The sequence below is a fragment of the Oreochromis niloticus genome, linkage group LG11 (assembly GCF_001858045.2).
Source record: "Oreochromis niloticus isolate F11D_XX linkage group LG11, O_niloticus_UMD_NMBU, whole genome shotgun sequence".
Lineage (NCBI taxonomy): Eukaryota > Metazoa > Chordata > Actinopteri > Cichliformes > Cichlidae > Oreochromis > Oreochromis niloticus.
The window spans coordinates 31,287,263-31,359,351 of record NC_031976.2 but is presented as its reverse complement, the minus strand read 5'-3'; the positions used below and the strand labels follow the sequence as shown (position 1 = coordinate 31,359,351).

Below are 72,089 nucleotides of genomic sequence, written 5' to 3'. Positions count from 1 at the left end.
GTGACATTTGTAAGCCCTTTAAGGCAGGAAAAGTACTTTCAGCTTCAGTGACAACCTCTTGAAGTCAGATCTGGTAACAAGAGCGACGCTGCTTAAACACTGAGACCCCCTCCAAAAAAGAGAGAGACAATGAACTGCATCAGTTACAAACATGCAAACTGTCTAAGCTATGCAATTGGCTTTTCTAAAGAATATTATTCTTTTCATTGTTGAGATTTAACCATTGAAAAGTCAATGAAATTCTGAACCTGAACGCCAAAGTGAAAAACCAAAGTTGCAGGTTTGCTTAAACAATACAATATCCTGTCTGACAGTAGAAAAAATTAGGATCTGGTGGACTCTGTGCTTCAGGGAATAAAACCTCGCTGCTCCCGTCCCTCATCACATCCTCTTGGATGACAGGAGCCATTACAAACCCGGAGAGGGCGACTCAGGGAAAGCAGCAGAGAGTGTGAGAAAGAGATTAAAGGGACACGAGAGTGAAGAAGACATGGAGAAGAGAAGAGGACAAGGAGGAACAGAAACTGACAGGAGGAGAAAGGAAAGAGGTGGTAAGGATTACAAAGTGATGAACTGATGACAGAGAACAAGGCAAAAGGCCTATGAAAAAAGAAGCTCAATGCTGGTTGTCCCCACACATGTATGATTGTGGTAAGAGACAAAACTGGCATCCTTTGTAACATGAATTTAGCATAAAATATTTTCTTGAAAGAGAGCCGACAACTGTCTTCAGACATTATCTTTACAAATCTGTGCCTTCTGACTTTTGCTCATGCTGTTAGCTTGTCTTCACAGCAGACAAAGGTAATCAATAACAACTCAGCAAACAGCCATAAAAAACTGCTGCAACTGATGCTGATAAACAGTCTCACGGGCTATTTGGAAGCAGACAGCTGTGTGTTCAGATGTGCATTTTTAGTGACTGATGGGATTGTTCTTTTTGCATTGTTATATAAATGATGCAGAAAAATGTATTTTCTAGAGGACTGTGAGACAGTTACAGACACTTTTTAAGTCTCTTATCTATGCAATATCATCTGAGTTTACAAACTTAGTCAAGAAGTCAGAGTCTAAAGAGTTAGTAAACTAGTTTGAGTGTATTTGTAAAAATACCAAACTGTTAATTTCTTGGAAAAAGCTGCACATCTGCTTTAAATAATGTACCGCTAAAGAATCAGAAACAAACCAGGCTGTTATCATTTAATTCTGCATGTGAAGAATTTTTTTCTAGTAGTTGTTTGTGGAAATTACAAACACTGTTTGTGGGACACTGTACTCAGTATTGAGCCCGAGCAGCTGTGTCCTTCAATAGGTGTAACTCAATTATTTGAACACCTAATACAATTTTTCTGCTCTTTCATTTGATTAGCAGGACTGAGCGTGTAATCTCTCTTCATCCCATGCAGCGGCCGATCATTCCCTTCTGTTTCTGTGTGTGTGGAATGTTCCTGAAGGGTCACAGTGCCATTGTGAAGGATAGAGCAGAGCTGCAGAAGCTGCTCTAATGTTTGCACAGATTCTTATCTTATGCATGTATCTGATTGCAGTGTGTGTCTGTGTGTGTGAGTGAGAGAGAGAGAGAAAGTGTGTTTAATTGATAGTGTTTGCACCTGTGGATGTGCTGCATCAGTGTTCACTAATCTCATCTTCCAGGGTCACAACCACTGCATGCATGACAGTTGAGCTATTTTTATCTACACGCACAGAAAAAATAAAACACAACATGTGCAGGATCTGAGCCCATCAATGGGCGGACAAACCTTCACGTGCATCACCTGCCTTTTTCTTCCCCTAATCACGGCTTATTGATCGCACATCTGGTGGATCAATATTTGTTGTCCGTGTCATTTTCCATTCTCTGTCAACATCTAAAGCCACTGGAGATGGTTCCACCAAGGACACATTCACCAGGAAAAGGATTATTTGTCCACACAGCAGGCGACATCGGGAGAGTAAATTTGCATTAGGATTCGTCCTCTTCCTCTGCCGCTCACACAATATGTCTGCCTTCAGGCTGACTTCTTAAAATCTGCAGCAACAGTAAAATGTGGTTATAAAAACATGAGCAATAATTTTATGATATTATTCAACAGTAATGTGGAGCTGTATTAAGATTCTGATGGCGGCGTGTGTGCTCTGTCACAGCTGAGGCCACAGTCTGCGACTCAAACAGCCATTTGGGAGGCAGACAGAGGAATAAAGTAAGAGACTTCATTTGGCAAAAGCAGCGAACACAGATGAACAGGGAGGAAAAAGTGTGAGTGAGGATTGTTGAAATACTGTCCTGGGGGAAAGTCATTTAAGTTTGTTCCCTGCCACAGTTTCATTCCAGTGTGGTTCTCCATGGGCATACAAGGGAAAATAATTAGTTCATAAACCTTTACATACTGCAGCTTTTTGGCTATAATTCAGAATTATTCATTTCCAATTACTGAATCAAAATGGTTGCATGGTGTGACTAAAGTACTAATTACTTATATAGTGTGAATGACACAGAGGCCTCCATTTGCAAGCATAAATTAAGTTTTATTCAGAAACACAGATCGTGAGTTGGTGTACTAAAACAGCATTCAGTCTTTTCAGCCTATTACATACTCATTTCGTAATTTAAAAGCCAAAATATTGACATCAGGGCTTAAAGTGGAATACTGAGTTGTCTATATCTATGTATTTTGGAGTGTTTAGAGTGTCTCGATTGAATTCAATTCTAGTATTTTTAGATAGCGCTAAACCACGACATTGCCTCAAGGTGCTTTATATTGTAAGGTAGTGACCAAAACAATACAGAGAAAACCCCAACAGTCAGATGATCCCCGAAGAGCAAGCACTTGGGGACAGTGGGAAGGAAAAACTCCCTTCTAACAGGAAGAAGCCCCTGGCAGAGCCAGGCTCAGGGAGGGGAAGTGTTTGGTAACTGTGAAATCAATCACATCAAGGCTTTGATATGTTCCATTGTGAAGAAACCAAGGGTGTCCTTTAATGAAAGCTCTTAGTGGGTTTTATAATTGCAAAAAAATAACAAAAAACCTTGAGGTAAGTTATAAAACAGTTTCAGATTACACTGATTGTAATTCCACAGATTTACCTCCTTTACAATTTACAGAGCACCAAACATATTTACCTGAACAGCCTTATATCTTCAGATTATGAAATTAGCTCTGTTTGTTTTTAGAGAAGTTTACTTGATGGATATATTCGTTGTCTAGCTTTTGTACTTTTAAAGTACTTTTGTGATTCAATATTTTTTAATTTATAACAGTCACAAAATCGATGCATTTGTCAGGAGTGATAAAAGCTGCCAGCTGTGCACTGGAAGAACCACCTGATGTCCTCAAACAGTAACCATGGCTTTTATTTTTCTCAAGTGCAGAAGGGAACAAGCATTTATATGAAGCAGAGGTACATCCATTTTTGATTTCCTGTGATTAATAAATATAACTGATCGTTTGTATTTTATTTTGATGTGCTCCTGTTACTGCAGTTACCGCGCTGTACTTAGTTGAACAGTTTACCTGCCCCTCTAGCATTTTAGTGGAATTTCAGGAGCGGGACCACGCCTTCAAACACACTCCTTCTGGTTGTCATCTATATAGGTTCCCCCCAGTTCTGCAAACTGTTCATTCTTGTTTATATGGCTTCTTTTATTGGAATTACTATCTTAAAACAAATTGCAAAACAGCACATAACAATAAATTAAAAACTGTAAATTAGACAAACTGTTTAATAATAATAATGGATTGCATTTATATAGCGCTTTTCTAGGCACCCAAAGCGCTTTACAATTCCACTATTAATTCACTCTCACATTCACACACTGGTGGAGGCAAGCTACAATTGTAGCCACAGCTGCCCTGGGGCAGACTGACAGAAGCGAGGCTGCCATATCGCGCCATTGGCCCCTCTGGCCATCACCAGCAGGCGGTAGGGTAAAGTGTCTTGCCCAAGGACACAACGACCAGGACAGAGTGAGCAGGGGGATCGAACCGGCTACCTTCCAGTTACAGATGAGCTTCCCAATCCCCTGCACCACGGTCGCCCTGTTTAACAGTAGTTAACTTGATATAATGTATAATGACTTTATCTGCCCTTGTTTTGTCCTTGGCTCGCATTCATTTGTACCAATCTATGGCTATTATGAGACCAGTCTGAAAACGAATAACAGTTTGTGTTTTAAGAAATACAAAAATCCGTAAATTCAAGATAATGGAAGTACAGCAAAGAAAATACCATTCCTGTTCCTATCGTCTGACTGAGTTGAAACCGTGTAGTTGAATTTAGAAAATGTTGCCTCCTTTAAGCTCTGGGAAATGGTTTGTCCCAAATTGCTCACCTATTATTTCTACAACCCAGCTCCGAGCAGTGCTGCATCTCAAACCTAGTGGTTACTTCTCACACACTTTAGACAGGAAACACTAAACCCCTGTAGCAGCAGAATGATACTGTTTTGGAATGTTTTTGTATTATCTGGGTCTTACTTGTGGTTCAAAGGGTTTTGCTTTCATTTTTTTTAATCTAATGAAAAGAATGATCCCACCCCCAAAATCATACTTTATTTTGCTGTCTCTACTATCAGTAATACTTGTGTTATGAAAGCTCAAACACTGGGTTATTAACCTGCCAAAAAACCCACTAAATATACAATAACCTTTTATTTTATAACTATTTGTTGTTTTATTTAAAGAAAAAACACAACCAATAACAACTAAAAAGTATGTCCACACTAATCTTCCTCCTGGGTAAGCCTTCATAAGAGTCATGACAACAACAACTAAATCCTTAATGATGAGTAATTGTATCAAAAACTCATATCAGTTACCTCCCAGATGAGTCAACAATGCAAATCTCCCAAATAACAAATGGCGACATGCCAGTAATTGTTAAGCTATTATAAGCGGATGGGCTAATTACTGTACATCTGCACTGAGCAGGGGAGGTTGCCATTATTGCAGCAGATTTCCCACTGCTGTCAGTCTAGCTAATGGGAACCTGCACTACAGGCTTCCAACTTTGGTGCTCATTTAATCTCCTAATTACGTGCTGGTTGACCTGCACTTGGAAAAGTATGCTAGGAAACGTAACTTTTTGTCTTTTTGTGTTGTTGTGCTCCTCAGTTTGATCCCTGTCATCAGGAAGTAGCTCACAAGAGTCACGCAGTGCAATAAGTGAGAAAGCCATCAGTAATCAGACAGCCTTCAGATGATATAAATTTTCATGGCAAACATTCAGCTAATGATTTTACTAGTTTATACAAAATAATTGAGCAGGCGGTATGGTCGCTCAACAACAGACACCCTGCCGTGCATCACATAACACTTCAGTTCCAAGTATGACATACAACACATGTTCACCATATTTGAAAAGAGCCATTTGGACAAGAAATAGATGTTTACAATTTTGTGTAGTTGTCCTTGCATTTTACTGCTGTTTTACTGGTCTTAATAGTAGTGTAGAGGTTTAATTAATCTTCAGATTCAGGGGTTTTGATCCCTATTACCACAGAGGTATAAACTCAAGCACCTAGCCATGCAATCAGCCTTTACAAACATTTGTGAAAGCATAGAGTGTTATAAAGAGCTCACTGAAAATAAGTATGTTCCTGTAATAGGATGCCACTGTTGCAACAAGTCAGTTTATAAAATGTTTTTCTAGATATTCCTCAATCATCTCTAAGTTCTATTATTGCAAAGTAGAAGTATTTAAGAACCACAGCAACTCAGCTATAAAGCAACAGGCATGTAAAGGTACAGAGAGGGGTCACTTTGGGACTGCTTAGCCACACGCTGCAGAAAAAAAAAATTCCACATCAATACAAAACCTGTTCACTGGGAGCTTCATGGCATGGGTTTCCAACTCTTAGCTGCTCCTGTAGGTGTAATGTGTAAGTGGCCCAGTAATTTTTTCCTATATAGTGAATAAACCAATATCATTTTGCCTGAGAGCGCCTTACAACATTTAAAGCATGGAACATCCTCTATACTTAAACCTCTACTGGAAATCTTCAGCAGGGAATACAACTTTGAAACAGCTACATTTAATTTGAGTTTTTATTCTTGGACGTGCTCTGATAGGTCTATTTAGACAGAAAAAAAGAAGCTTTCTAACATGTCTCTAGTATTGTCACAGGTATCGCTGGCTCTGCACAACACTGTTTTTCCTACTTTTTACCTGGAAGGACTCTGTTGGAGCGAGCAAGTTCTTCTTTAACACTAACTCCAACGTCCTCAATTCTAGGTACATTATCATATTACTTCTAAATCCTTTGTTAAGCCAAAATAAATAGATCTTAAGTAAATCATCTTTTTCTTATCATTTCTATGCTGATGACAGCGTATCAGTTGTATATGTCATTTAAGCCTCACCAAATGGACAGGCTGTCCACCCTAGTCCTTTGTTTATCACAGATCAGTAACTGGCTCTCCAACAGTTACCTTGTTTAGACCATAGCTCTTCCTGAAATACATTCAGGAATCAGTCAAGCTCTTGCTGGAATCTTGTTATCTGCTGTAAGCTTTATGCTTTATGCACATAAAAGGGTGGGGAGGTCCGAAAACAGACCCATACTGTCAAACTACTACATTACTGCAAATGGAAATGACAATCAACTTCTAACCAAATGGTCCTGAAACTTTGTAGCCAAATTAAGGGCTCTTGAGTGCTTCATAAGGTGTCATAACCTATGGTCTGTGTTTCATCAGGTTATTCCTTGATAATTGTTCTTAGTATGCTTAAGGCATTTTTGCATACAAAGAGATTCCTCTGTATTTGGAACCTCGAGTTGAAAACAGTTAATTTCTGAGCAGGAGAAAGCACCTTACATTACCACAGCCTTTTCTTTGCTGAGACCACACATTTATCAGTATGTTATATGCTGTAAAGCAGTGGCCAAAAGACAACAGGAATGCACAAAGAGAAGGTAAAAATAATAAGAAGAGAAAGGCTGCTCCTCCGTTAGATAACATATTTGTAACTAGAAGTTAAATAAATTCCAGTTTTCAGAAACAAGTAACAGTTAGTTAATGGATAGGTCACGCATTGCTCAAAGGAACATTAACAGATTAAATATTTTAAAACACATCTGTTAAACTATGTAATGCAACACAGACAAAGGAGCGCAAACATTTAAAGCCTTGCTGATTATTTTGTTTGTCACTGCAGCTCAAAGGGTTCAGGTCGTTGTAGATTTCTAACATGGTTCATCAAAGTGAAACCATCAGATAAGAAAGACTGAGATTACTGTGGGAGTAAAATGTCTTATCTTTATGCTCATAGCATGTTGGATGTGAAAATGATCCTGCAGCTAAGAGAGTAGTTACAGTCTATCACCTAAAATCACATTTTTAACAAACTAATTTCTTTTACCAGATAGGAATTATGTCTTTCTTCAAGGCATTCTAGACTTTTTCAGTAGTAAAAAAAAGTGACTATTATCTTTATTTAACCTCAACCGAGTGCTCTGATCATCTATGTATAATCATAAAAGAGCTTTGTCTGATCATTTTACTCTCACAATGAATATTCCAATTATACATTAATCAACGTGTGCTTATTATGCTGATTTGAAAAACAAATTATACTGTCCGTTGCATGTAACTGTATACAGTTGCAATTTCAGGAGAAGTGTTTGCAAAGCAAAATATGTAAATATCTAAGTATACCTGCTGCAGGGGCTCTGCATAAAATTAATGTCTGCTTGCTCCTTTTTGTATCATTAACTTTATGCATTTAGACTATTTCTGGCAGGCACCCATGAGTAATGCAAGCTTAAACATTTTTCAAAGTAACATGCCATACGAAATGCAATATTTATCCACCAAGATAGAAGATCTCTTCTTCCTTTTTTTCTGCTGCAAATTAATCTGGATTTCAACTCCAACAGGTACTAACAGAACCAAGACATCACGTAAAGACAAGGTAATGTATCGGCAATGGTTGAGAAACTTTTTAAAAATAATAACAACTTTCAACAATCCCAGGAAGAGAAGCTAGTACAAAATTAGAAAATATGATTTGCGAAGGCCTTATTTCATGATCACCATGTTGCCATCGGGTGTTTTGGTCCCACTGCTGCGTTGTTACTGTGCTCTTTACAGGATTAGTGAAAAATAAAGTTTAACCTTCAGCATGTAAACGTTGAAATGCAAATACTGCCCACTCACAGACTACCAAGGAAAAATCATGATCTAAAACTCTTCACAAGGTCAGGAACTGGTTTCTTATCATAGTCTGAGACTAATGGAGAACCTAATTTTGTAATGCAGTCATTTTAAATTTAATAATCAATGTTTCATTAACCTTTATTGTATTCAGCCTCATCCATGAAACCACAGAAGTCTCATACATTCCTCTTAACATTATTAGTAGCATGCAGGACTCCATAACTCTTTCTTACATGTCACTCCTCATCCATCCAAATCCTCTCAGCCAGAATAAAAAGGTATGTTTTTCTTGTCTTTTGTGTTTTTTGTTGGCTTATTAAGAATTATGCACTGCCAAGTTCAAAGTGATGATTGGCACCATGCCCGTGTTCTTACAGGAAAATGTACAGCAATTTAATTGATTTATTGCAAGAAGCTCTCAAAAAGAGGTGTGTATATGCTCCAAAAAGAGTTTCTTATGATGTTCATACTGCTTGGATTTCTCATTGTTCAAGTGTCCCACAAATGTCCAGACAAGAACGTGGGGACTTGTCCTTGGTCAGGATAGATTTCATTAACTACACATTTCAAACTTAAATTTAGGCGCAGTAGTTCCAGAACCAAAGCTTTCTATGATGTATTTCATGTATTGCAGTGTTTTTGAAAGTTTTAGCTCAGCCCAACCATTTGGCCTTTTTTGCCCTCGTGGGATTAGGTTTAGAGACCAGAATTCACCCTCTGAGACCTTTCGTCTCCTTTCCACTGGACGTTTGCTGATTGGAGTCTTGTGTTCTTGATTTAAAAAGTTTTGCTTCTGTGCTTTTTTTGTTATTTTTTTTCCTGGAAAAAAAATTAAATCAAATTCAAATCAAATCTATACTTTTGCTTGGCCTTATTGTGCTTTTGAGTCAAGGCTTTGGAAATAGGACAGCCCTTTTTTCTGAGAATAAAATTTGATTTCATACATTCTTTTACTTAATTTTGGTATTTAAATATTGATATTATCGTGTATTTGCCACTTTTTCAGGACTAGGTTGTGGAGGCAGCAGCTTAAGCAGAGAAGCTCAAACCTCTCTCTTCCCATCCACTTCTTCCACCTTATGGGAGATAGATGGGAAGAGCACTCAGGTGTTCCAAGGCCAGTATGTCCTGGGTCTACCCTCCTTCTCCATATAGAACGTGCCCAGAACACCTCAACAAGGCAGCACCCAGAAGGCATCCTAATCAGATGCCCAAACCCTCAGTTGACTCCTTTCAATGTCCAAGAGAAGCAGCTCTACTCTGAGCTCCTCTGAGTTCCACAAAATATCAGTGCAGCATCTGCATCACTGCAGATGTAGCACCAACCCATCTGTCAGTCCCTGAGCCTTTCCCCTCCATGGTGATCATCTCCTCCCTGAGCTAGAGTGGGCACTCCACCCTTTTTAGTTTTACCATGGCCTCAGATTTGGAGGTGCTGATTCTCATTCCTGCCGCTTCATAGTCAACTGTGAACCACTCTAGTGGGAGCCCGAGGCCACCACCTAATGATGCCAACAGAACCACATCATCTGCAAAAAACAGAAACAAGATCCTGAGGCAACCAAAGTGGAAACCTTCATATTTCCCATTCATCAATATGCTAGTTAGTCAACATAAATATTTCTTTGTCAGTACTTTTGAAAACTTCTGAATCCTCAAACTTTCTTAATATTTCTATTTGCATTGACTTTTTCCTGCTGCTGAACTGAGAGACCTTCAGAATGGCTGCCAGAGGGTGCATTGCATAACCACCCTCCCTCTGAAATACATCATATTATTTTCATACAATTCAAGCAAATGGATCATTCATTCCTCTAAATGTCATGAGTTATTATCATGTGAATATTCTTATTATGGAAAAGAGTTAAGAAGTTGGACAGAAAGTTACATAACACAAACGCATTATGGTGCACTTTTCGGAGAGACAACAGCACTGAAATCTATTGTTAAGTTTAGTGTGGATCCAAATGCAGAATAAAAATGCCAATAAAACAAATAGAGATTTATAGCTGGCAGTTAATGTTCAGGGAAAAAAGTGAACAAATTCAAAATGATACTGACTGCAAAAAACAACACAGCAAAACAGGAGGGAGATGTGACACAGAAGAACATAGTCAAGACAGTCGGAAAGACTTGAAGTACAGCCCAAAACAAGACACCAGAGAAAACTACTTCTCAAAATCAAACAGGAAACAAGTAAAATAGAAATGCAGAATACAGAATATTAACAGTTAACCAGATGTCAGACTGAGAAACACAGAAATTAGACAACAAAAACAAAAGGAAAAGACAAGAAAAGACTTAATCTACCATTAAAAAAAATCTAAATGTGAACCAAAATGCAAGATATCGATTCTGAATCTAGAATAATGGAATCACAGACTCAATAATAATATTACTGCAATCTGCTCAATTGAAAAAGAAATGAGAATAAATATATAAAGTTCAAGAAAAAAAACCTTTTGAATCTGAATTCAAATGTAAAATCAACAGTGAAAAAAACATATAACCGTGTCTACACAGTTTGTCTACACAGCTAAACAACAGCGTAGAAGGAGTAGAGCAGGGCAGTTCACAAGGTTCATTTGCACAATTAAACAACAGTTGAGAAACATTAGAACATAAAGTGACACCATGCTGTTGCTGACTTGTGGGACTGTGTGAGTCACTCGTTAAAAGTACAATGCACTGAGCCATAAACCCTCTTCTACTGTCAGGCAAATGTCCAGGCGTTCAGCTAAAGCTTTAATTTAAGTCTAATGTAGATTACAGCAATTTAATTGGTCTATCCAAGAAACTGTCGGATCTGCAATTTCCTGTGACCGTTTCATTATAAGAGGTGCCACTGTGACACATGTTGAACATCGTAACGTCACAAAAGAAAGGGCTAGGCTTTTTAAACATCCCCCGTTTAAGCTTCCTTTAAGTTACAACCAGCCTAGGAGGGATTATACGTTTCTGCAGCTTAGTGCAAAAAAGGATGCATGTCTATTCTTTTAGTAGGGCACATGGGCACTTTCGGTAGATAAAGTCACAGCAAAGTCTCAAAAGAGCTGACGCAGATGTGATTTGACGGACTGATCAGTGAGCCCTGCTCACGCTCCTTCAATCACTGTCTGACTCTTCAGCCTCATTGTGTACGCATCACTAAGCATGACCACACATCTGTATGCATGACCAAAGACACACATTTTTGTCTCCCTGCACTTGTGCTGAGTTTCCATGAATTTCCAAGCCCCTAAATCCTGAGACAAAAAATAAAGTCAGATATGGTACCACAACATGCCTGCCTCTTCTGGAAGAAGGATGCCCCTTGCGTCTCTGTAATCTTTCCCCAGTTAAAGGGAATAATTTCCTCATCTTAACTGAGGCAAGACAAGGAATGCATGTGCTACACATGGTGCAAAGCTAGTTTTGAGTCAGTCGGCAGTCTCTGATGGGCTGAACATTAAAACATTTGTTGGTTAATTCAGTGTATTGTATTTCTGTAACTTAAGGTTCATCTGTGTGTTATAAAAAAGCTAGCAAAGCTTAGAGGAGAAAGACTTTTTGCAGTGCTAAATGCTAATTAAGATAGTGAGCTAACCGCTAATATGCTAGTAAGTCAGCAACAAGCCAGGAGTAGTAGAAGTGCTGTCAGTGCCACATTTTATTTATTTTTAACTGTGCTGTTTATCCCATTTTGAAATGTGACATGTATAATTTAATTCAGAAAGGTTTGATAAAGGCGGCGAAAAGCTACTAGCTCTAGTAAGGCATATATATATTTCCTTTGGTAAAGCCCAAAAGAAAATAGAAGCTGTCTAAATATTTATATTTTACATGCTAACTTGCCTCCAGCACTAGAAACCCACTAGCTCTAGTTAACAGTTTTAAATAGGCCAAAACACAAACACTGATCCTGAATTGAATCTTTCACATGAACACGTTGGCAACAGGCAGGAAGGAGTTCAAGATCGCATTTAATCAATAATTTTTTATTTAGAATCAAACATACATTCACAAATGTAGGAAAACTGTGCATAAGCCACAATGGGGGTTTTAGAAATAATACAGAAAGAAGAAAAAGGAGCCATATGCTTTCTTTATCTATATGTCTGTTTGCATATGGCACGTCTGTGTGTGATTTTGTGCTTATATGACTGTGTTTGTGTTTGAATGAGTGTACGTGGCTCATCTGCTGCCTGTCTGTGATGCCAGTGACAGGGCCATAACCCTGAGCCCTAGACCACTACCAGCAGCTGAGACAGTGCCAGAGGGAGGGAGTCGCCAGCTGGAGGGAGAGGATGAGAGATATACCCTTCAAAGTTGGAGCAATGATACAGCCTCTCAACACACTTTGTCTTTGCACTTCTCATTATGTCTCAACTATCAGCAGTGCAGATGGGAGGATATGCAATAAGCATCACTCACTCCGAAAGCAAACCAGTGTGAATTTCAATGCTCCCTATCAGATGGTTGATCTCTTAGTGTTCTTTGAAAGTCTTCTGTAATCACATTTCATTGAGCTATGGAAATGTTGTTGTGAGGACGGTGTCTGAAAAGGCACACAGATCTTCCCCTGCTTCTGGCTTACTTTTATCACAAAGGTCCAGGTTGTGTTGGGCTATAGCAGTGGGACAAGTAAAGAAACAAGATGGAGGACCCCCTTTGTGCGAAAAGTTTTTCTTTGGGGACACAAGACTCCAAAGAAAAATTGATGTGTCACTGCTTGTAGAGTATATTTACAACTGTGACCAGGAATTATGGTGTTAAATGAACGAAAGCCAAAATAAAAAGCTTTGCAGATCCCCTCAGCACCTGCGCTACATTTACTTTACAAATAATATTTGTTCTCACAGGTGGTCAATAATGAAGAGAGTTAATTTGGGACTATAAGGAACATTATCGTGCAAAAACTGCTGATCAGAACTTTCTGTTGATAGCTGGCTAACTACAGTTTGTACTCACCAAAGAAAAGTGCTGAGCCCATGGAAATGAATGACATTGCTAAATATAAACTAAACTCCACAACTAAAAACCCTTGCATCAAGTGTTACTTTATTGTCATGGAGGAGAATGTGTGTCTGACTGACAACAGGAACTGCCTTTGATGTCAAGACGTCTTCTTGGGCTTCTTCAAGTCCTTGTGTTGGGTGTGGTGCTGCAAAGCACCCGCGTGTAGGGATGCAATTTTTCTGTTGAGGGATCACAAAGCCTCAATTGGCACTGACAGTGAAATCTGTAGGGGTATGATTGTGAGGAATGCACTGCCTCATCTGGACTCAACTGGGTTTCTATTATTGGACCTCAGTGCTGATTACAGTTTATTCATAACGGACATCATGTTCCAGCATGAGGTTATTTATTGGTGCAGTTTTTTGCCAGCACACATATGCAGTGACTGTATGTTTTGGCCCCTTGGGTGACGAGAGAGGCTGAACTGTCAGCTGATTATGACCAGATAGTAGAGAAGGACGGCTGGTGCACAAATCTGTACAGTGTGGCCCCAGTCCAAGAAATCTTAAATTCCAACCTTCAGCAGAACTTGCAGACGACAGTTCAAAGTAGCAACGGTGATGCCGAATCATAACGGGCCTTATTCTGCACCTCTTAGGATTTGCAAAACGATTAAAAACATTGCATAGCTGTGCAAAAATGTATGCAATGTATGCATTGTTATAACACCTTATGTTGCATCTCACACGCACAGTGCATATTACTTTATCCATATATACATATGGAGAGGCAGGGTTTATATGTCACATAACTTGAAAAATCAAAATCAAAACACCTCTGCCAAGAAAACAGATATATTTCCTTGCTCATTTCCTCAAGATACATATAAGGTTTTTGAATATCCCTCTATTATTAGCATAATGAAAAACACCTTTAGACTTCAATACAGTATACTTCTTTTACCCCCTGCAAGCCATTAGAAAGAAAACTGAAGTTACTTCTGCATTCACTTGACTTTTCAAACTCAAGGTGTACATTCATGTTTTTTAAATAATACACTCAAAGCTTTCTATAGTGTCCTAAGCTAGGAAATCTTCCAAAAACTAGCCACTTGTATTTTCAGCTGTCTCAGTTGGCCACATGACTCTTGCAACCCCTGCATGTTGAATGGGCCCACTGAGAACTGTATATCATAAATCATAAATGGTGAGAGATGTGTAGAAAGGTAAGTTTGTCTAATTTTATTTGACCAATTCTGCAAATCACTGAGCAGGAATTCTATCAGGCAATGTTGTAGCATTTTTGGATCATCTAGGGAGGAGGTTAAAGGTGGTCATGTCAAATATTGATTTGACAAAACCCATCATAACAGCACTTTTTCTTTTGTTGAACTTAAAGATTTGCAGGTTATATCTGCCAGTCAGAGCTAATACTGAAATCAGAAATGCATTCCTGACTCATGCAGTTTGTCGGGCTCTGAGGCAGAGTATGCATACTTAAAAAAAAGAAGTCTTTCCAAGTCTCGACTTAAAGGAAAAGACTTTGCAGAGAAAAGGTGGAAGATAAAACAGCCACAGAGACTGACAGTACATCTGTCCAGTTACAGCTGTTGACTCAGTCTCACAACACCAATCGATTAGCTGATGCAGGTACACAGTGCCGTACTTGCCAAAGGCTGGTGTACATTTTCTCTCTCTTCCCCCGAGTTGAATATATGCATTTTGGGAAGACAAGGGTTTCCTCTGTGTGTGAGGTGTGTGTAATGTATTAGATCAGACTGTGAGCTTCACTGCCTAAGTAACCGCTCTTCTGCACAGGCGAGAACGTTATAGAATGACATCGTACACTTTTCCTTGCATTCACTCTCCACTCGACTGTAAAAGGGTTTTAATGTCATTCCATTAAAGTGAACTAAAGCAACAGACTGTCACATAGACTTGCATTATCTGTATGATAATTTAAAACTGGTGGAGCAATGCAACATGTCAGCTTGAAATCATGGAGGCTTCTCTGGAATACAGAGAGAAGGATTAATTTCCAACAATGATTTGTTTTATTTATTTATTTTTTAAGCAAACCATTTCTTCCTTTCTATACTCCCTCCCAAGAGAGTCGGTAAAACGAAGTGATGGAAAAAAAAGTCTTCTGAAATCCTTCTCACTCATCAAGAAGTCTTATCAAAACCATGGAATGTGATTACGCCTGAGATAAGAAGATCTAAGTAATTATACACAAGGATATGCTGTCTCTTTTAGGCTGTTGACCAAATCCATTATGTATGACTTAGTGGTTGCTTAGGGAACATAATCCATGATTACTGCACACCTGGGAGGTGGTGTTTGATATATTTCTGTGGATTAAAAATGGAAAATCAAGGCGATATGTGATACACTTCTGAAGAGCATTTCTTGAGCTGACAGGCTGTTGTGAGAAGAGAATTAAAATGAGAAGAGACAGTCTGAAGGTTAGGACGCTCAGAGATTCTTTTATGCCTACTGAGAAGGTTTTAGTGGAGGAATAAAAGAAGCGGTGTCTTTGTCTAAAGGACATTCATTTTGTGGCCATCATTTCTGTCTTTACTCGTAGCATTTTATCACAAGACTGATTGCTGAGATCTGTTCAACAACAAGTCAAACAGGATGAGAAAGCTGAGCTGTCAGACAAACATCCAGAGGTAAACAAACAGCCACTTTATTGGTTGAACCACATATTTGGAGGGGAAATCAAAAGCAAACACACGCAAAGTGTCTATTATAAAATCTCAATTATACAGCAAAAAATAAAAAACACAAACTGTGAGCCACCATTGTTTTGAAACAACAGCCAAAATGAAATTGGACCAACCTGAATAATAAAAGCGAGCGAGAGAAAAAAATAATAACTGTTTTATAACTGTATTTATGTCCTTTATTCATAAAACTTTCTCTTTTACAATTTTCTTATTCACAAAAAACATGCAAATTAAATATGACTTAAGAAAATGATTAGAAATACACCGATCGACCAGCCAGGGACTGGAATAGGCATTTCCAGTATTGTCGACTTAGGTTTGGTAATCTCTGAGCTGATCCATTTCTGGCATGTGCAACACACACACTGCAGTACAGTGAAAAATAGTCACGCTCACACTTGCAGCCAAATGCTAACATGTTGTCAGCGTAAAGCTCATTACTGTGAGGGTAGACACAAAATTCACCAAACTAAACTGTGAGGGAACCCCCATGAAAACACTGGCAAAAGAATAAAGACACTTAAATGACCATTATCCAGCTGAACATGGCTCCTTTAAAGGAGCTAACAAAGGCAAAGTGGCTAAAGCTAAAGTTCACTGCTCCATGCCAGCCACAAGCAAAATGCCTTGGTACGGGCCTCGGTATGAGCAGAGGTTAAAAGTAGGAGGAAAGTTAAAGAGAAAAGCAGCTGCCTGTCTGCTTTTTTGTGGTAAGGTGCTGTATGTCAGGGAAAGGTGGGTGTACAAAAGCTCATCTTCAGTTAATTATTTGTACGTCTTCACAGAGATTTCTGAGAGTTGTTGTGTAAGTCAGAGAAGCTCCTGTAACTTCAGTTTAGGATAAACTATAAAGGCTAATCATTTCTTTTAATATGAAAATAATATTTTGCATTGAAGAAAATTAGATTGTTGCTTGTACATTACTGCCAGTTAGAGGAAAGAGAATTAGAATCAGCAGGTTATGCTTTGGAATTGGTCGAGAAACTTGCAATCCATTCATCTCTAATTATGTTGTGTTAGAAAAATGCAAAAGGGCGCACTTAGTCTCTCACAGTATGAGACATAAAAGTCTTATGAGACATACTGTACATATAAAAAGTACACAAGAGATTACTTTCGCATAGGGAATGGTGGGATATCCTCTGTTTACTTTAGTTCTGGACATTCTGACTATGTGTTTTCACTAATACTGGTTATACTGAACAAAACACTACCCACCACTCTCTTGGGGTAACTACAAACTGTACTCCTCCCAAAACTGCATGCCTCCCAGGGCTTTCTTTTCTGTTTGTATCCATACTGCTAGTCAGAATGCTAAATTGATGTATGGAGGGAACACAACTACAAATGCAAAAATTGGAGGATGCTTTGATCAGACATGTGTATGTTGTGTTTTGGGTTTTATAACAACAAAAGAGAATTTAGAAGCTTTACGGTCCTGGCTATAGAGTGTGACTGAAAGCATATGCTTTACACACACACACACACACACACACACACACACACACACACACACACACTTACACATGTGGTGTTCAGATCCAGTGGACCCATGGATTATAAAAGTCTGGAGGTGATATGTCCTTTCATTCTGTCCTTAACCTGTATAGCCTGTTGTCAGCTTGTGTGTGTTTGTGGGATGAGGTAGGGAATGGGTCTGTATTTGTATCTATATCTATGTGTGTGTGTGTGTGTGTGTGAGTGAGAGAGAGAGAGAGAAAGATGTGAGAAAGATGAGGGGGGAGAAATGGGGCTATATTTGTTTCTATGCCTGGTTCTGTGCCTCTGTGTGTATGTGTTTTGTCTGTTCCTGCGTTTCCTGTGCAAGGTTCCAACATTGTTACATTTTAAACACCTACACCTTTCTGCTCTCACATTCCCGCATGCTTTGCCCTCTGTTTTTCAGGACCTATTCTATATTTCCTCATGTTCTGTCCCAGCTGTAAATCGGGGGTGTGACACAACAAAGAAATATCTTTCATGTGTTGCTCATTGTTGATCAAGGTGGCAAAAAGATTCTTTACTCAGAGAAGCTCAGGGATTTTAGAAGAGAGGAAGATGAAGAAGACTTTTCAGAATATGGGGCTTTTATTGGACAGGACAAAGCAGACAGTAAGCTGGAGGGTGGGGAGAGAGTGAGAGGGAATGATACTCATAGGAAATGGCCTGGGGCACGTCCCTGCAGTGAGTACTCTAGCCTTCAGTACACGGGTCATCTGCTCCACCAGGTGAGTTATAGAACCACTGTCTAATCAGTCTGACATTCAGTTTGCAGACGACGTTGAGACTGACCATCAGTCAGCTCCAAAAGAAGCCCATCACCAGCCAGCATGAATGGCCTTCTTGCTAAAGGAATGAGGCACAGCAAATGTTTGTGGAGCAACCAGGGCCAACACAAATGGCAGTCTTGTGGAGGACATCAAATCTGATTTTGAACTTAGATGCCATCTAGAAGAGCTGTAATGTATGTCAAGCCAAGATGGACATGAAGAACTAGTATAGAGTCATCCAGTGAAAGCAGCACATATGCAACACAGACAGAAGAACTGTCACAAACAGTCTATTTATTTAGTGAAATGAATCTGGTCTGTTTCTACTTCATTAAAAAACACACAAAAAAACATTAATAGTGATGAGAGACCTTGCTTTATTTATATTTTCTCATGCTAAACATGTCTTTCGACTTATATCTTGGTTATGATGGACTTTTGTTTTTTATTACATTTTGTCAGAAACACGAATAGTAATTTTACTTATAAATGTGCTTTAAAGAGGTAAATTCCAAGTATTTACTCTATGTGTGTTCTCTGTTGCATGGCAATGATACAAAGTATATTTCTAGTATCTGTAAATAAATTGTTATAGGTGTTGAATAAGCAACGAGCCACCACCTTTAGACCGAGTTTTCCTGTGGACTGCATCTTCTACTGCTGTGTGTGCACCCACATTACTTGCATATCCTAATCTTTTTGTTTTATTCCACTTTGATTTCAGATTCTACATTATGTACATTTGTGTAAATGTCTGTGCTTGGGGAGATTTCTTTATTAGCTTTGACAGTCCAAATTACTGTTGTATTTCTTCCATTTATTATGGGTATTCTTGATGGTTATGGAAAATACTATAACAATCAATGTGTGCTTAAAATATAAAGCAATAAATGTATACATCATTGAGAGGTTCCCACTTTGCTTTAAAGTACTTATACTCACAAAGAAGCCCCAAATGAGGTTAAAATACTTCTTTTCTGTATGCTGCAGTGTGGACACAGTAAAAGTGGACCAACACAACAACAACAACAATAATCTATTACCTTAATTTAGGGATTTCATAGATCAAGAGATCATGATTATCTTTTTCAGCAGCAGAAAACTAAAGTAGCAAAAAATCTGGTTGCGCATTATGTACATTCTGTTTTTAGACTGAGAGGCACTGAAACATCACTTTTCCAGAATTTTAAATGTTAAGCAAACAGGGTGAAGCCACAATGTGTCATTAAGATAAAGTTTTTCTTTTTTCACAGTGAAACTGAATATAAGAAAAAAAAAATAAAAGACTTACATTGTAAAGGATCAACAATATGCTAGAGGCCTCATGCTTATTTCTTCAAGTGCACACAGACTAATGGTGGCAACAAGCGATAGCCATCTGGAGATTTCTATGTGTCCTCAGCACCTACAGTATTCATCTTGTATGTCTCGTCCTGCTTTCTTCTTCTCCTTTATTATTTCATAGTTGCTCCAGATAAAAAAAGAGAAAGCAGACAGAGCTACAGATAAGAGGGACAATGAGCCAAAAAAAAAAAAGAAATATAAGGACAGCAGAGTGCTCTGACTGCTGACAGAGACCCCACAAGGAAAGGAGCCATTTTTTGATGCCCGACTGTGAACTCTAATTCATGGTGAAAAGTTGAGTGTGTCTGCAGCATGGTGAGAGACAGAAAGCAGTGAAAAAATAAGGAACAGACTGCTGAAGGTGAAGTTGTTCAGTGGGCTATTTGTTTCTTTTAAGTATAAAGCTTTGACCATTGAGGTAATTTGATATTTGTTTAAGATGGAAAATTCATAAAACATGTTAACTAACAAAATAGCTGGTATGTAGTATCTGATCTCATTTCGACAAAAACAACAAAAAAACCCATCAAAATTCCAATGAAAAAAAACTTGTCTTTCAACAATTAACAGTTGATAGTGCACTTCTCTACACTCTGTACTTCAGACTGCAGTTTGGATAATTGTACATAAGATATAAAGAATATAATTAAATAAAAATGATGTCAGGGTTACGGTGACATTATCACATTTTGAGGCCTAGCTGTGGTTAGTTGGAATATTATTAACTCTGGAAATCACTTCAAGCTGGACTATAAGCTCACCGATGACTGAGCACTTGACTGCAGTCTGTCATGCATATAAATGAAATCATAGCAAAAGGGTTAGAGACCAAGCAAACGCCCAAGGCAGAAGCACTTTAAATTACAATGAACTGTAAGTTTTGAACATCAACTGAATCTCTTTTACTTAATATCGTTGTGTGGTAATTGTTCATAAAATCTCATTTTGATAATGAGTTAACAATAGAAACTCAACGTGTAATAATTTACTTCAAGCAGTTCCAAGGACCTGGTACGAGGCAGGTGGAATAACTATGTTAATGTGAATGAAATGAGTCTTATAATTATTCTTTCCACATGCCCATGCAATGGAAGCATCTGTTTTAATGCAATCATAATCACAAACTGTGCAAGCAAAGGGGTTCACTTTAAGTACCATGCTTTTTCAGCAGCATTTGCTGATCAGAGTTTGTTGTGTGAGTTTGTTTCTTTAACTAATGAGTAAAACTTTAAACAAAGGCTTCCAGAAAGTTTGTTTGTGCCTTTAGTCTGTCAGTGGGTTGGCTGCCGGAGTTTAGTTATATCACAAATCTGAGCTCCTGAAAGAAACAATGGGCTGTTCAGAGCAGTTTTGATTTTTGTCAACCCAGTGAATGGACTTGCGGATATGACTTGCTGTCACTCCAATTCTTACTGCTAGCAGGCCACACCCACCAACAACTAGCTGGTTCAGTGGGCTGTTACCACCTTGTATGATGGTGGCTGTAGCTGAATGCAAGTAACAGAATAACCCTTTATGTCATTGTTCATGTAGATGGATAATCTATGTGATTTGCAACCATGAGGCATGAAGCTAATTAAACTAAACTGATGTTTTTACTGATGCTAGCTACAGGTCTTTTAAAAGGTGTCTAGCCTGGGTCTTCAATTCAGTGATCTCCAGAGGTGCAAATAGGCTACATTTATTACAAGTATTACTAATGGAAACAGAGGAGTAACTAAACATCTGACACAATGAATTAAAAGTGGTGGAGGGACCTGAAGAGGCCATGCTGCTAGCGAGTAGGCTACAAGCTAAGCTAAGCTAGCAAATTCCTAAAGACTCAGTGAGTGAATATATTAGTGAATTGATAAGATGTTATCTATAAGTTTTTCATTACATTTCCTACGCAGATAAGCCAAAAAACACCACTGTGCATTGTAATAAGACCAGGAAGTGATACTCTACCAAAGAAAGAGCCAACAACAAGTGAGATTGCCACCCTAAGGAGAATAGACTGGTACCCTAAAAAACGAGTCGAGTCAGAGCTGAGTAGGCACTAGTGGAAGAGGGGCATTTGTGGAGTGGTCCAGAAGAAATGGTCCTCCTTCGAACGTCAGCAAGAAAAAAGTGATTGAGGTTGACTTCTACATGAACGATTATATTGACTAAGCCCAACAACATCAAGGACCCATCAGCATTTGTCTATCTTATCTGTCGTATAGAAAACTGTTGGTATAGCATGATCCGCCAAATATAGCAGGTAAAGAAGCACACACTTCCCTACCCCTGAAAGTTATTTTTCTTCCTTCAATTACAGGCTAGTGGAGTTCCAGTTCATATGCCTTCCCTTTAGTTTTTAAAAGAGAAACTGCTGTACCATTTTTTTCAGTATTTACTTGCAATTATTTCAGCAACAACAAGCTGCCAGATGGATTTATAATGTCAACTGTGGTTTATGTTAGTAAATCATTCCAAAAAAATGATTTTATCTTCATTGTTTTTGGGTTATTTCAGTAGAGGCAAAAGAACATTAGTTATTAGAAATAATAAAACACACTATTTTTCTCCCCACATTGTTTGAATCTATATTAATTTTGCTACTTGGATTGAAAGGTTGTCAAGGGGGTAATAAATCGACACCGCCAAACAAGAACATTAAAGGTGGGTGATCCAATTAAATTGCGGACTATGCCCAATTTCAACATGCATTGCCTTTAAAAAAAAATATTAATAATAATTGCTTTCTAATTTTATATTGTTAAAGTTTAGGAAACAGCATGAATATAATGAAAAGAGCTGGATGTGTGACCTGACAGTTCTCTTTTTCATACTACAAACATTTTGCTTTGGCATTTGATGTAAATCGTGCAGAATTGTCTAAGCCGTATGATTTTACCAGGAAGCAAGCAATGTGTTTAATGATCATTTATTTGCTTTAAAGTTTTATCGTAACGTTGGATTTCTTGTTCACAAATTCTGTCTCAGATTCATGAAACTTGCAGCTTGTCAGTGACTGAAGCAGAAATAAACCAGATGACTCAGAGAAATAAGTAAACCACATGGACCACCATGGTCTTTCATAACAACCCAGCTTTTCATGGGTAATATAAGCTGAGGATCAAGCTTCCCTGTTATGTTGATGAGTGCAAATAATTATTCAGTAATTGAAAATTGCAGTCACAGTGCTAGTACTGCTAATGAGTTCGCTGTACTCTATATTATCCTGATGGTAACCATAGAGAGGCACAGAGGGGGAGGGCAGGCTGTCAAAGAGGCATGCAGTGCAGTGCTTCAGCTCTGCCCCATACAGCCATGATGAAGTGGCTCAATCTATCTTGTTGGCTCCCAGTAAAGAACAGGCTCATTTGGCCGCTGTGCTGATGACAGATGGGAGACGCCACAAGCTTTTCCCTCCAAAAGGCCGGGACCCCTGGCTTTCAGATCTGTGGACTGAACTCTGAGTGTCGGGGGGGGGGCAGTCACACCAAGTCTTGGGAGGGTAGATAGAGCCGATGATGTCACCGTGTATGATCCACTGCTGCTTAATAGCGTTTAATGTTTGGATACAGATAAACATGTCTAATATATCTATATCACTAATAATATTTTTAATTCATAAATATATTTAAGTTATGTTGACTTTAAGCAGTCAATGTGTACTGCCTGTTACGTTCTTTGCATAATCATATATTTAAGTATTAAGGTGTGGATAACCAGAGAATATCTTATGTAAGTATAATGGCTAAAAACTGTTCTGCAAACAAGATACTTGGATACTATATGTTCAGTGTTGAAGCTATAAATGAACACTTTAGTGCTATACAGACAGACTTGTAAAAAATGTATACACACCACTTTATGTGCTAAAACACACATATTACAAATATTTTAGCAATGATATTTTAATGTTTAATGTAACCATACTCAGAATCTTAAAATTATTTCATTATAGAGAGTTTACTTGTTATAATGTCTGTGGTCTCCAAGGCAGGGCCTAAGCTAAAGAACCAACAGCAGCACAATCACAAACAAGACCAGCCCACAGATTTCTGCATATTTTCAGACTGTCCTTTGGTGACAGTACAAAGCTGCAATATGTATAGAACGGTCCATGGCGCTCTTGAAATGTGTAAAGATATAATTTGATTGAATGAATGGTGTCTGTTATTCAGAATAATACTGCATCCCAGGTCATAATGGTTTAACATATATAAAGTGTGCCTGTGTCCTCCACTTGCTCTCCTCTCTGCAACATTACCCCTAATGTCACAGCAAAAATGAGCAAAATACTAATTAAAAAAAACAGGGTTGGGTAATGGCATTGTCTCATACAAGATATTCATAGCCGTCACAAACTTCATCTGCGTAATTACACCTCCCAGTTCAATAATGCTGAGAGCAAGGCACTAATTGCCTTCTGTGTAATTGTGTTACCTTTCTCCTGGTGTCTTACTTTCACTGGAAGAAATTAAAAAAGGTTATAGGGCTGACCATCTGTACCACGCAAACCAGCGTGAATCAGACTCTACACTCTACACTCTGATTATACAGATACAAATATGTTGCCATTTAACATCGCTAAGCAGGTAGAAAAATGACTATTGATGACAAGTTGTTGGTGAATGATAGGCTTAAAATGCAGTGCATCATAGGTGCATTATACTGTGCATCATTTTTTATTTTTGAAATCACATTATAGTTTCATAGTCGATATGAAAGACTTGATAAATGCTGTCACTGGCACAGAAATTCCCTCAGTGCTTGAAGCTACTAACACACACAAGCATTCACGCATAGTTCCAACAATGCGGCATAATTCATCTTCTGAAAAATATTGATAATTTACATGCATTTGTGGTTTAGATCATCTAAAAATTATGTAAATGTATTGAACATGATCCAGGGGGTTAGAAACTGCAGTGAACTCAGAAAAGAAATTGGAACTTTGGTTTCAAATGAACACTATAGTTAACATTTACATCGACACTTAAACTTTATGAGTTCTGGGACTCAGGCAACAAAAATTAAAAAATATTAGCAGATATAGATTTGGTCATACTCTCAGTCAAGGTCATTGTCTTGCCTATGTCAAGATCCCTTTCAGTGTGGCAGCTATTGTGTTTTTAGACTGAACTGTGGAAATCCTGTTATGATCACTTTTGGATCATCAAAGTCAAATTTCACAATAGACCTCAGATTTTGGCCACACCATCCTAACTCTCACACTCTAAACTGCTTGGATCAACGCAAAATTTAAGTCTTTGTTCAAACATGCACCTTACATCAAAATACAATATATGACATGAACACCTAACATCTTTAATACATCTCTGCCACGGTGCTCTGTTTCCACCTGTCTAACAGACTTCAATGACTACAGATCAGTGGCATTAACACCTTATGAAATCCTTAGAGAGACTTGTGCTGAAATACATCAAGGCTGCTCTCCCACCCTAACTAGACCGCCAACAATATGCATAAAGAACAACAGATGAGCAGATTATGTCAGCTCCGCCACCTTCCAAATCCTATTGGTCCACCTGGAACAACCAGAGACATATGAAAGGTTATTCGTGGACTAGAGCTCAGCCTTTAATACAATCCTTCCAGGCAGACTGTCCAAAGGTAGATACTGTGGTGGAAGCCTAGGTTAGAAATCTTCTGGAACAAAGGACTTTTCGACCAACCAATCGCACTCCATCAAGGTGGGCCAACACTGCTCCTCCTCCCTGTCTCTCAATACAGTAATCCCACAGGGCTGAGTGCTGAGTCCTTTCCTGTAGTCCCTGTAAACACGCGACTATAAGCCTACCCACAATACCAATGCCATCATTAAATTTGCAGATGATATAACTTTGGTGGGTCTGATCAACAGAGCAGATGAGACAGCATACAGGGAGGAGGTGCAGAAGTTGACAGACTGGGTGCAATTAACACCCTGACTTCAAACAACAAGAAACAAAGGAGCTCCTCACTGATTTCAGAAGAAAAAAGGTGGATCACCAGCCGCTGGTGATAAATGGGAAATGTGTAGAGAGGGTGTTAACATGTAAGTTACTGGGCACATATATAGCGGAGGACCTCACGTGGGCACACAACACAGACTGTTTGATCGGAAAGGCACAGCAGCAAGTACACTTCCTGAGGACTCTCAGGAAGATCAGCCTGCTACATCTGCTGGTGTCTTTCTATCACCGCTCCATTGAGAGTGCCCTGACCTATGGCATCTTAGTGTGGTACAGCAGCCGCTCTGTGGAGGACAAAAAGGCCCTGCTGAGAGTTATCAGAACTACAGAGAAAATAACAAACACACACACCTACCTGCCCTGAACAATATCTTCACATCCTGCTGCCTTCAGAAAGCAACAACCATCATAAAGGACTCATCACACTGTGCCCACCATCTCTTTGAACTTCTGCCCTCAGGCAGACAGGACATTACAAACACACATGACTCCAGTTTTGAACACTTTTTACACAAAGGTCACCGCCACCCTAAATGCTGCTATGAAGTCACCCAAACAATGATTTAGGAATGACATTTATGTTTGTAGCATATATTGGCACATTGAAATGACTGTGCCTGAGTGAATTTTATTTATTTATTCTCTTCTCATCTCTTCTGCTATTATTACTTTTACTCTTTTTATACTTTACAAAGAGACATTTTTAAGCAGTGCTGCAGAGTAATTCTATTTTATATTGTACAATGACAAATAAAGGAACCTTGAACCTTCACCTACTGAACAAGATAATTCAGTCCAGAAGAACAGCCAAGTAGTTGATGTCATTTCCCAATTCATGTATATAACGGTGTAGTTAAAACATATCAAAGGTGAAAGTAGTTCAATCAGTAATCTAAAATCTTGTTAAAGCTCTTTCCAAAAATGTCTAAATCTATACACACTGATTCAGATTGTCATGTTGTCTTGAAGGGACTGTTGTTGTAATTTGGTGCTATGTAAATAAAACTGAATCAAACTGAATATTTTTTTAAAAAGGGAGAAAAAAAAGAGCTCCACTCATTCCAAAAGGGACCAGAGGTTAGTCAGAAAAGTTCAAAAAATTACAAAAGGATAATTTAACCTATACCTCTAAAATGTGCACTTAACTAGGGAGAAAAAACAAACTGATAGAACACAGTGTCCTATCAATTAACAAGCAATCGTAGTTAAAGAGCAGCAGTACCTGTCATGTTTCCTGCACTTCACAGTTCACGCCCTCTGTCTAGCTTGAAAAAAGATATTTTTATCCTATGATTATGAATAATGCAAACCCTAATCAGGTCTGATAGTCCACTCAGGACTATAATGTGCAGGTTGAAACCGGTGGCAGTTGAATGGAAACCTGTCTGACACAATAGGCTGTAACATGAAAAAAAATACGTGTTTCAAATTAAACAGACTTTCAATCAGCTCCATGTGGGCTTACATTTTATCTGTTGAAGGTATATGCTCCCTATTCCAGCATGACTCAGCGATGTGTCCAAGTTATTTTTAACATAGTGTGCATTTCAACTTTTCCTTCTCCCCCTCATAGGATTTGAGCCCTGATTTTGTTTTTGCCCATGTCTCAGTCCCCTTCACTATCACTAGTAAGAAAAAAGTGACACCTGTGTATACTGAAAAAGAAAGTAAAGATGAAAAGTGGTGGAAAACTGAAATCATTCACAAAACACAGAGCTGCTTGTCGCATACTGGCTTTAATCTTGTTGCATTTCAATACCACCAAACAGTCAATTAAAGCACTCAATTTAATCTTGTTTATATAGTGTCAATTCACAATAACACTCACCTCTAAACACTTTATATTGTAATGTAAAGACCCTACAATATTCAAAAGAAGCCCCAATAATCACACAAGCCCATATGAGCAAAAACGTGATGAAAGGGGGAAGGAAAAACTCCCTTTTAACAGGAAAGAAATCCAGAAGAACCAGGAAGGAACAGCCAGCAGCTGTGACTAATTAGCTCATTTAGATACAGTGGGCCCAGTGAAATGTGCTAGTTTGTGACCAGCTTAGGCTACGTTCACACTGCAGGCGAAAGCGCATCAAATCCGATTTTTTTGACCCTATGCGACCCATATCCGATCATGGTATGACAGTGTGAACGGCACAAATCCGATATTTTCAAATCCGATCTGGGTCACTTTCGTATGTGGTACTGAATCCGATACATATCCAATGGTTTAGAAAGCGACTGCTGTGTGAACGGTCATGTCGCATTAAATCCGTCTTTTACGTCACTGACACAAGACAGACGCCAATTATCAGCGCCGGAGAAGCGCCCGAGAAGACATTGCGAACGCTTCCTGGCCATCCAGTGTAGATGTCAGTGAAACTGTTGGGAAGACAACGTTGGAGAAACGTGAACATTTTATTTGTACTGTATAATCTGCAGATTCTGACAGAAATCTGCAACTATCCTTTGAAGCACCGCTCCTCTAAAACAGCAATAAGGATAATTATTAGGTTATTTACAATATTATGTAAATAACAAAATAACTTAAAGGAAAAATTGGGAAACGTAAAGTCCGAAGTCTTTATATTAAGGGCCATCAGTCAAACAATATTGTTTGCTCTGGGTCTAAACAGAGCGCGTTGTGTGTGACGTCTTCCTTTGCGCATGCGGGCCGCTTTGAGCGTTCACACTAGAGAGCATTTGCTGTCGCATTTTATTTGTAGTGTGAACAAGCAGACAAAAAAAATCGGATTTGATCAAAAAATCGGAATTGAGCATTAAGACCTGCAGTGTGAACGTAGCCTTAGAAGCCGGGAGTTGCTCCATTCATTCATCTACTTATCGTTCATCCATTTTTGTTCCCTTCTCCCATGTTGGGTTGCAGTAGCAGCAGGTTCATGAGGGTATTGCAGAGGTCCTTTTCTAGATCCACTTGGGAGATCTAGATCTAGATGAGATATCTCACCTGGGAGATCATCTCCTAGGTGAAATGAAATATATAGTCTCTGTGGGGAGTTGTGGGTCGACCCTATGCTCTCCTCTCATTAGACATGCCCAGAAGATGTAAAAAGGGAGTTGTTAGATATAGTATATATTCCTGATTTGACAGTAATAATACCATACACAGTACAGATACAGATAACTGTGACTTCTGTTCCTTTAAAGACAGAAATAGAGTTCTCTTACTTGAGGCGATACACAACAGTCTGGTCTGTACCACAAGGAGAGAGAGAGCCATTATCTTTCACTTCAGGGAGCGTGACTCCAGTAAGTGGGTCATTATGGAGTTTCACACTGAGCTTCAACTATTATTTCCATTATTCATTAATATTTTAATTTATTTTTTAATCTATTAACCTATCAAGTAAAATAATTATTTAAAAATGTGTGAGACAAAGGTGCATCACAGCAGCTGAGCCAATGGCCAAAAGAGTCAGATAAAGGAATGAGACTTCAAAATTTTGCATATCCTCACATTCCAGTGCCTGGAAGAAAAGACAGGCAGTGTATTTTTCAAAAATAGTGTACTATCACGCATTTCGACAATAAAACATAAAAGGCTGACAAAATGCAGGAAAAAAAAAAAGATGCAGACTTATAATTGTCTAATCTGAGTTTAGAGATGTGCAAACCAAATTTCAGAGCCCTTTGGAACTATTTGTCAGTAAACTAAGTTACTAAAGGCTCAGAATAGCACTGCGTTATCTAAGTGCTAATGTAGCTATAGGGCTTTCGGGTGTTGATTAAATTCTTTCATATTTAATTCAGACTTGTCACTTTTTCACGAATTAAGTAGCCTACTTGGTTCTTGTCTCTGTTTCCCAGGTTCTTTTCTGTCATTTCTCACACAGTCGAACAGTAAGACGCATCTCCTGACAATTTTGTGACACGGATCAGCAGTCAAAATCAATAAGTGGTTTATGTCCCACTTGGTCAGCTGTCTTTCTTGCTTGTTTTTCTTCCTTCTGTCTCTCTGTTTCTCTTTCTGTCAGTAAAACAAAACCTTTGTTTACTACTGCACGCAAATAAAAATCAATAAGTAATTAAAAAATAGTTCAGTATCAAATTTTCAAGACGATTTTGAGGGATCTTAAATTACATATAACGGTTGGGAAGACTGCTGAACTATTGCTCAAAGTCATGTGAAAACACTTGTGACTGTCAAATATTGTTTTGTCATTAAATTAATGGTTCAGCAGTCAAACAGGTGATGATTGATGATGTTTCTTTTTCAACAAAATAAAACGCCAAGCTGAGCAGATCTTAAATGATAGTTCAAAAACTGATAAGCCAAAATCCAGAATAATGGATATGACATTCTTACATTCAGAGTAATAAAAGTGAGTTGTATCACTGAAAGCACCTGAATACTTACTAAATGGACCTTGAGCTGAGATTGCATAGAAAACCCTTTTAACTGTTGTGCAAAGCACAGAAAGAATAAATGAAGCTAAATGGGGAGGCCTCGCAGTTATTCTGCTTCACTGCAGAGCAAGACTTTTACTGGTGGTTGAATGGATTTGTCTCAGTTTCTTCATGTTTTCATCCTCTTTAAGATTAAGAGTTTGGGAGTTAATGAGAGTTTCCCACTTCAAAGTTATTTGTGGTTGAAAAATGTTAGGCTGTTTCATATGAGCAAAGCAAAGAAGTGTCAGTGTCTCGAATCCTGACACCATATCCACTATATAAAAAAAATAAGCTGACAGATCATTAAAAGGAAGAAGGATTTGAACACTTTTGGCCACATTCGGTCTTTGGATTAAAACTAATAAATAAAGTTAGCGGAAGAGCTTCTTCTTCATCTGTAAGCATGCATCCTCCCTCTCTTTTCCCCCACTTTGTATCAGCTTGCGTGCATAACTAATAATCCGGTTATTTAGCATTACTCTCATGTTTTGGCATGCACTGCTGTTTCAACAAAAGTTCATGCTGAGCCCAAGTGCATCATGGTCCTATAATGTAGCTGTGACTTTGTATCGCATGCAGCTCATGGATGTAAACTCTTGCACCTGTCACAACAGCAGATGTCAGCTCTGTCAGAGTGTTTTACTGTCCCTGCACAGAAGTTCAGTATTGCAGCTCTAGATCAGATGATGTCTCATGATCATGAGGCATAATTACCAGAATAGCCTGATTTGTCTGTCTTTGTCTGGGCCACACTCTTTATCTCTGTATAGAGTGTACTTCATATATTTAAAGTGTAATTTGTTTTAGAATGCCAATTCATATGAACTTAGAGCTTTTTATTGTCATTGTGCAGTTTCTTGCACAGCGAAATTGGGTAGCTGGACCACAAAGGTGCTAAAATAAGAAGAAGGGAAACCAAAATACAATAAGGCTGAAAAAATAAAAATAAATAAATAAATAAATAGAATAGAATAAAAAGCAGTGTATATGTATACATATGTGAGTGGAACTATATACATGGTGTATGTGTAGGAAACATTGAAACAGACGCAACTCAATATTATACAGGAATAAAAACAGGAGCAGCAAGGCTGGACAGACAAGTAATTCCTGAGACTGTATATAGAAGATGCACACAGTGACCATGACCATGTTTTATTGATAGAGCCCATTTGTTTCCAGGTGGAAGCACATCGTTGTGCACAAAGCACGAGCTCCAAGAATGAATTCTTGGGCGTCGAGTTCAGTGACTCAAATTGACAAGGGGCCATGCTCACAACCTTTAGCCTTACTAGCATGCAACTGTACTTACTGTTATTAAGAAGTTATTAAAAAAAACCCTCCCTGTAAAGTTATTGTGAGGGGAAACAATTCATAGAAACCAAAAAAGTTTTGATACAGTTAACTTGGGCATTTGAAATGGGAGTCTGTAGTGACTGACTTGCCTTTGGAGTCAGCCTCAAGTGGCCTAAAACATGCTTTTTTTGGCACCTCCACCTCTATGCATTTATAATTTCCTGGTTTCATGAAGAGCTCACAAATAAATTACATTATCAATTGAGGCTAAGGTTGTACTGTCTCTAAAAATGCACAAAAATGGTGTGGAAAGAAAGTCAAAAAATAGTGGAATAGAAAGCCAAAGCATCTTTGTGTTAGGTCCTTGAAAAAGAGTTGTATGCCTATGCATACGTACAGCTCATTTTTAGCTATTGGTCTGACACGACAAGCAAGGACCAGCTTAAATGTGAGCTATATGGGTCAGGAAAAAAGTTAATCACTACAATACATTTAAGTATGAATCATTTGCATTAATGCAAAAATCACACAACTACTATCTCGGCTTTCTGTGCTTGTTGATTTTGCTTTCCTACTCAAAACAAACATACTCTACTTTTCCAGGGGCTCAGTCTATTTTTTTAACTTCACAATATCTCAGACAAAAACAGGAAAAAGCATAAAACCTCGCCAGACAGATGTCTTCAGTAAAATACCCTTCTTTTTTCACACTTCTTAAAATACTAACGAGTTCTTCGGCAAATCTAACTGCAAGTTATTTCATATAAAGAGTTCAAATGAGTGCATATCCTTCAATCAAGCTCGAGGTCACTGCAAAAATGTTCATGAACTTGTGACAGATATTAGCTCTGGACTTGAAAACATGGCACTTTTCCAACCGTAAATGCCACCATTAAGTTCAAAACTTCACACTGAGACTCACTGAAGTCACACTTTAGAGGTTAGATCCCATTTATGACAATGCCTCGTGCACCTCGTTGCTGGATTAATGTACCTCAGCGTTCTGTCGCACACACCACTAAGCTCCCAATGGCCAGCGAGAGCCAGACTTTTTGTGAAGGTCGCACAATGTGAATGTAAATAGTTACTCAGCCGAGACATAACTGCCGACAACATTTTTAAAGTCCACCTACTGCCAACATTTGTCTCATTAGTGACCACACAGGTGTGTTAACATGTTGCTCACAGCATTGTAAAAGAGGAAATGATGTCTTGTATTCATCTTTTCACGAGCCACTAGACCTCAGTTGGACCAAAGCGTCCTGATTTACAGCTTTGTAATAAAAACTGTGAAGGTAGGTAAGAGTATACGTTGTATTTCATAAAAGTAATTTGTGCAAGCTAGAAAGAAGCAGTAGTGTTGAACGCACTTAATACTTATGGATGAGGAAGAAAGCATTTTTGTGAATAAAAAGGAAGCAGCTGGGAGTGATGAATACAAACAGTTTATCAGAAAAAGTGCACATTCTACACGTTTCTACAAGTGGAAAATAATGTAAGCGAGTTTGGAATTTTAGGCAAAATTACATCTAGCAATATGCATTATTTTGATCTGAGCAGATTTAGCACACAGTGAACAGAAGCAGGCCACCTACTGGATCAATCTTGACTAATAACCCAATCTCACCATGGAAACTATTCTGACTAAATCCAAAACTAGTTTTGAAATCATAACCGCAGCGTGTCTGGCAATTGTGCCCTCAGGCTTTGTCACTGTGCCAAGCTGAAAAAAGAATTCATAACAAACGTGAGCATGATAAAATCAATTTTGTGGATGTATTCCTTTTGTCGAGGTTGTTTAGAGAGTGTTGCCGCATGCGTAGCGTCGTATAGGCCCTGAGAAGACGTCAATACAACGTCTCGCTGAGGATTAGCCATTTTAATTACGTCCGCCTCTGTACTATCACCATCTGCTTTGAGCCTGGATGGGCCTCCTCCAGCAAGATGCTATTCAAATCAATTGCAGCAATCTGCACAATGCTAGCATGATAAGCCATGCTGAGGTATTTTGTGGCCTTTCTAAAGCAGTTTTATATTGAATAGATAACGTTTATTACATCCTAAAGTAATCTTTCTTGGTTTGAAAACCTTCCCTTCTAACTTATTCAGCGGGGGGCTTTGCTAAAGGACCTATTGAAATAAAAACAAAAGGTTTAAATAGAATTATATGCTGTCAGATTGTTACTAATCGCCTTGTAGATTTAATGAGGTAATGCTAAATACCAGCTTAAGTAATTATGCCTTTATTTTCTCCAGGGCTGTTGTTGCTAGTGTTAAAAAAATTTTATATAAGAAGACTTTCTTTTTGACAACTTCCTGGCCATGCTTGTAAAATTTTGTATCTATTTTTAAATGGGAGTGACCACGATTAGAAATGAGTATATAAGTGAGACAGCTCAGATTCAGTGGTTTGAAGACAAAGTTAGAGAGGCAAAGTTGAGATGGTTTGGACCTGTGCAGAGGAGGGATATGCTGGACAAAGGATGATGAATATGGAGCTGCCATGCAGGTGGAAAGGAGGAAGACCGCAGAGAACATTCGTGGATGTAGTGAAGGAGGACATGCAGGCCGCTGATGTGACAGAAGAGGATACAAGGGATAGGGTGAAATGGAGGCAGATGATCCACTGTGACGACCCCTAAAGGGAGCAGCTGAAAGAAGAAAAAGATTTATGCAATTGATTTTACAAGTAGTACATACACAACACAATCAATAGTTTCTTGCTTAACACAGCGAATATTGTCTAGCAATGAATTGTATGAGTTATATAGGTTCACAAACATGCCTGTTAATGAAATGATACTCAGTATAAGATGTTGATGCTCTGAATGTCACAGACAGTCAATGGCTGTGTGGAGAGAGTGAATTTGTTTGATTTGCAGTGTGCCTCCTTGACATTAACGAGCAGAGGATATATAATATATCTAATACTACAGTTCTTCTCCTGGCAAGGTTCAGCGGAATCTCCTGTAGCTCTACTATGAAATAAATCAATAGTCCTGAAACTCAGTAATTGCTATGAGACTACTAAAATCCATCATCCAAAATGTTTACTTAATTAGGTTTATTTAACTCTAATGGGTATGTAGGTGAGTCATTTTAAAAGTATGTGAGCGTAATAGTCTCTGCCGTACCGAGACAAATGACCTTTGAACCACAAAAAGATCAGGACTGGAAGACAGAAAGAAGCCCGGTCAGTGTATGAGGAAAATAAGGATGGAGGGCTCATTATTGGCTTTTCACTGTCAGTCTCAGTGGCTTCAATGACATACAGGACTCTGTAATTCCCTTTCAGTTTCTCTGTCAGCCTTCCTCACTAAGTCCAAGGCAGACAAAAATAGGGAGGGAGGATTATGGAGAGTTCGACCGACAATAACAGTAACAGTCGAACGGAACTGAGATAAGGTGGTCCAACAGATAAAAATAACGACAAAAGAGTGTGCAACACTATGCTGCTTGGGGAAGATGTACTAAGAAGACAGGCAGTGGGAGCAAAGAAAAAATGGAGACGATGAGGTGTGGGAAGAACAAGTTTGTCAGAACTGGGGGAGTGTTAATGAGTATTTCAGAGTGGTGAGCCCCGTGGTGAGAAAAAAAAAGAGATTAAAATCTGGACTGTCAATGGCGAAGGGTGCATTAGTCCAGAGATGGCCTCATTTAAACTGTAGACAGGATCAATTGGACCTCCTAATGCAGTACAACGAGATGGCCTCCTCCGGCAAGAAGGGGTCAAGCACTCGGCGCCTGCATGCAGAATACAGCTTAATTTGACTTAATAATGCAGTTCTGACTTTAGAGAAAATCCATGCATATGCTACTGCGCATACACCATCAATGGATAAAAGCCAATTTGTCTATAAATGCTATAAATGCCTGATGGCTATTTATATCTTTCCCTTCTCTCCTTTTATTCCATGAATAAGTGGAACGACTTTGTTGTTATGGAGATGGATTCCAAGCAACAGCAGATGCATATTACAGGCAGTGAAATGGACATAGTTGCTTTGTTCTTAAGAAGTACACCAAGAGAGGACGCAGTAGTGCAGTATGTTTTAATTAGTAAGCACTTTCTGTGAAGTTTCATTTACAAATATTGGTAAAATTAACTATTAATCAAGTGAGTAACATATAAGGATAAGTACTATTCCCCATAAAGAAAGGACCCAGTTTGGGATTTTGGGCTCAATCTCAGTGCCCTCCATAACCTTTCTAACCATCTGCAGGCTGTTATCAGCAAAAAAGGTTTGGCTAATTCCACACTGGCTATCCATCCATCTTCTTAAGTGCTTATCCAATTCAGGGTCACAAGCAGGAGGGGCAGTGTGTACCCTATTCCAGCTGACACTGAGTCAAAGGAGGGGAACATCCTGGACAAGTGACCAGTCCATCACAGAGCTTCCACATACACAGAATCAGACAACTGTTAGGCTGCTATTTAGGCAGGGGTGGTGGATGAAGGCAAATAACAATATTAGAAATTCATAGATAACCCATGATAATGATAACGATTTATCTTTTATCAAAGTGTAGCGGCTCACTAACATGTTACCAGAGTCATGTTGATAATATTTCTGGTTGTTATAAAGCAGGTAATCGGCTCTTTAGAAGCAAAACTGGGATATTTGATGTTACAGACTTCTCCTAAAAACTTCAGTTGAGTTCTATAAACAACCAGCTTCAAACCACTGAAACACTTTAAAGAGCAAATCATATCAAGTTTTATAAAATATCTTTTGTTTTCAGTGCCTTTTACATTTTACATGTCTTTGGTTTTCTGATTAAAATATCTCTACACGGTATGAGAAATGAGCCACCATTATTCAAAAAAAAAAAAAAAATAGATGAAAATAGCAATAAAAAAATAAAAAGTGCTTCCAGATCACTTGGAAAAGATAAAAGATGAGTACTGGCCTTGAGACTAGGACTAGATAATATAATATAATATGTTTCCAGATGCTCAGTGCTATGTTTGTCATGCAATGTTTTTTTTTTTTTCACAATAATCTCGTATTTAACATTTCTTCAGTTTTTTCCCCCTTTTTTCGTTTTACATTAACAGCGTTTTGTAAGTGATGCTTTTTTTTTCAGTAATGAGATACAATGTTAGATATGTACACATGGTACGATATCAGGTTTGGACAAGTATATGCAGTTCCCAGTCCAACATCCATATTGTAGAGTCCTAATCAGGTGCCAGTGGGTCATGGTCTGAAATGAACTACATCTGCCAAAAAGCTCAAACAGATTATAGTTATATGTGTTTATATGTTATTGCTATAAGTTATATGTTTTCGTTATTGTTACCATATGGCTAAAAAGATTAAGATAACGATGCAAGTTGTGGTCTTTTACACGATGGCATAGCAAGGTGCAAAGCTTCATTAACCATAGAAACGCTGGTTTGTGAGTTCTGCAATATTGAAAACTGACTCACTGACCAAATAATGTTGACTAACAACTTTGTTGGGTTATTAGTTGTGTTATGTGCATTTACTGTAATGACCCAGCCCACATGGATTTCTAGGAGACCAAATATATCAGTGCAATAATTAAATATTTGTACTTTCTGAAGTTTATTTTCAGGTTTTTGCCTAAAGTATAATATAAGTTTTTTTTGGGAAGATTCATTCAAAAATCCTCATTAGAAATAAAAGACTCTTGGGTCTCATCTAAATCACAGAACAGCTTTCTTTTCTTTCTTTACAGTAAGAGCCTCCCACTGCTTCACAATCCACCAACAGTGTATGTTAAACACTGCAGGAAAACAACTTTGTAACAGTCACGCTCATATCTGCTACATGTAAGAACAGGGAAGCTTTGGAGTGATGCTAAAAAGGTAATGTTTGATATCAAGTTAAAAGCTACAAAAGTACTGAGAGCTGGATAAAGTGACACTTATAAAAGCAAAGCTCTATCTTTGGCCACTTTCCCAGGCTGGCCTCTACTACTTGGCGTGATCACAATAAAACTGCTTTTCACAGTTAGCCCCTGCTGTGAGGCTGCAGGAGAGACACTTGTCTTGGCGAAGCATGCATGATTAAATTGAACTATCCCAGTATGGAAAGTGCAAAAATACTATTACTAAGACTAAAAGCTTAAATAATTACACAGCTTTCACCTGAGAGCTCGGCTACAGGTCAGGGAAATTTAGCACCTATAAGCAGTTGGTCATTCTTTTGGGTGGAGTGCACTTTCTAAAGTTCATTTAATCAACATTCGTACTCTTATAATAGCTGTGATTGTTAATAATAAATGGTAACTTCACTCACCATTAATTAATAAATGTCTCCACTTGTGACATTAATATCTAGAAAGAAAATAAGCCATTCTGTAATCAATCATAGTGTTTAATGATGACAAAATAAATGCCACTGAAATGCCAGGAGATTTAATTGTTGCTGCTAATGTGGATAAATCAGAAATAATTCACACATTAACAGAAGCTTTTCATTTATGTGAAAAATGTTTCGCTCCAGTACTAGATTTATGTTATTTCATCTGTCTTTTCAAGCCTCCGAATGGTGCCTTAAAAGGAGCACTGCAGAAATTACAACATTTGGCTGTGAGCCTAATGTCTTCAAAACATGCTAAAAGTGGCGTCGCCATTATGAACAAATCATCACTAGACCCAGAATCCATTGCTGTTGGTGAAAGCTTTGAAGTATGAGAGACAATTTTCACAGTATAATTTTGATGCAGTTTGACAAATGAAGACGTTTTTGTTTCCAGCAGAATTAATACAGTCGTGGCAGGAGTGCACATCGACAATGGTAGTAATGCCTAAATTTATTCCAAAATTTTCAAACACCCTGCAAACAAATAATGGCTTGTAACATATTATATTGGATTTTAATGTAGCTGTAAACAGCCTTACAATGAGCATATTATATGGCTGTTTACCATCTAGAGTTTTTAAAACATTTTTCATCACATAGTGTGTGGCTGTAGGCTTCAGGAGGCATTTACTAAGCTGACAGTTATTTCCAAGGTGAAGAACAAATTTTAAACCTTAATATGCTGATAAACACACTTCAATACAGTTTGCTACTTTATTTCTGTATAAAGTATAATTGCTGTGCTTATCATCCATTGTGTTTATTAAATAATATACAGTATATTATAAGAAAATATGAGAAAATGTTAGACTTTTCTTATATGGGGTACACAAGAGTTCTACCAAATAACTTACATGAACCATAGTTGAACATGTCTAACAAGGTCAAAGCTGACAGAGGCTGTTATCCCTTATTGATTTTCTTTATCAGACCAATGCCAGTTGTGAATCAAGTGATATAGATAATACAGAAATCTGGCACACAACCTGAAAGACCCATGGTATAGCTGACATAACGAACGGCTACTTGACGTTAGATTATCTGAGCTCACTCCCCAAAAGCTTTTTTTTTCCTAACAAAAATAGAGAGCTCCATTATCAAATCCATTATTTTGAAAATGTTTGCAGTTTAACTATTGCGTTTTTTAGACACCAGTGACTAAACACCACTTTTTCCTTTCCGTTTCTACAATATTAGCACAACATGTAGTAATTGGCTTACTTTCAACCATCAGAGGCAAATAGCAAAAATGAAAACGAAAAACATTAATAATTCTTTTAAAAGATCATCTTGGTCATTTCTAAATGACAAATTAAAACGCTTGGAATTACAGCTTATTAGAGCTACATTTTGAGCAGACTCCAAAAGTGAGTACATGCAGGGGTTAAACGTAAATTATTCTTATTAAATAAACTAAACTTTTCTTTTCTCAACTTTTGCTATACAAAAACAACTGCACTATATATACAGTTGCAAGAATCCCTCTAAACATTAAGCATAATGTCTCACACACCTTAATGCTTCTAAAAACAAATGAGACACGTAAAAAACATAAACAAACACTCACATTCCCTCAACAAGCTTAACTGCCCTGCAGCCAAGCACATTAAAAAACAATTAGGCCTCTCTGATTTCTCTGTGTTTAGTGGGGTTTTTTTCCCCACCACCTTGCATTGGCAGCAACCCACAGAGTCCAGCTGGTTCCCCTAGGACTCAGCAGCGAGGTATACGGTGCTTCTTCAAAGAAAGACAGAAAGAAGACACAATGACAGGGGTGCAACTTCACTGTAACTCAAGTGTGTTGGACAGAATGAATTGGGATAGTGTCTTGAGTGTGTAATGGCAGTGGAGTAAGCATTCATGTGTGGTAAGTCCCACCGGGCAGATACTGTTGTTGTAAGCGCTCTAATTATGTTGCTAGGCAGGCTGATGGACAGGCATGGAGCCTCTGGAGAGGCAATCTTTGAAAGGACACACACACAAATACAAAAAGAAGAGGTTTTGCTTTACAGTACTCGGATTTCTATTAGGTAAATAGACCTTTACTTAAAGGCTGAGGGTAGCTAATTTGGAACAGTTGCAATTAAAAATGAGATAAAAAATTGTGATAAAATGAATGATTATTGTGAAAGGTTTTTCAATTTGTTCTTTTATTGCCCATATCTGCAGGGAAGCACTCGTTTCTGCTGATGTTCTACTTTGTAATTGTTTTAAATCACATGTCTAATCTTGAGGTATCTGCTGCTCCAGTACAAGAACAGAGCATGCTTTTAGCATTTTTATAAGTATTTCCAAAGTTTGCTAGATAGATAGATTTTTATTTCAAACATGCAAATATAACTGAAATAACAAGAGAAAAAACAAAAAACAAAAACAAAACTTAAAAAACATCAAGTTTTCATGTATGTCTATGTCTGCAGAATCTGTGTGCTCAAAAGGAGTAGGATGAAGTTTACACTTTTCCTGTTCCTACCCCCTTAATTCAAATTTCATTACTTGCATATAGTTAAACATGTATGGATCATATAAGTCGAATTCTGAATATGGATTTGTAAGTCTTCACTCATATACAACACATGAACATACACAAATAATGTACATAGTACATAAACCAAAACAACAGCAAACTACATTTTTACATAAACTAAGCACCCTGTGGTTAACGCCCACTTAATCTCTGAGCTTATTTTATATCTATGTGACAAACACCTTAATGAACACTTTAAGCTTGGGGTACTCTGGCCTTGATCTAAAAATAAGGACAAGGCTTCAATAGAGCACAATGACACAACTCAGTCACTGAGATGAAGATTTCCTATATTCATGCAATTTATTATTTTTAAACAATCGTGTGAATTTTTGTATTGAAGTACTTTTCTTAATTTTCATCTGTACAGGTGTTCCACACACTAACTCCTGTGACTGTAATGCTGTGATATTTTACATTTATCCTTACTGCTGGCTTGCTGAACATTGTTTTGCAGTTCTGAGGTCAACCAAATCCTTAAATTTGAGAATATTTAATTGGTGACATCAACTACAGTAAAACCTAGGACAAACACATAATAAAACCCCAAATAAGTGGTAACAACACATAATGACCACATTCAAATAATAATAAAAAAAGCTATGGAAAGAACACGGTTTATTAAAATCATTTATTATCTGTATCTTATCAAAAGCTAAGCAACATTTGTAATGCTGTCTACACCCCATTTTCATAACACATGGAAAAAAATACACTTAATTCGACTGTCCTAGTTCTAAAACATATCTAGCTTCAACAACATGCAAGTGCCTATGTCTAAGTGTGATGCATGCCTTACCCACACAATATAACAAATTATATGCTGTGGAGCAAATTATATGCTGACTTGGCTCAGCTTACGGCAAACACATCACAGGAGCAAAGTGAGTGTGCCCTGATGCCATATACTGTGTCACGCTTTTAACCAAGGTGACAGCTTCTCACCTGGAAGAAATAGGTGCCTCTTGTTTGCATAATTTATCATCATATGACATGGTAACATTTTGACATTTAAGTCACATGCATCATGTTTACAACCAAATGTATCCCTACAGCCAAGCTTTCAAATATGTTTTGTGTGACATTTCATTTTTTATTCATGTTATAATATATATATATATATATATATATATATAGAATAAGCATAAAACTAGCTGGCTAGAAATGCACTTATGGTCATTTTTCTTGAATTTTGTAAGACACTGTTTAAATTCTGGTTTGTGGCACTCAGTCTCCATCAGTGCTCACGCAATTACTCAACTACTTCTGCAGCTATTTCAAGTCAGAATCGAACATATACTTTGTACGAGACTAAGATTATTTCTTAGCACTGGGGAGAAAAAGAAAACCTTTCATAAAATGTAAGGAGACTGAATAAGGTATTTTAGTAGAGCAAAAAGTGCATTTTATTTTTTTTATATTTGGCCTACTATCAAGCTTTTTGAAAAGGGTTTAAAATGGGTATGTCTGTGAAAAGCATCATATTTATGTAAGAATAATATATATATATATTTTACATTCAGCAACAGTCATCATCACAGGATTCGCCATCACACTGGTTACAGATTGCTTCACCTTGTCAGACTTAGCTCCATCAGCAGGCGACTTGGAGGGGGATAATCCCCGCCAATCAATTATCCTTCACAGCCAAAGTCATCAGGCAGCATTGACTGAGCTTATTTCAGCAGTCGACGAATCAAAGGGGGAAAATGAAGGGAAGCATTTAAGTGAAGTGCGCACATTGCACAAACCTGTATAACCTACTAATGGGGTCGTGTATATCAGCATTTCCCTTCCCTTGACACTAAAATGAGGGATACAAGTGATTTTAAAGTGACTTGCTTCTTTTAGTGTTGCTGCTTTGTCACATTTTATATGGAAATCAAACAATATTGTAATAGGGAAAAGCAGGGTTGATGTATTGAGATTCAGTAAATGGTTCCTTTGCACAGAGCAGACAGGAACTTGGGTCACTCTTCACTAGCATCCACACCAAGCACCAAGCCATTATTTTTTCTCACGTTGGAGAGACCTCTCTCAAATCATCCAGCACTGACTGACTTGGCTCAGCTTAAGGCAAACACATCATAGGAACAAAGTGAGTGTGCTGTTTGATGGGTGGTGTTGATGGTGCGCTCCCTCTGGCACCCCATGTCTGCATTTCATAATCAGGAACTTACAACATGCTGAAGAGACAGAGGAGATATGTATTAGAGTCTGGCTGATGGCATTCATTTCAATTGCGACCAATTTATTCTCCCAAATAATACAAGCACTAATCTAATAATGACAAGGAGGGGAAATTGCTTCTCACCAGCACTCTGTCACGCAGGAATACTCAAAATGTGTACGTGTGTGTCCTGGGGTGCAAAAATGTGTTGCATTTCCTTTAGTTGTGAGAATGTGAGCATGGATTTTTTTTCATTCACAATTTTAGTTACAGTTTGCATTTAGCAAGATAAATGACAGCATATATGCATGCGTGTGCATGTGTTCACGCATGCGGATGATTACATGTGTGTGTGAATGGCAGGCTGAAACTAATTCTTCTTACTATTATCATTATGAGACAGGGTGAGCAGAGCTGAGAGGGGATTACTGCCTTAGTCATCCTCTACATCACTTACTTTAATAAAACTTCAAGCCTGTGATTACATTTCATATGCAGATACAATATGCTGTGTGAATAGACAATGAGCACTGAGGTTAACTCCTGTGTCGCTCTAATTCCGTGCTCCCTTAATGTGCACACGTCTACTAACACATGACTTGGAACTGCACAGCCTATTAAAATAACCTACATATGTAATTACAGTAAGTAAGACTGGGATTACCATAGTAGACCAATACTCCATTTACAAGTATAACTTTACTTAAGTGTTTGATCTGGCAATAAGTGATATTTTGGCCAAGTTATCTCATTTATTTATTAAGAAAGAAGAAGAAGAAGAAGAAGAAAGTTGAAGTTGAAGATTGAGCTCATGTTAAATACTTTAATGTCAAGCATCATATTCTATAAATCATAAATTGTCAGTGGTTGTTCTGTGAGGACCAGGTATCTCGAAAAAAAAGTTGTTCATGAGTTCATGAGCATGAAAGGAGAGAATAGAATAGAAATGCCCTTTATTGTCATTGTACATGTACAACAAAATTGTAGAATGAATAGAATAGTTTTTAAAAAAAATTATTTTCATTGGAGATCATTTTCCTTTGGTTTATTTTCATTTATGTCTATCTTTAGATTTGACAAGGCAAGCAGTGCTTGCACTGCTTGCCTTGCTTGTCCTGACGGAAAACCACTGACTCATTGGTTTTGGAAAGATTGCAGTGTTGAGTTAGTAACAAAAGCAGGGAATTTAGTTTGACAAGGTGCATTAATACACCACAGGGGTGTGACACAGATGTAGAGACCTGCTAATTAGTTCTAATTAACAGACTAATAAGATACTATAATTTCACTCACAGCACTAAAGCAGAAACCTCTTGGTCGGGTTGTACCTGGGCTATAGCCATCTGTGTCTATCAATCAAAGTGGCAAGCCTCTAACTCCAGTATCCAGGTGCTGCTAGAGTAACTTCAGTTTTTAGCACTTATGCATTAGCTTCAGTTTTTAGCCCTAAAAGTTGCTACTAACATAAAAGTAGTCCTTGCAAGAATCTAAAAATAACCAGTGTTGGGGCAGATCCTATACAAAGCAGTAATTATTTCCAAAGGTCAGCTGCAACATCAATTTAGCAATCTACCCTTGTTTGTAATAGTTGTGTTAGATTTAGACTTCAGATGGATGGTACACTGAAACCTACATAAAATTACATGACTATAACTGTAGATCTTTCACAGAGTCAGTTATTAGATTTGTGAAACACTCTTAGTTAGCGAAAACTGATTAAAGACCTAACTCACTGTCCAAGTTATTTACTGTAGGGTGGTAAGGGGCAAGCATGCAGGTGAGAAGCACTGAAAATATCTGGATGGGCAAATAATATAACACTTTCTTGTATTAAGATTACAGGAATATAAAGATATTAAACTTTTAGGCAATCATGATACAGTGATGGCTGAAACTTGTTTAGTTAAACTTCAGTAGCTGTGATTAAAAAGTGTCCATTCATATGGCAGTGGAAAGGAATGCTGGGAAGGGAGCTGAAAGCACTAATGCAGCATTCATTCAGGGTCAAAAGAATGGGAACAACAAAAGCTCTGTTGGACAAAAAGAACACAAAGACTCATCTCACATTTGCAAAAAAACATCTTGATGATCTCCAAGACTTTGAGAAAATATTCTGTGGACTGACAAGACAAGAAGAAGAAGTTGAACGTTTTGGAAGGTTTAACGTTACATGTGATGTAAATATGCGTACCAAACATGATGATAATGATTAGATTTCAGGTCCTTCTTCTGTGGAAATAGCTCCCAGTTTGAATTCAGGAGACAGACACCCTCTCTACTTGTAAGATTAGACATAAAACTTTAAAAAAAATTTAACTTATCGTTAGGACTGGATCAGATGACCCTGGAATCTTCCTTAATTGTGGTGCAAGGGGTTTATGCTTTGTCTAATATTAAAAGTTGTGTTACAAATATGCAAAAAATGAAGAAATCAGCAATGGAGCAAACACTTCTCCACCGGACTGTACATCACAAAAATAAATGTGCTGCTTCCCACATCACATGTTGGTAGGAAATTCTTTTTACAATAGTCCTCCATGTCATTACTCACCACTTGTCTTTGATGCTAAGCAATTTAAAAAAAAAAAATAGAATAATCACGTCAAGCTGACCTGCCTAAATTGATCTTTTGCATGATCTGTATATGTGTGTGTATGTGAATGGCCTTCATGCATGTCAGGCACGGATCAGGTTTGGTAGAGCGCATGTGTCATTCTGCTGACACACCTCACAGGGGGAACCGAAGGACTACAGCAGGGTTGACAATGCGTGACTAAATGCCCCCCGTGAACCTGCCTGAATGAAGCTGACTGCTCCAATGAGGCAGGGCAGACGAGACAAAGCACATGTGGGCAAGGGAAGAGAGAGCGATGGAAGAGGCTGGGCTGGATATGTCAGTTTTCCCTGGCAGGGGACAAGGGGACTTTGTGTTGGGGCTAAAGGATGGGAAACTCGGCATTGACCCGACCATGGCGGGACACTGAAAAACCGGAAGTATTGTTCCTTGATTTGGTTTTTAGGGCGTTTTGTTTCTTTTGAGAAATGAGGAAATCTTTGACAATAAGCTTGATGGATGTCTGCGCCTCTGCCCTCTAACATCCCTGGACGATTATTCTTTGTGCTATGGCAGTTTGGAGGTTTGCAGGAAATGGGTGAAAGGGAGAGGTTTGATTTTCCACCTGATGAGCTTATTGTTCACAATAAATGCGCCGAGTTTGTCTCTCAAGCTGAGACCTACGGTTAGATCCATAAGTATTCGGACTATGAAACAACTTTCACCACCTCAGTTGATTTTAAATCAAACTGATAAAAATGTGATGAAAGTACAGACTTTAATCTTTAATTCATTTAAAATGTCACAATCCAGGGTCTGCAACCCAGCTTTCAACATTTTAGTTTTGTTTAACGTTGTTTTCTTTTTTAGTTTGTTATTTGTTCATTAGAGTTCCATCTTTAGTTCCTGTTTTGTTTGCCGTTATCTTTTTTTCAGCTTAAGTTGTGTTTTCTTCTGTGTTTGGTAATTATAGTTATTATTTATAGTTAATTCCATGAGTTTGCGTCCTGTCCTCTGTTTTACGTGTCAAGTCTCCAGTTTGGTGTTTGATGTCCCATGTTTAGTTATTTCCCATTTTATTTTGGTAGTTCTGTCACAGCGCTGGTGTGTTTATGGAGCAGACCCAAAAACAGACACAGGAGAACAGGAAACGAAACATAACGAAAAGCGAGCTGTTTATTTGAACGTCATATTTATTAAAAAACAAAACACAAAGTAAGGCAACTAAACCTAAACTGGGAATAAACTAAACAGACTATGAAAGCTATGACAGGGGACATGAACATGAAGCTGAAAAGGCACATGCAAAACATAGATGAGAAATAATCCAAACATGAGCATGAACATGAACTGTTGTAAGAAAATTCTGTGACCTGACATGATTTGACATGGAGAAACAGTCAACCCAACAAAGAACAGAAGGAGACAGAGGACTTAAAAAAACAGGAGGGTAATGAGGGAAATAGAAACACTTGGGGAAACACAGCTGACACAACCGAACATAACGCAAGAGGGGAAGTGAAACTAAACACACTGAACATGGAAACCCATGTTCGGTGTGTTTAGTTTCACTTCCCCTCTAGACCTTTCAAAATAACACAGGAAACATGGAGAGACGACAAGACAACAAGAACTTGACAATGGAACATGGAACATGTAGACATAAAAAACATGACAGACTGAGGAGGCATGGAACACAAGGAGAGGTAACTGGGAACAGAAAAGGTAGACGACGGCACGAGCATAACTTACACGTTTAACATAAGGACAAGGTAGACTACTAAGAAGACAGAAAAAGACTCATAAACATGGAGACCTAAAATATAAACCAGACTAAGATTCAACTATGACACAACAATAATTTTAGAACTTAACATGATCTCATAAGTACTCAAAAATACAACATAACTCAACAACAACCTTAAGAGCAACACACGAACTAAATATAATAGGCTCTTTGGCTCTTGTGTGATTTCTCTCATGTTTTGGATATATGACCTTTGTTTTTGGCTGCCTTTTGGACTTCTTTTCATTATAATAAAGATTTGACTTTTGTTAAGTAACTCAGTCCTCAAGAGTTTGCATTTGGGCCCACATTTCTATTTAAATCCTGGCACAATAGTAAGTCGACAATTCACTGGCAAACAGCGTAATGGCTAATTGAGGCAAATTTAGAAGCTAAAAGATCTGGAATTGATTCCAAGTGTTGAACTTAGATTTAGTAACTGTTCACTAAAACTTTCAGTGAAAGTCAGGAAGGCCAGGAGAAAAAAAACAAAATAAACCCAAGAGGCAGCAAAAGCCGCAGGCCAAATCAACAGTCTGGTACATTCTTAAAAAGAACAAATGCACTGGCCACTTCAGCAACACCAAAAGGCCTGAAAGACCACACGAGACAACTAACCTGTATGATGACAGAATTATTTTGGATGCTTAAGAAAAGCAACTTCACGACATCTAACCAGGTCAAGAGGTCTCTCAAACAGACAAATAAAATCATTGTTAAAGTTGACAATTAAAATATGGCTTCCCAAATACAAATACAGGGTTTAAAGCAAGGATGAATTCTAAAGTATACACTCTATTCTCAACGTCAGTCAAATAATAAAAACTGATCAGTCTGCACCACACTGCAAATGGATAATGAGCCATAGCATATTCTAAAAGCAACCCAAAAGTTTTTTGTCAACACAAAGAAATCAGATATTCTTCAACAGTCAAGTCAGTCACCCAATCTCAACCCAATACAGCATGCTCTTCAGTTATTGAAGAAATTGAAACTGAAGGCACAGAGACCCACAAATGAGTAGTAACTGAAGGCAGCTGCAGTCATTGCCCAGCAGAGCATCTCACTGAAAGGAATTCAGCATGTGGTGATGACCATGTGTTCTAGATTTCAGGCAGTCATTTAATGCAAAGGATTTCCATCCGAGTAATAAAAACAATCCCAATATTTCAAATAATATTGGTTTGTAAATTACTTTTGAGCTTCTGAAAATAGATGACTATGTGTAAAAATGTCTTTAAACAGTTGATGCAATACTTTTGAACCTGAAAGTTTGCACTGTGGTGATGTACAGAGGAAAAACTGTATCGCTACTGTTTTATTTTCTTCTCTATTCTATGGTCGAAAACTAAGAAAAACAACCAAAAAGGTCAAATGAGGGTAAGCATTTACAACATCCACCTTTTTTGGGTAATGCAAAGTCAAGTAGTGGCGCTCAAAACCAGAGTCTGGGCAAGCCCATATTGAACTAATCAATCACCCAATTCAGTTTCTTGTTGAAATTGGCTAATTATCCTGGAGCACAGAGGAAAAATCAATCTCGCTGATGACTCTGATTGGGTCAGCCACACTCAAGCTGATTATAAAGGGGGCTTGATTGTGTAGGAAAAGGTGTCGACCGCCTGCTGCCATTGGAGAAAAAACAAAGAACACCGGCCTGTTATTTGTTCCCCAAAACATTAGATGGCACTTTAATCTGAACAAAAAGATTTTTTTTTAGACTTAAGTGAAGCGAACAGACACATTTAGCTGCTGAACATTAAAAAGCCAGGGGTAGATTTATTAAGTTAGGATATCGGGAACAAAAACCACATAACATGACTGTATTATCAGATGTTCATACACAAAACTGAATTGAATATTGTCAGCACTCCCTGACTTTTTCATTATTAAAAGCAAAAGCACAGATAGCTGTCATTTCTGATAGATAATCATGTGTTGCTATAAGCTCTGGTTTTGATCAGGGTTAAGTTTGTTTCAGTGTGTGGGTTCAAATGTTATCGTATTTCCTTGGCTGACACCAAATAATACAATTTGATTTTCTTCTGATTTCTGTCATTTGAATCATGCTTCAAACTGACATTCTGCAATCTCAATTTCATTAGCAAAGAAGCAGAGGCACTCATATTATACTGCATGCTTAGTTGGCAATGGACACTGCTTTGCCTTTAAACTTTGTTATGTTTTGAGCATAAATTTTGGTTTATTCATCATTTTGAAGCAAACAACCAATTATGCAAATAGCACAAAAAAAACAGCCCATTCAGCAGATTTCAAATGGTCTTTTTCTTGTCTTCTCTCAGCGTCTGTTGTGCTCTTTGTGTATTTTTGATAAATCAAGTAAAGCTACAGGCTATGCATCACTCTGTGTCATCTGTCAGAAGGAAATGAATGGTTACTTGGAGCTTTACACAGGGCTTTTGTATCCTGTTCCCTTTGAGGACAGCTACCATGGGAGAGCAGATGAGAAGAAGTGAGCAACAAAGAAAAATCTGATTTAGAGTCTCCTCTGAGAAATTTATCTGCGATATTAACATCTGATATCTGAAACATGACTGCTCGTGTGTGCATCAGGACAAAGTACCCTTTAAATTTTCCCAGGACGTGGCACTGAGTCTGGATGATGAGTAAGTAAAGCAGGGGGAGAAAAATCAATACCAAACACAGGGGTCCATCGCAAATGAGGGAATGGAGATTCATACAACAGTCCACTAAAAATAGATAAAGAACTGAGAAGTGGGAATCAGGCAGCTCAGGGCCAGAATCTCTGAGTGTGGCAGTCTTTTTAGGCCTTCAAATCCCTGACCGTGCAGAGTAGGCCAAAGCCAGCCGCCTGCAGTTTGCCACTCCCGTCCCCACTCCACCTTATCGTTTATTTCCACTCCTGTCCTTGGAAAGTAATGCCGTCTTCGCATCCAAGTCCTTTCCCATCCCACCGCCCCATCTCTAATCCAAGTGTCAACATTCGCCTTGGAGCACTTGTCAAACACTTAGATGGAGCATACACATATGGTGAACGTCATATACACATAGATGGATACAACACACACACACACACACACACACACACACACACACACACACACACACACACACACACAGATGGATCCTCTGACAGGGCTTTCAACATAAAGTGACCAAAACATATGCCTGTCAGCACATACTGACAATTAAGGGCCGGATTGTGATGAGACACAGTTGGATCCCTCCATCTCTCTTTGTTTATAGAGTTTTGAAAGTTTTGCACATTTACTGTATTTAGTTATTCTTAAAGCAGCCTCATTTTGGGATTCACAGTTCCTTTTATTTGCTCACCTTTGCATCAAAGATGTTCCAAGTAGGCATTGTTATCTCCAATTTCAGTGCTAGTACGTGTTCCATTAAAAGTTTACTTGGTTGTCAAGGCAATTGTTGTCCAAGACCAGGAAACTATCTGAGCTAAACTTAGTCTTGACATTCTCTACTCAATTGTAAGGAACTTTCTATAAGAATAATTATCTGTCACGATTTGCAAAGGCGAATCGGGCAGAGAGAGTGTGGAGTGGACCCAAATGCAGGCAAATGGAGACGATGGTGGAATGAGAACGGAAAGCAAGTCTTTATTGACGGCTGAACAAAATAACCAACAGGTGGAACAGAGAAAATGAGCCAAAACCTAAGTTGGGAAAACTAAGCGTAAAATAACATGAACCTGAAACAAGAAACTATAAAGAGATGATAATGCGAGGGGACGGAGAGGAGAGGTTACACAGGGGATGACAAGCAGACAGACCAACAAAGAGCAAAGGACAACACACACCATAACTACACACCAGTTAATGAGGGGGAATGGACAACAGGAGGGAGACACGGCTGGGATAAATCTGACATAACGAGACACAGGAAGTAAAGCAGACTATACTGACAAAGGACCAGGACTATCAAGATAGATTTTTGATTGACATTCAGTCATAGTGACTGTACCTTTCTTTGTAAGTGAGCAAACTTACAAAATCAGGTGGGGATAGTTTAAATAGTTTAACCCCGCCCCCCTGTCCTACTGTATATATTCTACACTTTCAGATTTCAAATTGAAATGGAGCAGTTTATGATAAATAATGAGTGATCACCACTAGTATACTCGTGCAGCATGCACATACACACAAAATGAACACACAGGTGACTATAAAGTATAAACATTACTCCAGTATACTGGACTTGTGTGGAAACCAGTGCAAGCACAGCTACCACCTCAGCATCTGCTTTTATTTCACTGTGGTTAACACTGCTTCAAGGTCTCGAGAGTTTCATGCATACATAAAATATGAGCACTAATGACCAGTTTCACCATTACTGCAACGTGCAATTACCATCATAATGATTTACCATTCATTTGCTTTCACAGCAATGCGAAGAATTGAGTTTAATTAATAATTTGCTAGTGAGGAATTAATTGGAGAATGCAGGATGTCACAGCTGTGTGAGTGTCCCCTGCCTTGAACAGAGGGTACAATTAAGTGATGATTGCCAGGCCTGCCATGTTGAAACATGACCCAGTCTGAAGACCAAATCGAAGTGTGACGATGACGGTCCGGGAGGTAAAGTGACACAGACAAGAAAAAAAGATGGAGGGTGTTGGATTTTGGTGTTGTCACTATGTCATTGTCCACGGAAGCAGTCTTCTGCTCACGGGGGAGTATTAATTTTGTTGAACACACTGACTCACACAGACACATGCATTTACATTATCTTTACCACTGTTTGTATTAGAGAGAGCTTCCCATGTAATTTATGCCTCTTTATTTACAGAAAAGCATTAACACTAGAGAGTGAATGTTTCTGCAATCTCCAGGACATTTTAGCATTTGGTTTTTATGCCACTTCAAAAATTTAGACAAGAAAACTTTGAGCTTCCTGTCAAAAATACCTAAACTTTCATTTAAATTTCAATATAGGAAGAAAACTGATGATAAAACCAAACAAACAAACAAACAAAAAAGAAAAAAGGAAAAAGAAATGATGAAAAGCAATCAGTGGCTGAAAAAGTTTGATTTGCAAATGATTAGCATTGTCTTCACCATCCGTTTCATCACAGATGGCAACTAATTTTAAACTAATTATTCAGACAGGAAGACAGAATGTTCCTGCCCACATCTTAAATAGTGGATGTTCATAAGTAATGTTTAAGCTATGATGATTCTGTCATCTTCTTAAACAGACAAAATGGGTGCCAGTATAAATGTATCAAGGGATTTATTTAGCCTCTAAAGCCCAATTATACCTTTAAACAACCCATTTGGGGAAAAAAAACAAAAAAACATTTTTTTCAAAAACTGTTCAGTGTTTAGAGAGCTGAGCATAAAGGTGGTCCATCTATGTTCCTACCCTCACCTCTCGGTCATGAGCCTTGGGTAGTGACTAAAAGAATGAGATCACAGATACAAGCAGCAGAAATGAGCTTCCTCTGAAGGATGACTGGGCTCAGCCTTAGAGACAGGGTGAGGTCCTCGGTCATTTGGGAGGGTCTTGGAGAAGAGCTGCTACTCGTCCACATTGAAAAGGTCCTCTTGAGGTGGTTCGGGCGTCTGACCAGTATGTTCTGGGCCTGTTTTACCAGAAGGACGCCCTGATGCAGACCCAGGACATGCTGAAGAGATTAAGTCTCTTGGCTTGTTTGGGAACGTATTGCTGCCCCCCTCAAATTGCTGGATAAGGTGGCTGTGGAGAGGGAGGACTGGATGTCTGTACCCTGCAACCCAGACCTGCATAAGCAACAAAAAATGCGCGGATGTTCTGTGTTACACATTGTTTTTGTAGTTCTGGAGTGTTTAGTTACACTAAATTACATTAAATTACGCATGAAAAATATGCACATATTTAACTAAATTATTTCTGAGTTATAATTACAGTGCCATCTGGATACTCCAGTATTTTGTTCTATTTGGACAGGACAGTCTAATATTATATTTGTTTTTTGTGGTACAACTTGGGTAAATTTAGCATGATAGTTGAATGAAAGTTTTTGTAACAAAAATGGAATGTTAAAAAGTATTTGAAATTATTTATTTTAAAGTAATTTAGAATTCAACCATTTTATTTAATTAGTGTGTGCTCAAATACAGGATTTTGCATGAGTGCTGATCTTTTTTTTAATGTATTTTAACTAGCTAATACTTTTTTTATACCATACAATTTTACAAATCAGGCATGGTCTAGCAGAAGGTTTGGTTGATTTGAGACAGCATGACCAATATGAGAGTGGGTTTGTAGTACAAAAAAAAGAAAAGGAAAAAAAGAAAATCCAGGTCTTAGTCTTTTAGGACTTTTAACGTGCATAGGTGTTTCCATCTAATGCAACAGTATACATTTGCTTTAGTAGTTGTTATGGGGAATGCCTTATGAAGACATGTGTTTGACCACTTCAGGAACTGTATCGTTCTGGAATGCTGACATATCATGGAGGTAAAATAAATGGCAAATGATGTACATATGATATAGATTTGGTAAGTAATGGTTTCAAAGAGTTTTAAAGTCTTTATTTTATATAAGCAATCACAGCAAGAAAGGAAAAAAAGAAATCTTAAAATTGATGTGCGAAACTATATAGTTGTGAGACAGTTCTATGTGGCCTCCTCACTATGACATTTTTCTATCACTTAAGTTATTCATGCCATTGTTCCCACCACTTTTAAATTAATAACTACCATCCACTTTTAATCCACTTGTTTGACTGAGGTAAGGAATGTGGATGTTTTCTCCAAAACTGGTGAGCACTGGTGGGTTTGAACATTGATATTCCATAACCCTAACATAACCCACGGTGACCTTTCAGCAGATCACCTGACTGCATACAGTAAAGACAGCGCAATAACATATAACCATGTATTGTGTGACACAATCAGGTTAAAAATAAATAGAAATCCAATCAGAGTTTTATTAAAAGCAAACAAAACCAGTCGGATTGTATCCACCTGCTGCTGAATGGCGGTCACTGACCTTAGCACAGCCAAACACAAAGGTAATAACCAAGCATGTTCCCTGGAGGTCTCCTTTCTGTTCTCTAATCCATGTGAGACAAGCTGTGTTGCTCCACTGGAGATGAATAACTACAAAACTGAGTTTCAGTACTGTCACAGGGGTCGTGTGTTCGGATCACACACCAAGAGCCTTTCTGCTTATTACGTGATCAACCCTGGACAAAGCAAGAACACAGAGAAATAGGAAAGTTCATAAGTTGACATGGCCCTCTTGGCAGACTAGGTGGTATTTGTCATATTGGTCACGATGAGGGACTGGATATATCGGCAATGTTGCTTGGATAGACTGTTTGTTTTTGCCACCGGTCCCAGGCAGATAGAAACTTGAAAGGATTATGCACCTATCCACACTCGTCTGTAATCCTAAAAGAGGACAACAAACACCTGAGGCACTACGCCTCCACAAAGTCCACAAAGATTACTATATACAATGCTGACAGGATGTTTGTGACTTAAAAAGCTGCTTTCCTCATTTACATCTCTCTTTTCATTCAAGGTCGGACAACCTCCCATGGGTAAACTACTGGTGGCAACGTAGATGAAAACAAGTCCAGGCTATCTTCCCTGAAAAAGTTGTTAGATGTAAGGACCAAGATTGCAGGAACAACATGTCATGTCTTTAGAAGAGATTCTCATGAAGGTATTGTTTGCTTTTCTGCTTTTAGAGCTGTTGTGCATTACCACAAAAAGAGATTTGATTGGCAAATAATCCTTCTTCATCTATGTGCATCCTGCATTTCTAACATGTAGTGATTGTAGGACACTTACCTATAAAAATATCTTTGGATTTAAAATCTCTACTAGAGTGAATCAACAAGCAGCTATAAGAGCTAAAAAAATTAAGGGATAAAGAAGTGCCAAAAACTGCATTTGTTACATTGGCTGCTTTAAACTGGCTTCAAAAACCAGGTCAGTCTTCACAAAGTGGTAGGCTAAAATGCCCAACTTTAGAGAATGAAAAACCATTTTTACAGCCTAGTCCAAAATATCAATTTGGAGCTCTATGGATAGTTTCTCTGTTCTTAATAAATCTGAGAAGACTGAATTCTCACACCCGTCCTGGAAATTAAAGTAAAGGGCACTTTTACAGACTTTCCTAAGCAGGCAGCTGAAGGTGATCAGTATCTGAACAGAGTCACCGAACTGTATCTCTGCATGTTTGTGGTGTTAGTGCCTTTTTTATGTGATAATGTTATACATACTCTGGTTTTCCATGTGGTACAAACCATACACAAAGTTTGCGCTTCAGTTTTGGAGAGTCTGTATGATATTGCTGTGTTGTAAACAAAATTAGCTCTCATTAGCCGATAATTTAGCGCCCTAACCGTTCATCCAAATATGGTAACTTCTGGCTTCGAAAAAACAACATGGTGAAAGCAGAGTCCAAAACCAGCGGGTGACATCACGGTGGCTAAGTCCATCACTTATACTGTCTATGATGTGAATACACTGGCTGCCCTTGTAATTTCTTTGATGTTTCCTTTTAAGAAGCGTATTTTATAAATCAAGGAGTGCTGTCAACCCAAAGACCTCCAGACACAATCAGATGAATCCACTCACTTTTTTTTCCCTTTTTTGTTTGGGTCTGCCGGTTTGCTGGCGGTTGAAGTGGTAGTCTGTGCACTCCACTCAACATCAAATTAAAGTAAAAGTGGCTGAGGTATTGATTCAATTTTGACAGAAAAAGTTGAGCAGCATACATTAAATTTCCAAACTGTTTTGACCTCTGGATGTCCCTGCTGGACCATATTTAAAAGAGCCTTGCATTAGCAACCTGTCTTATCAGTGCATACGACACTGTCAGTGTAGGACTAAGCCTGCCTGGATCTAAAGCAAAAATCCCGGGCTTGGTAGTGAACATTCTGTGAAGAAAGGGAAAAAAAAAGATTACACTGAATGCCATCTTTAAAATGCCTGCTTCTGCAGGTGACCACGGTTAAATAATTAAATTCAGGAAAACTACTCTCCTGGGATGGGACATAATTCAGTGTTTGCACAGAGCCAGAACACCATATCTGAACTTACAAATGTCATTTTTTAAACTTGAAATTACAATTTTGTTCTTCAAACTGCCATTAAATTTTTTTTTCCATTTGCAGCTATCAGAGCCTTGCAGACCACTGGCTTTCTAGCTGATAATTTGTCAAGGTAATCAGCACACATGTCCTGAAACGCTCCTATGACACGAATGGTGCGATGGGCTCTTTTACCATCCAGCTGGTCTCACATGAGCTCAACAGTGTTGAGCTAATGTGTGGATCAATAGACTTTCAACAAAATACCAGCTGACTGGATCTCTCCACAGTTTGAAGCTGTGATTTCATCACATAATTAGCTATACAGCAGGTAAAATACGCATTGAACATGTCACCAATTTGTTAAGTAAATATGTTTCTAAAGGTGCTAGTGAAATGAAAAGCGAAAAGGCATGGGAAGTCATGACACCGTCTGAAATCTGTCAGAAATTAGAAAGCAGTCCTGCCATTTATTGCAAATTAATTTCAAGGCCAATGGCCTATAAAAAGGTGTCTCATTACCAAGAAAAATCTCATGATGGGTAAAACCAATGAGCTCTCTCAAGGCCTTCACAACCTTATTGTTGTGAAACATTCCAGTGAGGACTGATGAAGATTGGATCAAAATCACACCTGAGATATATGTGCGACTAGTTTCTCCATACAGGCGGCATTTCAAGCTATTACCAAAAAAGGTTTTTATACAAAGTATTAAACACATTTCAGTCAGCATGTTGAATACTTTTTCCATGTGTCATTATTACACACATAACCTAAGTTATGGACATCTATGGTTTGGTGTGTGGACTGCATGGGTTGTTACTGACATGCCGTGAGAATTTCATGTCAATAGCGCCCCTAGAAACATATTTACCTAGAAAATCGGTGACATGTTCAATACGTATTTTGCCCACTGTATACTGGACATGATATATCATATTACATCGTAGTCTTCTTTTAAAAACCAGGACATTTCTTAGGGGCTTGAAACTTTTGATCAGTAGGCTACAGTATCTTTTTGCTACAGCAAGTCTGTACCATCCTCTGTTCAGATATTACTTTAAAGTATCACTACCACTCTTCATCCTGCATTCATAAATGTCAGAAAGATAAATGATTTTTTTTAAAGAGAAGCATGATTCAAATGCAGTTGAAAAGTAACAAGTCAAGCATGTAAAGCAAGAACAGAAAAGGTAAAATCGAGACCTCTAACTAAACGCCTGGAGAAATGAACTGAGGCATACAGTGTATCTGTGCTGCTCCCTGCTTCCACAGGCCAGTGATGGATGGAAGTCAGCAGATTGTTGCAGCCCTGACCAATTCATCCAGGAGTGTTGTGACATCTATTTCTAATGGCATCTGTGTTCCATGAGAATCAAACCTAACACTGTCTGACAGAAACATATGTCTCCGCTGTGCCTGTATGACTCTGGCTTTCGTGGCTCAACTCTACTATAGGGATGAAAAGAGAAGCTTTCTTTCACAGGTTGTCACTAAGACATTCGGTAGCTGCTCCTCTGATGTGCGGGCTGCCCGATAGCTGACAGAGAAGCACTGACATCAGGAATACTTTCCACTAGCTGTTACAACAGCCAGTGGAGGATAGATTCAATAGATTCAATCAAATCCTTTGGAGAAAAAAAAGAAATTTTAAAAATAACTCTAATGACGGTGTAATGTGTACTATATTTAATTCACAAAAAGCCATGGGAACCTTGGTATGAATAACAAAGTTTGAGTCCGGGACTGGGACGCTGTTTTTCTGTAAATCTGTTTTCTTCTCAGATGTTTTTTCACTTAATGTCTTTCACTCTATTATACCATCCTCACAAGAGGGCAATGTTTTTGCATGCAGAGCTGCATAATGCAATGATATCAAGGTGAAAATGAAATGAATTTCTGAGACGCAAAATGTAATGAGTTTGTATGGTGTTGCAAAACCCATTCTACTATACTGACTACCCATGTTAACCTATTCAGTACCTTGTAGTCATGATCAACGCCTCCCAGGAAAGTAAATTTGTTTTTATTATCATTTTATTTTGCTTACTTTTGTAAATGCTCGCTATCATCTCACCACTTTTTCACCCCAAAGTCTGTTTTCTATTTGACTTAACTTCTTTTCACACCTAGTTTTAGTTTCATTTTAGTTATCTATAATAACGTGTTTGATATGAATGATTGTGTATTTATCAGTGAGATAAATGAGACCTGTGTTTTATGCATCTTTTTTGCCATTCAGGCGGCCGCCTGGTAGGATGGTGGTGTCGGTATGATGGCTGGTAGGCAGAACTGACTGCTTTGATCAAGAAGAAGAAGAAGAAACTAAAATCCACTAAAATGCCCACTTTGCTCACTCGGTTCACTAACTTGGTAGTAAAACTGAATGTTTAAGCTAAAGAAAACTTTCTTTTTTTCTTCTTTTTTAGAAGTGAGTTAAATGAAAACACTTTTTTTATTTGCACGTGGTCTTAAAATTCAAAATGTTAGGCTGTGCTCACAATTGTTTTACTACATACCTCAAGTCTTTCTTCAGTAGCAGGAAGTGACATTTGAAGAGCAGCAGAGAGGGGAAGTGTGGGGGGAACCTACAGATCGAAGTCTGTCTGCTGTGAGTGACTGCAGAGGAAGAATGTTACGCTGGGTGTAACTGATCAATGCTTGGCTTTGAGCAGCTCAGACAATGTGGTCGGATGAGGTATCAGACTAATCTTTGATATCTCTCTCTCTCTCAAGAAAAAGGTAATTCGTCTTTGAACAACACAATCAAGCCCCAGTTCTGTCCAATAGAGTTTTTCAGGGGCCGTCAGAAGTTGAATACTGAGTTTACTGAAAATCTCAGTTGCATATGCAGTAACTGTGCATGCCTGTGTAGAGTATGTGTTAATAAGATGATCCCATAATGTTAACCATTCATTTCAGACTGATTTTCTGTTTGGCTGAGTGGCTTTAGCTGAGTGGAAGTCTATGTTTAAGGAAAGAGTTGGAAATTGGTGAGCTGCGTACATCAGGTCACCAGCTGTTTGAAGGTGACAAATAAGACAGGATAAAATCTGTTATTTTTGATCAGTAAAACTGATGGAAAAACCATAAACACATTTAAGGTGAAGCTGTCCAAAAGTGTACCTCATTGTTCCCATGTGTACAGTTTGTCCCTTTCAGTGACAGTTTTGTTATTACCGCAGCTTTCAGTGTTTATATTTAGAACAGCTGCAGAAACTCTGTGCTTTGTGTAATGGTCAGGCAACACATTGTAGAAACTATTTAGTTTTTCTCACAATTATTTAGACATGAATTAAATATTGCTGGCAGCTACATCATGTGCTAAAAGAGAGCGCCACTAAATTACCACTGCACGTGTTCACCAGTGTTGTATCTACAACTGATACAGTAGAGACAGAGATATTGTTCTTCTGCTTACTTTATCCACAGTGCATTTCATTTGCCAACAGTTTGGCTTACAGTTCCATTTAGAATATTTTTTCCACTTACACTATCACAAAACAGATCTGAATGTGCAGTCACACTGAACTTGAATTATGAGGTGAGGCTGGGAAGCTGTGTGTGAGTGTGTGGGTGTGTGTTGAGGGTCCAGAAATAATCAGTTCTAAACTTTTCCTTTGATATTAAATGCTTGAATTATTTCACAGAACTTGGAAGGCCAAAACGAATACAACATATTTGGGATTTGGAGTGAAATTCTGCTGATCTTTTCTTTCTTTTTTTCTACAGAACATTTTGCATATGTTTTGTATCAACTCTGTCAAAACTACTAAAGTACAAGCTGAAGTATCTTACTCTCTTTCTTTGGTTCAACAAAAGCCTGATGCAAAAAGCATTGTGTTATTCCCCTCAGTGTTGTATTCACAGAGATTAAGCACTCTGAGAAATCATTAAGTACTGTCACTTTGTTTTTTTCACTGTCACTGAATTTTAACTAAAATACTTAAATATTCTATTCACAGGTGCTCCTCACTACCTGAGTACCCAGTGCTGCTGTTAAGAAAGTGTAATTCTAGAAAACAAAGATCTCGGATGTCGTTCTTTGGATCTCCTGGAGGCATTTGCCCATTTTGGGGGTCATTGCCTCGAGTGCTCAGATTACCACGGTGGATCATTCTCCACATCTTCTCTAGTTCCTTATTCTGCCCTTGGTTTTTCTCTGTTTTGCTCTTTCTTCCTGAGATTGGTTTAGCTACATCTATTGCTACGGCTGTCTTCCTTAGGAAGCACCCTAGTGGGTGTATCCCATTTTGACCTTGGGACTTCCAGGTCATACTCAGCATAGATGTTCCTGTATACTATGCCAGCCACTTGGTTATGGCGTTCCATGTATCCCCTGCCTGCTAGTATCTTGCACCCTGCTTTTATGTGCTGGATCACCTCAGGGGCATATTTGTGCAGACTGCACCTGGTTTCTTGCCTGGTGTGTAGACCCCAGCCTCTATCAATCATGTGCTCAGAGCTTTTTCCTGTGCTGCCATGATTAGTGCCTCTGTGTGGTCTTTCAGTCCAGCTTTGTCCAGACTGAATTTTTCAAAATCAGCCACCTCATCTATCTGCTGGTGGTACATGCCATGCAGACTCCTGTCCTTCCATGGTGGTTCGTGTTCTTGCTCTTCTTTTTTCTAAGGTTTCTGCTGCCTGATTTTGATCCAGCATGCAATGCCATCTGGAAACAGTTGACTGGCAAAGGCTTTAGCCTGACAGTGACACGACCTCAACATTATTAAAGCAGTTTGGGATTATCTTGAACAAAAGGAAGCCAAGATCCAAGGGAGAACTCTGAATGTCCTTCAGGAAGCCTGGAGAACTGCTCACTAAAGACTGCTCAAAGACATTAAAAAAAAGCTTGCCTAAGAGAATTCAGGATGTATAGAAGAATAGAGGTGGTCATACCAAATATTCACATATATATACTTTCAAGGTCATTATAATTGTACAAATTCTTTTATCATAAAGAAAAAGAAAGCACCTTAAGTGCCTAGAGGTAACTGCAGCTTTGATTTGGCACCATATAAATAAATTGAATTTGAATGTAACTATTGTTTAAGCAAAATAGGCAACATTAAATAAACTCAATTTTGTTACTTTACCACTTCAGTGTTAATACCTTGTAACTCGATAAGAAAAGTAAACTTACATTCACTTAAATTTACCACTTTAAACTCAGTTTCAGTCTTCTTGAAGGATTACTCCTCTCCCCTCCTCTATCACACCAAATATGCTGTCATACTTTTCCTTCTTAAATTATTATCTACACTTAAAGACATTTATTATATTTATGTATGGACTGAATAAAACACTTTATTAATGTTTGTCTTTTTCTGCTGTAAATCTCCCGGGCTGGGGGCGGCAAAAACATTTTTCAGGTCATATTTTTTTCCATATAAGATTAAATGAAAGCAAAGCTGCTGTTCAAAACCTTTTAATCTAATTTTTCTCCTCTTCCCTTTACAATTCTCATTATAGTTGTATAATGCATTTGAGATCTGGCTCAACACCTTTCCTTCTGAAAACCTCTTTATTCATTCAGAGAAGTGCCACCCCCTGCTCCCACTTTCCCACTGACTCAGCAAGCCAGCATGAAATAACACTGCTTCAATTTAGACTGCTCCTCCAATAACCAGATAGAGTTCAAAGGGTGCTTAATCTCACCTGTCACTCAAATAGCTAGGAGGGAAGGTGGACATGAATGAAGAACAAAACAGCATGGGAAGCGTGTGAGGGAGGTGAGCCAGAAGTTTTTGATTACTTTTCTCAAGGGACCTATCACATGGATTCAATGCAAATGCACACATTGCACTTTATGGTAAACAGCTTGAGTTATCTGGGGAGTTTACCTCTGGATTTCACAATAAATAAGGAATTTAACAAACAAAACATTGACTTTATTTGGTGTGGATTACGTTGAAAACATTTAAGTCATTTAGGCATCAGTAAAAATCAATCAATCAATCAATCAATAAATTACCATGCATGATGCCAAATTTCATGGCGATACAATAAATCCAAGTCTAAAATATAATAAAAAATATAACAAAAACATTAAAACTTGTAGAGACAAATCAGATGCCACTACAGTAGGGTTGGTTTATTTCTCTAACTATATTTAGGAACGTAAAAGTCATTGGTGCAGTTTAGGAAAAGTTTTTGATCGAGGATAAGCAAAGGCTGGCAAAGTGCTTAAAAGTTAGAGTGGTTTTGTTTGGCTGGATATTAATTGTCTCACATTACCTCCCCCATTTGTTTTTACTCGTTTTACTCCCAGTAAAAATCCTAAGCACAACTAGCTAATGTTATGTCCATACAGGCTTCACAGGAGCTCCGTTTGGCAATAGACATCTCACAGAGGTCACATATGCACATTTGAAAATATACTCCATTATATCAGGAGTAAAGCTTTTTGAATTCTCATGTTCTGGATAATCTGCAAACGTTTGGCCATTCCATTGAGCTCCAGGGCTTAAAACCAAAGAAAATCCTTTTTTTTTCCTTTTGCCTGATATGATGGTGCTTTTACAAAGGAAAATATTACAAAAATATAATGATGTGAACTTTTGGAAAAAATTACATGTAAAGACAGAAAGAGGGCAATGATACTGTTATCATGGGACAGTCAGGAAATAAAATAGTAAAAAACATAATGTGACTCCATAAAAAAAGGCTTATTATTAACAAAAAGGAGCATTGTTTCATCAAATGAAAAATATTTAATGTCCAAAAGTTTTAAAAAGGTTTAAGGGTGCAAAAGAACACATTAGTTCAAAGACGAAGGCTATCTAAATTAAATAAAAATACTTCAATTTGACAGAAGATGTCATAAAAAAAACCTGAAACAAACTCATATTTAAGTAGTATATGATCACCTTGAATGGGTCAGTAATGTTGTATCCTAATGGTAGCGTACACTCTAATTGTCCTATGTTGGTTTATGATCTTCGGATCACATCTCATCTTATGTATCTTATGAAATAAAAGACAGTCAGTGCAAACTTAAAAGATAAAACAGCAGCAAAAATGCAGCGTTTGTGCCACTTTCCTGAAAATACTATAAAAAAATGAAACTGAATTTAAATGGTTAAATATAGTCATTAATTACAAATCCAAGAACAAAGTGAAAGCTAAGACTGAAAGCTCATTGCAGCTATTTACAAGATGACTTGTAAATAATGACTATTTCTGAAAAAGACTAAACTTCCAGCTCACACTCGGATTCTACTTTTAATAGAGGTGCCTGGATGTGATGCATTGCTTTAATATTAAATCCCTGGGTTCAATAGCTCCCTGGTATCACTTTGTCATTCAACTCATAATTCTTATTCCACATTCTGACTGACAGTACCTCCTTCAAAATGTGCTAATGTTGCAGTGCAACTAGAATGCCAAATCAAAGGGCTCCAGCAAAAAAAAAAAAGCATGGTGGTATTGGCCAGTCAGCTATCAGCCAGCAACCGATCCTGCAATTGTGTATTTTTTTTCAAATATAAACAGTATGTGTGCTTGTATTTTTATTCTTAATCTTTTCATTATCACATAAAAATAAACAATAAATGTAACTATTGTAACATTTTGAGCACTAAAGCAGCAGCAGTAAAATTCGACATCAAGCTTTTAAATTTACTAAATGTTTGTTTTAATGTTTGTTCTGGGTTAGTGTTAGCTCTGCACATTGAAATGCACAGTGAAAAATCACTCTTATGCAGTGGGTTTAATTGCGATGCCAAGCACTCTCTCAGAAACCTCTGTATTTGACTAGATGTGAGTAACAAACCTATCTAACTATTGCTTAACCTCAGTCAGGCCAAGACGCCAAACACCAGCGCTCAACTTGGGCCCTTCTGTGTGGAGTTTGCATGTTGTCACATTGCCTTTTTGGTTTTTCTCTTTGTAGTTCGGCTTTCCTCCACAGTACAAAGATATGCATGTTAGGTTAATTGGTGATTCTAAATTTGCCAGAGGTCCGAATGTGAGAATGAGTAGTTGTCTTTCTCTCTGCATTAGCCCTACAATGGACTGGAGACCCGCCAAGGATGTAGCCCACCTCCTGCCCTATGAGAGTTGCAATAGGCTTCAGCATCTACTCCTGCAGCCATGAATTGCCTTAAGGGAAGAAGATGGGTGACTGCAGTGTAAGTGTGAAAATGGCTTATGGCAGCCACAAACAATATGCTACAATATCAGTAAGTAAATCAACATACATCAGTTTGAGCTTTGAGAATGTGTTGAGTTTTACTGGCTCAAACCTGTCACACAAATTTTTGAAAGTACAAAAGCTAAGTGAAAAGTGCAATAATGGTATTCTATTTTTCTGAATTATTTATGATCCAACAGCCCTATATATTATCTCCGTAGCAATAAACTAAAAACCCCAAGATTAAGGTGGGAAAGTTTTTTACACAGCCCACATTTTTCTCTAATGGACAGCCTATTATGTGAAGTGTAGGATCTGCATTAAGGGAGCCATACCTTTGTCTCGGTGCGTGCCTCAACTCCTTAAGACCCATCATTCCTTTCTGTCGCAGTCTGATAAATCAGGGCACCTAATCAGCGTATAAATATTCATGAGTCCAGCTCAGAGTACTTTTGAAGGTGTAACTCTTCACAATAGCTTGGCACGCAGCCTTCAGTGTGCCACAAATCCTGCAGTTGAATGGCAAAGTTGAGAAGGGTGAGGGAGTGGAGTGTGCAGTTGAATTCACCCTTTTAGCATTTAGAGTAAGTTTTTCACATGGGATCACACTAAACTCTAAAGAAAAAACCTTATCTGTGATTTTCTCTCATTCGTTTTCAAGATTGAAATATGAGGTGTCAAAACATGAACAATTACGAAAAATCATAAATTTGTGACCAATTTGGGAAGGGGAATGAGGCTGTCAACTATCAGAGATGTATGCATTTTCAATTTGGCATTTCTTAATGCCTGCCAGCTTCTCTCACCGTACCGTTAAACTGCCATTTCTCCTTGTACTAATTGAACGCTCCCCCCGTTCTCTACCCACACCATCATGTATTGCTCATCTATCATTGTTTGTTGGGAGCCAGTGTGGTTGTCCTTTCCACTGACTTTGAGAGAGCACTTCATCTTATTTGTTTGTTCCCTGACATGGGCATGATGCACTCGACCAGGCTGGCCATTTAAAAGCTGGGAACCATTCAAGAACAGCCTCCTTTACCACATTGTGTTACTCAGTGCATTGGCTTTGTGAAGGGCCTCTAAACTGAGATCGTTTGTCATTGGTAAAACTATTTACCATTGACATCTAATTTACTTAATAGATATGCTGCACAAACAGAGCTCAGAGTGGCACAGAGCTGCAATACATAAAGGACTAGAAATAGCTGCATTTCTCTCCAGCGATTTGTATTTTTGGGATGCTAAGAACATAGACTAATTCATCTACAGGAGATGTCAGTGAAAGCTTTCTTAGTTAAAAGCGAATCAGATGAATGATGGAAGGTGGCATTTAAAGGTTATTTCATCTTGATAGTAATCCAATCAGTTGTTTTGTATGTTCCCCTTAAGTACAATAAGTATATTAATAATGTGAGTCATAGCCACACTACAATTAATAGGAGTAAAATTCAGAAAAAAAGTTGCATTTTATTTAGAGATATTTTTTACGTTCTTTAGATAAAAAAAGAGCAGATGATCACAGAAGTTCAAAGACAAAGATAAAAGTTGAAGACTATGCTTGCAAAATAAAGCATTCAAACCAATCCCACAAATCCTTGTCAGGACCCGAGTAGACACAGGAATTTGGGTAATTAGCTTTAGCATCTAGGAGTTTACTTAACGGCCACAGAAACACTTTGTTTAGGTTATTTAAATACCGTGAACCCGGATTTGTTTCTGTCAGCATTTAGCCAAGACCACAGTGTTTCCCAACTTTAAACCAGCAATGTATACATGCTCACAGACAACACTTTTTTCATGCTGAAGGCCCCAATGACCTCATTGTTAGAGAACTTCTCTTAAGTGCTTGTTGTTGCTAGGTTACAAAACACATCTACATTGATATTAGAGTGCAAATAACTGTCTTATAATTGACATCCAGGATCACTTTCTCCTCTGCCATGGCTGACAATGTCAATAGGTCCACCTTCTTCTTGATTTTCAGTTGTCAAGACAAATGACACTAACCAGTGCATTGGCCTAAAACTCTGAGCTGGGAGTATTTTTTTTGAGGACTCAAATGGTGTGAGAGCTGAACTCCATAGGACTGGTGTAGACAATACAGTTGTAGTCAGAATTTCTTATACACTCATCATGGAAATGAATTTCATGGCAATTTGGCTTTTAATTACTTATTTAAATTGTCCTTTTTCGAGGGTGGAATGATTATACAGCATGCATCTTTAATGACTTTGGAAATGAGAATTGGGTGGAAGTTTGAAACTATTTTGGATTTTCTCAAATACACTGACTTAAGTCTTTTAATAAGTTCTACAATGCTTTTTAACTTGACAAGGGCAAGGCCCATTAACTTTATTAACTCTGGTTTCTCTTTGCTAGCATAAAAGGGATTTGTTTGACAACAATTATTGGATTGACTCATTGGATTGGATACTCAGAACAATCACAAAATACAAGGAACTCAGTGAAGCTCTAAGAAAGAGAACTTTAGATTTACACAAGTATGAAAGGTTTCTTTAAACCATTTCTAAAGAACTCCAGGTTCCAAAGTCATCATTTCAAACAATGTTACTGTTTCAGTAACCAAGGGGACTCTAAAGTAAGACACTGGATATGATTTCAGAAGATTTAATGAATAGAATCATGAATCCTTTGCCACAATAATCCAGCTAAGACAGGTGGAAATGGTACAGATGAAACACTCAAAACTGATTTTCGTCTAGAACTTCATCAGTCAGGGAGTGAAGGTAAGTTACTCAATCCATATGTAAATGAGTCTTTTCCAAGGTTCTTTGAGGAATTAATTCAATAAAAGTGTGTATTTGTTACATGGTCAGGGGTGTGTGGGTTTTTTAAGGTTTCTGCTTCTGCTTGCCCTCATTTTCCTAGGAACTGCTCAGAGTCTCTAAACCTCTACAGAGGTCTAATTTCCATTTATACTTCTGGGTAAGAGAGGGAGGCAGGCGGCCGTGAGGATCTTACTAAAGGCCCAAGTGGATTCACTGAGGGGACAGAAAGATAAACAGGTTAGTAGCTCTTGTAATTCTAGGAAACAACCAAACAAACTGAACTAGAGGTTGAATCACAAGTGGCCTCTACCACATAAAGTAGGTAACAATATGGCCACAAGTGGTGATAGCCAGGTTTGAGTATTTGCCACAGATTGCAGGATGGAAGACAGGTAAGGCTACTGAGACCTCGGTGAACCGTGCCCACTCCTGAAAGATAGGGCTTAGTTCCACCCATGCACACACTGACACAGATATGGGAGGGAAAGAGAGAGCAGAAGAAGAAGAAATGAAGAGAGGCAGTCCGCACATGAGGATGACATGACATCTACAAAAGTAGTTATTATAAGTTATTCTGATGTATCACTACTTAGCTTGGAAGAAGACCCAAACTCTCATGCTCAGATGAGAGGAAATAGTTTAGGATGTTCAGAAACGCCCAAGAATAACCAGGGCTCAAGCCTGTCATGAACAGGTAGCTGCAGAAACACCAGTTTCACAGTGAAGTTGATTTGGCATTGTCATGGACTGAAAGGGTGCCAAAAAAGAAGGAGGCACCTGCTCTAAAATTGAGACCTTCAAATTTTCCTAAAACCTGCAGCCACCTAAAAAACAAAATGCTGTCCGGAGAGAAAAGACAAAGATTAAGCTATTTTTTTCACAATGACAAAAGGCATGTTTGGACAGCTAAAGGCTTTCAAACCTAAGAACTGTCAAGCATGGCGGTGGTAGCATCATGCTCTGGGGCTGTTTTCCTGCCAGTAATGCTGGTACAATACACAAAGTGGATGGCATAATAAAGTAGTAGGACTATCTCCAAAACTTCAGTTTCATCTCCATTCAACAGCTAGATGGTTGAAACTTCAACAGAATTAGGTATTCCAACAATTCAGTCACATTAAAACTGATGTTGGAATCGATAGAACAGTCTAACATTAAGCTTCCAGACAGGGCTTCCCAAAGCATCGAACATTGATGTAAAAGATTTCGAGCCTGTGTGGACTAGAAAAAATTCAAAATGAATTCAAACTTATGGACCCAATTCTTGTTTTGGTAAAGTCATTAAAGATGTATGCTGTACAATCATTTCACCCTGAAAAAAACACAACAGTTAAATCATTAAAAGTCTACCATGACATTCATGTTCATGGTGAGTGTATGTAAGCTTCTGATCACAACTGTAGATGCTCACAAAAAAATCCTTTCCTTTGTCACAAAGAAAAAAGGTCTTTTACCTTCTTTTTACTGAAAAATCTGATTGCTTGGATGTTAAACACTAAGTGCCCATTTGTTATTTGGTGCTAATAAGACAGTATATAGTGAGCGTGCAGACTTTTTATTGTTGTTTTTGTTTTTTTGCTGAAAGCCACAGTCGAACAAAACTATCAGTTCAGTTAGAATATATCAGAAAGTAGAGTTACAGGACGGACAGCTAAATGATAAGCTGATGTTGTTAAGATGGCTGCAGCAATGTATATATAACTGTTGTGTGGTTTCATTGCTCTGATGGATTATTTGTCACTGGACATTGTCATTATTAAAACACTATTTATATTAATTTTAAGCAATCATTTTTAGTTGCTTAAGCATGGTTTAGTTGCCATGAGTATAGTGATTATAAACATTTGAGACTGTCATCCACCAAAATGTTACCCTATATATATTTTGCACAAGCTGCTATTTGTGACCTATAATTATTTAAGCAAATTCTACAAGTCATGTAGTCATGTGACAAAGTAGCATATATATATATATATATATATATATATATATATAAAACACCCAGCACGCCCCTGCGGGCGGTTTATCCTTCAAGCTCGGGTCCTCTACCAGAGGCCTGGGAGCTTGAGGGTCCTGCGCAGTATCTTAGCTGTTCCCAGGACTGCGCTCTTCTGGACAGAGATCTCCGATGTTGTTCCCGGGATCTGCTGGAGCCACTCGCCTAGCTTGGGAGTCACCGCACCTAGTGCTCCGATTACCACGGGGACCACCGTTACCTTCACCCTCCACATCCTCTCGAGCTCTTCTCTGAGCCCTTGGTATTTCTCCAGCTTCTCGTGTTCCTTCTTCCTGATATTGCTGTCATTCGGAACCGCTACATCGATCACTACAGCCGTCTTCTTCTGTTTGTCTACCACCACTATGTCCGGTTGGTTAGCCACCACCATTTTGTCCGTCTGCATCTGGAAGTCCCACAGGATCTTAGCTCGGTCATTCTCCATCACCCTTGGGGGCATCTCCCATTTTGACCTCGGGACTTCCAGGTTATACTCGGCACAGATGTTCCTGTACACTATGCCGGCCACTTGGTTATGGCGTTCCATGTATGCCTTGCCTGCTAGCATCTTGCACCCTGCTGTTATGTGCTGGATTGTCTCTGGGGCATCTTTACACAGCCTGCACCTGGGGTCTTGCCTGGTGTGATAGACCCCAGCCTCTATGGATCTTGTGCTCAGAGGTTGTTCTTGTGCTGCCATGATTAGTGCCTCTGTGCTGTCTTTCAGTCCAGCTTTGTCCAGCCACTGGTAGGATTTCTGGATATCAGCCACCTCCTCTATCTGCCGGTGGTACATACCGTGCAGGGGCCTGTCCTTCCATGATGGTTCCTCGTCTCCCTCCTCTTTCTTGGGTTTCTGCTGCCTGAGGTATTCACTGAGCACGCTGTCAGTTGGGGCCATCTTCGTGATGTATTCGTGGATGTTTGTTGTCTCATCCTGGACTGTGCTGCTGACACTCACCAGTCCCCGGCCCCCTTCCTTCCGCTTAGCGTACAGCCTCAGGGTGCTGGACTTGGGGTGAAACCCTCCATGCATGGTAAGGAGCTTTCTTGTCTTTATGTCAGTGGCTTCTATCTCCTCCTTTGGCCAGCCTATTACCCCAGCAGGGTACCTGATCACGGGCAGGGCGTAGGTGTTGATGGCCCGGATCTTGTTCTTACCGTTCAGCTGACTCCTCAGGACTTGCCTGACCCTCTGCAGGTACTTGGTGGTTGCAGCTTTCCTAGCGGTCTCTTCATGGTTCCCATTCGCTTGCGGGATCCCCAGGTACTTGTAACTGTCCTCTATGTCTGCAATGTTGCCTTCTGGTAGTTCAGTCCCCTCAGTTCTGACTACCTTCCCTCTCTTTGTTACCATCCGACTACACTTCTCCAGTCCGAATGACATTCCAATGTCATTGCTGTATATCCTGGTAGTGTGGATCAGTGAATCGATGTCTCGTTCACTCTTGGCATACAGCTTGATGTCATCCATGTACAGGAGGTGGCTGACAACCGCTCCGTTCCGTAGTCGGTATCCGTAGCCAGTCTTGTTAATGATCTCACTGAGGGGGTTCAGGCCTATGCAGAACAGCAGTGGGGACAGAGCATCTCCTTGGTAGATCCCGCACTCGATGGTGACTTGTGCTATGGGCTTGGAGTTGGCCTCTAGTGTTGTACGCCACAATGGGGATGTGGCGTACAACATATATATATATATATATATATATATATATATATATATATATATATATATATATTATATTTATGTATATGTATGGCTTGTAAACCACACTTAGATATGATTTCTTTTTATTTATGCCATTTCACTTCACTTTCACTTTCACTTGTGCTTTTTTCATTCTATGTTTCATTTTTTAAATCTGTTTGATGGTTTCATGAAGTTTTATTTTTTAGCTGTGTAGCATTGTGAGGGGGGCATAAAGAGTGCATCAAAAACAACAACATTTATTAAATTATGATATATGAAAAAAAAATGGATTCTTAAACTGGTTTAAAAGTGTCTAATGTGACACAGTTCCTGATGTGAAGAGGCGGTTTATTCCACAGTTTACGAGTAGTTACAAAGACTCTATGTTTTAATCTGGACCTTGGGACGGTTAGGAATATTGGCTTTGCAAACCTCAGTAAGGGTGCAAGGTGCCATGCAATGGCAATAAATGGGATCTTAAAATCTTAAAATCAATTCTAAAACTGACTGGTAGCCAATGTAAGGAAGCCAATAAGGGTGATACATCATCTCACTTGCCATGCCAGTAGTTTTAACCAACTGAAGTTGCTGAAGCAGTGACTGACCCTGGAATGAAGTCTATTGAAGATGTAAAATTTAGCTGAAATGAATACTAGGATAATCTTGGCCAACAGCATATAAATGGTGTTGGCCAACATATTGGAGCCAACATTTGCCTTCTTCTTTCTGATTTAAAAGTAATATAAACTATTAAGATTACAAATTGTTTTTTAGACTCAAACCAAAAAATATTGCAAGGCACCAAGTGAAGATAGCTTATTACCTCAACAAACTGCAATTTGCTTGTTTTTCTTTTCTTTTCTTTTTTTTACTGGCACCAGAACATGACATTTGGAATTAGACCCGCAGCTTCAAATCTGCCCACCAGTGTCTACATATCAAGACCACTATTCTGATCGGTGATGGTTCCAGGGTTGCAGTGCAGAGAAAATTAAATTCTTACTCTAAGTTTGTCAGAGTTTATGTGTGATATTCACCATTGTCCCTGTTGGAGAATGCTTTTGCTGACAGTTTACGCTCTTCCCTACAGGAAATATTATGGAGGAGGAGCCAGCACTAATCAGAACTGCAGGGCAGTGCTTCATAGGATCCAATGGTTTCTCTGAGGAACAGAAGCTTGGGATGGAGGTGAAGTGACCTCAGATAAAACTAGCTCAACCTCCAGCCACTGAGAGTTGCTCAGGGCAATGAAGACAGGGTGAGACAGTATGAAGGAAAAAGAAATTAATTTCAAGGACAATACAGATAAAGTAAAGACAGTTGAAAGGAATATTGTTGCAGGATTAAGCCTACATGTGGTCAAGTGTAATAGGCCTGTTGTTAAATATGTTTCATTTACGATTTCTTTTTAACATCAGTGTTCTGTATTGAGTCAAAACAGGTTTTGACTGAAGTACTGGCAGTTATATCAACATAACATATGTGCAAACATGACACTGACATCCAGTGTGTAAACAACTGAATTCAGATAAAGCTGCCCTTTTAAAGTGTGGAGGTTTTAAGCTTGTAAGCCTATTTAAAGGTGGTCAAAGTCATCAGCATTTCCATTCTGCAGGAAGCTTTTTCCTGGAAAACATTTCCTTCATGATCCCCACATTCAATTTTCTTTTTAATACCAAAATGCCTCTGTGAGATTAAACAGTATAATTACTATGTGTGTTTCACAATGAGAAAATGCAATGTGAACAGTGACAGAAAGCTAAAGGAACAGTTGCACTGAAGTAATACAGGTATTTACAGTGTTGAAGTTAAGGTCTTATTTGGATTAAGGTGTTTAAGATTTGGTAGCTCTGTTCCCATACAGTATGAGCACAGCAGATGACAAAGTATTCCAGTGTAGTATACACTTGTGGTTCATTGTCTTCAGACAAAAGAGTCTGATAGTAAAGCAGTAGGAAACCAAGAGATAAGACATAGAACAGTTAAT

At 38.4% G+C, this 72,089-nt stretch overlaps 1 long non-coding RNA gene across 1 annotated transcript; it reads left to right on the top strand.

The window, feature by feature from the left end:
* Positions 1–50,492: 50,492 nt before the first annotated feature.
* Positions 50,493–57,872, top strand: LOC106098595 (uncharacterized). Its single transcript, XR_001224878.3, has 4 exons — positions 50,493–51,036; positions 53,972–54,115; positions 55,575–55,623; positions 57,733–57,872. It is a non-coding gene; the product is annotated as an uncharacterized LOC106098595 (long non-coding RNA).
* Positions 57,873–72,089: the final 14,217 nt, after the last annotated feature.